Here is a 72,089-nt window from a genome sequence, read left to right as displayed (position 1 = left end):
ACTGGGCTGTGGCCTGCAGACCGGGTAGTCCCCTGACCTCGCCTCACCTCGCAACGCTCCCGTAATCACGGGTGAACACACGCAGCCACCCATGATTACGGGAGCCCCATAGACTTCTATGGGATGCCCGTGCCGTTATTACGGCATGAAATAGGGCATGTTCTATCTTTTTTAACGGCACGGGTACCTTCCCGTGAGCAAACGGGAAGGTACCCGTGGCTAACAGAAGCCTATGAGCCCGTTATTGCGGGTCGTAATAACGACCCGCAATAACGGGTGTTTTTACGGTCGTGTGCATGAGGCCTTACTAAACCCTTATGGACCACCAATACACCTTTTTCACTGCGGTCTCTAAGGGGCATTAGGCTAGGCTGCCGCCTTTTCACGGCAGCCTAGTCTTAAGTCCTGCACGGGTGTCCCATGCAGGCTGGATCGGGTGCTCGGCTGTCTGATGACAGCTGGGCTCCTGCGCCAACGGTAGTTTACTTCTATCGTGGCAGTATAACCCGTTAAATGCTGCGGTCAATAGCGACCAAGAGGAATGGAGCAATCGCGGGCCTCCAATTGGGGTGTCGTGGTAGCCGGGGGAACTAATAAAGGCCACCAGGCCTTCCCCGGCTATATGCCTATTAGACCATGTCAGAGGCATGGCCTAATTGCCTGTCAGTTTTACACTGACAGGCAATAATGCTTTGGTATACTAGGTATACCAAAGCATTATAGCAGCGATCAAAAAATCGCATAGTGAAGTCCCCTAGTAGGACTAAAAAAAATAAGTAATGTGAGATAAAAATGTAAAAAAAGAAATAAAAGTTCACATATATGGTATCGCCGTGTCCGTACTGACCCAAACAATATAGTTAACATAATTTAAACCGCAAGGTGAACGCCGCAAAAAATGGCTAAATTGCTATTTTTTTCCCATTGTCCTCCAAAAAACTCATAATAAAAGTTAATCATGAAGTACCATGTACTCCAAATCAGTACCAATCAACTGTCACGTCCCGCAAAAAACAAGCCCTCAAATCATTACATTGATGGAAAAATAAAAAAAATGACGGCTCTTGGAAAGCGACGATGCAAATACAAATCATTTTAGTTCAAAAGTGTTTTTATTGTCCAAAAGTCATAAAACATAAAAAAACTATAAATATGGGGGTGCTTGTGAGCAACTAACCAAGATGGCTGCACATTGAAGTAGCTCCAACGCCTGGGTGCAACAATCTAAAGCTAACTTTTGAGGTGAACTATCTCTTATCACCCTGATTTATTTCCCTGATACCCCCATGACTCGATTGTTCGTGGTCCGGAAAAATCTAAAATCATTGGAATCCTCGTACCGGAGAACGCTGACTCTCCCACCGTGTTTGCCGCATCAGAGGACGAACTGCAAACTTCGACTGAGCTCATTGCTGAATCCCAAGATGAGGGTTCTCCCTTGTCACCGCCTTCGGAACTACAGATTTCCACCAGAGATGCCTCCCTGCTCTGGAAATTCAAATTGCCTCTCCAGCAAGAGCTGCAACTAACTACTAAGCTGTCCAGAAGGAGATACGGGAGTTAGGAGCCAGGATGAACGCTCTAGAATCTAAAATATACGAGCAGAATTTGACTCCCTAAGAGCAGATCTGGACTGCAAACTGCTGTGCTTGAAGGACTCTGAAAACCGTGCACGACAGGCTAACCTCAGAATCCGAGGCCTACCTGAATCTTACGAGGACTTGAACTCCTATCACAGCACTTTTCCAAGAATTGGCGCCATATCTTACTATAGACAGGTTGTCGATGGACCGCGTTCATAGATCCATCGGCCCCAAAAGATCAGACGGTGAGCCATGAGACATAGTGGTTAAATTGACTTATTATGCCACCAAGGAAACCCTGACACAAAAGGCCAGGGTCGCATCCACCTCTGATATTTCAGGGCCAGGAGTACCAAATATTTGCTGACCGGTCTCTTATCACTATTCAGCAGAGATGCGGCATGAAACCTCCTTGCCATCCGTCAACAGCACCAGGTTCGATACCGTTGGGGACACTCGTTTAAAGAGGCTCTGTCACCAGATTTTGCAACCCCTATCTCCTATTGCAGCAGATAAGAGTAACGTTGTTTTTTTTCAAAAACGAGCATTTTTGGCCAAGTTATGACCATTTTAATATTTATGCAAATTAGGCTTTCTTAAGTACAACTGGGCGTGTTTAAAGTTAAAGTACAACTGGGCGTGTATTGTGTGTGTACATCTGGGCGTGTTTTTTACGTTACGTGTTTTTTACGTTACGTGTTTTTTACGTTACGTGTTTGTTACGTTACGTGTTTTTTACGTTACGTGTTTTTTACGTTACGTTACGTGTTTGTTACGTTATGTTACGTTACGTGTTTTTTACGTTACATTTTTTTTACGTTACGTTACGTGTTTTTTACGTTACGTGTTTTTTACGTTACGTTACGTGTTTTCTACGTTACGTTACGTGTTTGTTACGTTACGTGTTTGTTACGTTACGTGTTTTTTACGTTACGTTACGTGTTTTTTTACGTTACGTGTTTTTTACGTTACGTTACGTGTTTTTTTACGTTACATGTTTTTTACGTTACGTTACGTGTTTTTTACGTTACATTACGTTACGTGTTTTTTACATTACGTTTCGTGTTTTTTACAGTACGTGTTTTTTACGTTACGTTACGTATTAAACCAATTAACTTCAGAAGTTACATAATTAGGGCATTAGGCCTCATTCACACGACAGGGTTTCCCGGCCGGGTGCCGGCCGTTCATAAATAGTCCGGCACCCGGCTGCATTAGGAATAATAGACCCCTAATGGGGCTATTCACACGACCGATTTTTTGACGGCCGGTATAACCGGCCGTCAAAAAGTAGGACATGCTCTATTTTCGGCCGGGTACCCGGCCGCCCGGCTCCCATAGAAGTCTATGGGGCCGGGTAACACACGGCCATCACCGGAATGTGTCCCGAGTGATGGCCGTGTTTTCCGTCGCTTGCGCTCTATCTCCTCACAGCGCAGAGTGCATGTTAGGAGGAGGAGTTGATGCCATTCGGACGAATGGCTGTACGCTGTACACTGTGTGGCAGGGCCGGGGTGTACAGCAGGTGGAAGGGAGCACTGCGCTGGCTCCCTTCCCCTGCTTGTTTTAAAAGCGCCCTGGCCCGGCGACACCTTCCATGGCGCCGCTAGCAACTGCTGCGGCTGCTACTACTGTAGCGACGCCACTATAGCAGAGCAGGGGGGTATCTCCCCGCTCTGCTATGTGCTAGCCCCACTTTAGCTCCTTGAAGGAGCGGAATCCATGTGTTTTCGGGGATTCCGCTACTGGACAGAGCGCTTGATGTCTCTGTCCATATCTGGGCAGTGACATCAGGGGAAACTCCTGAAGCGGAATCCCCGAACTCATGGGGATTCCCCTTCAGGAGTTGCCACTGATGTCACTGTCCAGATCTGCCCGGCCCGGAACGGATGCAAAACTTTATGCAAACCGGCCGGGCAAAATGGCCGATTTTACCGGCCGACACTCGGGCTCGGGCGGGACCCTGTCGTTTGAATCCCGCCTAAGTTAGGCAGTTATTCCACACAATATTGTTGCTAATTAACATCCCCCTTATGTCTACTTTAGATTGGCATCGTTTTTTAAACATCCTTTTATTTTTCCAGGACGTTACAAGGCTTTAGAACTTTAGCAGCAATATCTCACATTTTCAAGAAAATTTCAAAAGGCTATTTTTTTCAGGGATTAGTTCAGTTGTGAAGTGACTTTTAGAGAGTTATATATTAGAAACCCCCAAAAAGTAATCCCATTTTAAAAACTTCACCCCTCGAGGTATTCAAAACAGCATTTAGAAAGTTTCTTAACCCTTTAGGCCTCATTCACATGGCAGGGTTTCCCGGCCGGGTGCCGGCCGTTCATAAATCGGCCGGCACCCGGCCGTTCATAAATCGGCCGGCACCCGGCTGCATTAGGAATAATAGACCCCTAATGGGGCTATTCACACGACCGATTTTTTGACGGCCGGGAAAACCGGCCGTCAAACAATAGGACATGCTCTATCTTCGGCCGGGTACCCGGCCGCCCGGCTCCCATAGAAGTCTATGGGGCCGGGTAATACACGGCCATCACCGGGATGTGTCCCGAGTGATGGCCAGGTTTTACGGCGCTTGCGCTCTATCTCCTCCTCCTCACAGCGCAGAGTTCATGTGAGGAGGAGGAGGAGTTGATGCCATTCGGACGAATGGCTACGTTGTACACTGTGTGGCAGGGCCGGGGTGTACAGCAGGTGGAAGGGAGCGCTGCGCTGGCTCCCTTCCCCTGCTTGTTTTAAAAGCGCCCTGGCCTGGCGACACCTTCCATGGGGCCGCTAGCAGCTGCTGCTGCTGCGGCTGCTACTACTGTAGCGACGCCACTATAGCAGAGCAGGGAGATATCTCCCCGCTCTGCTATGTGCTAGCCGCACTTTAGCTCCTTGAAGGAGCGGAATCCCCGTGTTTTCGGGGATTCCGCTCCTGGACAGAGCGCTTGATGTCTCTGTCCATATCTGGGCAGTGACATCAGGGGAAACTCCTGAAGCGGAATCCCCGAACACATGGGGATTCCCCTTCAGGAGTTGCCGCTGATGTCACTGTCCAGATCTGCCCGGCCCGGCACGGATGCAAAACTTTATGCAAACCGGCCGGGCAAAATGGACGATTTTACCGGCCGGCACTCGGGCTCGGGCGGGACCCGGTCGTGTGAATCCCGCCTTAGGGTATGTTCACACAGAGTTTTTTGCAGGCAGACGGAATTTTGAGGCAGATTTTGATGTGCCTGCATGCCATTTGCTGCGTTTTACGCAGCGTTTTTTGCGGCAAATTTTGCCCGTGGCCAATGAGCGCCGCGGACAAAAAACGCAGCGAAATTCGCTTTCTCTGCCTCCCATTGATGTCAATAGGAGGTCAGAGACGTAAACGCCCGAAGATAGGGCAAGTCGCTTCTTTTTCCCACGAGAAGTTTTTTCCGACCGCGGGAAGAAATAAACCTACGCCTCCCATTGAAATCAATGGGAGGCATTTTTGGACGTTTTTTGGCGCGTTTTCCGACGCGGTTTCCGTGTCAAACGTGTAAAAAAAAAACTCTGTGTGAACTGGCCCTTAGATGTTTCACAGGAATTAAAGCAAAGTAGAGGTGAAATTTACAAATTTAATTTTTTTTTGTTTGCAGAAACTTATTTTGAATCAATTTTTTTTTGTAACACAAAGTTTTACCAGAGAAACACAACTCAATATTTATTGCCCAGGTTCTGCAGTTTTAGGCTGGGTTCACACGACCTATTTTCAGGCGTAAACGAGGCGTATTATGCCTCGATTTACGCCTGAAAATACGGCTCCAATAAGTCGGCAAACATCTGCCCATTCATTTGAATGGGTTTGCAGACGTACTGTGCCGACGACCTGTAATTTACGCATCGTCATTTGACAGCTGTCAAACGACGACGCGTAAAATGACTGCCTCGTCAAAGAAGTGCAGGACACTTCTTTGGACGTAATTTCAGACGTTTTTCATTGAATTCAATGAAGAACAGCTCTAAATTACGGCCGTCAATGACGCCTCGCAAAATGCGAGGACGAGCAACTACGTCTGCAATTACGGAGCTGTTTTCTACTGAATATCGTGTGCACATACCCTTAGGAAATATCCCACATGTGGCACTAGTGTGCTTATGGACTGAAGAACAGGCCTCAGAATCCAAGGAGTACTGTAGTGTATTTTGGGCCTCCTTTTTATTAGAATATATTTTAGGCACCATGTCAGGTTTGGAGGGCTCTTGCGGTGCCAAAACAGTGGAAATCCCCCAAAAGTGACCCCATTTGTAAAACTACACCCCTCAAGGAAATTATCTAGGGGAATAGTGAGCATTTTGACCCTACAGGTTTATTGCAGAAATTATTGAATGTAGGCCGGGAAAATTAAAATCCACGTTTTTCAAAGAAAATGTAGGTTTAGCAAATTTTTCTCATTTGCACAAGGACTAAAGAAGAAAAAGCACCACAAAATTTGTAAAGCAATTTCTCCTGAGTGAAACAATACCCCATATGTGGTAATAAACGGCTGTTTGGACACACGGCAGGGCTTAGAAGGGAAAGAGCGCCATTTGGCTTTTGGAGCTCAAATTTAGCAGGAATGGTTTGCGGAGGCCATGTCGCATTTGCAGAGCCTCTGAGGGACCAAAACAGTAAAAACACCCAAAAGGTGACTCCATTTATTCCTTCTCTATCCTGCTTCCCATTCCTCCTGACTCCACTTGTAGAATATATAAAGTATAGTATGGTAAAATGTTTTTTGTTTTTTTTAATTTCCCTAGCGTTTTTTTGCCGCAATTCTCGCAATTGCGGCAAAAATGGCGCCGTTTTGCCATGATTATATATAAATCGTGGCAAAACCATGTTATTTGTGCCAGTATTACGAAAATTGCATTAAAAAAAAGGATCCAAATCATGAAAAAATTGTGCTGTTAGGCTATATTGTCACAGTGTGGTCAAATCCAGTTTTTGCCGCGATTTTGCAAAAATTGTGGCAAAAGAATGGGATTTGACCGCACTGTGTAACTAGACTAAGGCCTTAGGCCCCATGTACACGACAGTATTTTCATCTATCCCGAAATACTGACCGTAAATACGGATCAGTAGGCATCCGTATTTCATCCATATATACGGAAGGGTGTCTGTAACTATGATCCGTATTGCATCCGTATTCCAGCCGTATATACAGATCCTTACAAAAAGAGGGAGGTTGCAAATGATGTCATCAATATGTTGCCTAGCAATGCTTCAGTAAATACGGACGGTTTACGGATGCACATCAGTAGCCGTCCGTATTTACAGAAGCTCCCATAGACTTCTATGGGAGAGTCCTTGCCGTAATTACTGACAAGAATAGGACAGGTTTTATAATTTTTTCAGCACGGACACCCATCAGTAAAAATACTGAAAGTTGTCAGTGGCCAATAGAAATGAATGTTTCCGTGATTACTATCATACTTTGTATGGGGGCACGAAAATGCGGGTGTAGGCGTCCGGCCGTGCCTGCAATCGCGGGCCATGATTACGGGCACGGCCGTGTGCATGAGGTCGAACTCATGTCAATAGGGTTTTCAAAACCCATTGTACGTGCAGCAGAAAAAAAATCTGCATGGAATTTAGGAAAGTGCTGCTGATTTTTAAATCAGCTGCATGCCTATTATGTTGCAGAATTGTAACGTATTTCATCCTTTACAATGTAAAGGGTTAATTTGCTGTAAATCCCTAGCAAATTCTGTAAGGCTACACGCACACATTGAGGAATTTGGTGCACAAAATCCACATCAAAACTGCAGGTAATTCCGCAGGTAAAATCTGCACCCTATAGTGGGTTTTGTGATACGTTTTTAGGTGCGGTTTTTACATTTTGATGCGGAAATAGGTGCAGGTTTTATGCTGCAGATTTTTTTAATGTTTTTTAAACTAGTCATAACCATTCGCATGAGGAAACGCAAGATAAATTGACATGTAGCATATTTTCAACTACGCACCACAGATAAATTTTTCTGCAGAAAAAATCTGCGACATGTAGATGAGATTTCTCAATCTCATTTACTTTTCAGGTACTGTATTACACTGCGGATTTGCCGCACGAAGATACCTGTGACAAATTTGCACGTAATAACTATCGTGTGCATTTGGCCTAACAGAGTTTTTTTTAACTCACCCTAAGGCCCCGCTCACACGTTCAATTTGCTACGGATTCCGATGACATGCCGATGATTCTGTATCCCATGCATATGAGGTTTCCGCAACCCAGTTCGCATGCTCCGAAAATTTTTCCACGTGTGTTTTTGTCCGCACCATGAAAATAAATCCCCCGCAGCCATAAGTAGCATGCTAATTATTTTGCATGGAAAAGCCAAGGATAAGCAACTTTTAAATGACAATGGGGCTTAGGCCTAGTTCACACTTTTTTGCAGGCAGAAAAATCTGCCTCGAAATTCCTTCAGGCTTTCTCTGCCTCCCATTTATGTCAATGGGGAAGTCAGGGACGGAAATGGCCGAAGAAAGGGCATGTAGCCTCTTTTTCCTGCGAGCGTTTTTTTCCGCTTGCGGGAAAAAAACGCCTTTGTCTCCCATTGAAATCAATAGAAGGTGATTTTGGCCATTTTTTGCCGCAGTTTCCAATGCGGTTTTCGCAGCAAAAAAACTCTGTATGAACAGGGCCTTATTTTTGAGCCGATCTGCTACACGCTTGTGGCACATCTGCTTCAGAAAGCAAAGGGTAAGCCTCAGATTTTTGCTGTTGGAAAACACATTGAACTTTAATGGCAACGTAAGAACGGAGCATTAGTTCTCCTTACATCCTCACAAGCATTTCCCCCTCCCTTAAGGCTCCCCTCACATCATATTGTTGCCCTAAGTTTATTGTGTAGTCAGGAAATCTCCTAACGTACAGTATAAACAACGTAGACGATAATTCACAGGGCTCCATTACGTCCTTTTAGCCTACATCGGGCTGGTAGACGTCGGTATACCTTATTTTTGAAGGATGGAATAGCATAGTAGACTTTGCTATTCTGGAGTCCCCAGGCAAAGCATCACAAGTGCTCTACCCATGGATTTTGTCCCTGGGAAAGCTCTTGACATCACTGTCCATATATGTAGTGACGTCAGGGGATTCTCCAGGGCCGGAATCCCTGGCCAGAGCGTTGCCGACGCTCCAGCCGTGTACTTCACTTTACTTATATGGACATCAGGAACAGCGCCATAGTCCCTGGTCAGACCACTAGTAGAAGTCTCCAGCCCTGGGAGAGCTCCAGACGTCACGGCCATTCATGGACAGTGACTTCAGTAGTTTCCCCTGGGCCATTCCCCTGGCGACGTATCCCACTGTATGCCATACAGTCACATACAATTTGGCTAAATAGATCAAAATCCAGAGCATTAACTGGTCACTGCCTGCTCTATGGTTTAGTTCACTGTAATTTACATCAGCACCAAAATCAGTTAATGCGTATAACACACAAACGTGAGCACCACACTTTCCGTTGCCCACCCCCGTAATGGAGGGGGGGGGGCAGTTATCTTGGCTGTATGGGGCCCAGAAATTCCTGATGGCGGCCCTGCTTACGACAAATGTCGGGAAGGGGTAAATCAGAGATTCAACAAAGGCACCAATGATAACACTGAAGCAGCTCCAAAAGATCCACAGCGGAGATGGAGGTATCTGTCTATAGGACCACTAGAAGGCCGGATTCACACGAGCGTGTGCGTTTTGCGTGCGCAAAAAGTACATAACAGCTCTGTGTGTCAGTGCTTCCGTGTGCTGCGCGTGAAACGCACAAATATAGGACATGTCGTGAGTTTTACGCAGCGGACACACGCGCGTTGCACGAACGTATATCACGTTCGTCTGAATAAGCCCTAAGCCGTACACTCCACAGAGTGGGGCTTTATGGAAGAGTGAAGTATCGACACAGGTCTGTCTGCATAATAAAGCGTTTGTCGAAGCAAAAAAAACACTAGGATGAAAAGCAGAACTTCTGGTCGGCCAGAGGTAGGGGGAATAGGAACAAACGCTTTTTGATTTGACAGAATGCATATTAGGATGTTTACGTAATTTTGACATCGAATATTAGTACAAAAATGTATCCCTGGAAAAATGTTGTATCGCTGGAAAACCCTTAACCCCTTAGTGACCAACAATACGCCTTTTCACATTCGTCACTAAGGGGCCTTAGGCTAGGCTGACGCCTTTTCACGTTCGCCTAGTCTAAGTCCTGCACGGGTCTCCCGTACAGGCTGGAGCCGGGGCTTTGCTGTCTGATGACAGCTGAGCTCCTGCTCCAATGCCCGCGATCGAAGTTTACTTAGATCGCGGCTGTTTAACCCGTTAAATGCCGCCGTCAATAGCGACCGCGGCATTTTACTTTGTTTACAGAGGGAGTGAGCTCCCTCTGTCACCCATCGGCGGCCCGCAAATGCAATCGCGGGTCTCCGATGGGGTGTCATGGCAGCCGGGGGCTTGATAAAAGCCCCCAGGTCTGCCCTGGACATATGCCTGTTAGGACGCGCCGGAGGCACGTCCTAACAGATTGCTTGTCAGATTTACACTGACAGGCAATAATGCTCTGGTATACGAAGTATACCAAAGCATTATAGCAGCGATCTGAAGATCGCACAGTAAGGCTATGTTCACACAGAGTATTTTGCCGAGTTTTTTGACGCGGAAACGGCGTCACAAAACTCGTCAAAAACGGCCCGAAAATGCCTCCCATTGATTTCAATGGGAGGCGTCGGCGTCTTTTTCCCGCGAGCAATAAAACTGCCTCGCGGGAAAAAGAAGCGACATGCCCTATCTTCGGGCGTTTCCGCCTCTGACCTCCCATTGACTTCAATGGGAGGCAGAGAAAGCGTATTTCATGGTGTATTATGCCCGCGGCGCTCAATGGCCGCGGGTGAAAAACTCTGCGAAAATCGGCGTGCAGGGAGAGGAGAATCTGCCTCAAACTTCCAAACGGAATTTTGAGGCAGATATTCCTCCTGCAAAATACTCCGTGTGAACATAGCCTCAAGTCCCCTAGTGGGACTAATGAAATAAATAATAAATGTGAAATAAAGATTAATAATAAAAATTACAGTAAAAAAATAAATAAAACCATTTTTTTCCATAAAAAGTGGTTTTATTTAGTAAAAGTGTAAAAAATAAATAAAAGTACACATATATGGTATCGCCGCGACCGTAATGACTCCATTAATAAAGTTAATATGTCATTTAAACCGCAAGGTGAACACTGTAAAAAAAAAAACGCAAAAAACAATGGCGAAATTGCCATTTTTTTCCACTGCCCCCCAAAAAAGTCATAATAAAAAAGAATCAATAAGTGCCATGCACCCCAAAATAGTACCAATCAAAACGACGTCTCGTCCCGCAGAAAACAAGCCCAAAAAATCACTACATTGATGAAAAAAAAAAAAAGTTACGGCTCTTGGAAAGCAACGATGCAAAAACAAATTTTAGTTCAAAAGTGTTTTTATTGTGTAAAAGTCGTAAAACATAAAAAAAACTCTACATATGTGGTATCGCCGTAATCGTACCGACCCATAGAATAAAGGTAACATGTTATTTACGCTGCACAGTGAACGGCGTCAATTTAAAAACGCATTGAACAATGGTGGAATTTCAGGTTTTTTTTTATAATCCCCCCCCAAAAAAGTTAATAAAAGTTAATAAAAAAATTATATGTACCCAAAAATGGTGCTATTAACAAGTACAACTAATCCCGCAAAAAACAAGTCCTCATACAGCTATGTAGACGAAAAAATAATACAGTGGTTGCAACCTTCTGCTTCCAGCACTGAACATCATATCGTTTCTGGTCCCGGAGGCAGCCGTAACAGATGATTGGTGCGGGGTCCTGGTATCTGACTCCCACCGTTTTTTTTTTTTACTAATGACCTATACTGTGGATAGGTCATTAGTATAAAAAAATTGTCCGAAGCCCAGACTACCCCTTTAAGCATTTATTTTTGGTAACTTGCCCAAGGTGTGGAACTTATAATTTGTTGGCCCTGATCTTGAGGCAGAAACAGCGTCGGAAATCCTGAAGGAATTTTGAGGCAGATTTGTTTTTCTGCCTGCAAAACCCTCCGTCTGAACAGGGCCAAAGAATGAAGGCAATATATTTTGACTTAATCGTATTTGACCTTGGCCCAAAAGCTGCTGGCAGGAAAATCCTATTATCCAAATGGGTACCATCCGCAAGCGCCATAGCATGGTCTACAGAAGTTCGTTATTTCCTAATGGAGGCCTGTGTGAGTGACTGGCTGTACACTCAATATCCAGTGCATACCTACAACAGTAAGTAGTGCTGGCTATGCTTGCACATGTAGTGCATGTTACCAGAAATTCAAGCAAGTGGAGGTTTATTTTATGCTCTGAGTAGCACATAGGAAATTATTTTAGCATAAAATGTGTCACATGAAAACATTCCTTTTCTTAAAACAATATCCAACAAGTGTCATGGTGATATAAAATCAGTATTCTTTGTCATAATCATAATCCTCATCATCTGTGTGAGAATTCCCTATTGATATATCAGAAACCTTCAGTTTTTTCTTACTTTCTTTGGCTTTTTCAAAAGTATAGGAGGTTTCACACTGTTTTAGCAACGTATTGGAGGACATCCACTTCTCTCCACGGCAATATGGTGGCTCAGAACACTGTCCTTCCTTTATGTCAGTTCCTTTATCAAGTAGCAATCTTCTGACCTTAATAAGACTGCAGGTGCAGTTCCAGGGGTTTCCATCCAAGTAGAGGTGTCGTAATCGAGGTAGGGATTCTAAAACGTCATCATTTATGGAAGTGAGCTTATTGTTTAGAAGGTTCAGAACTTGAAGTTGCTTTAAATCTTTTACATCATGGACTCCAACATGATCTATCTTGTTTCCTTTGAGGTCCAACCTTGTAAGAGTAACTGGAAGCCTAAAAGGAGCAAAGAAGCATCATTTTTACTTTAGTTTTATTTTTTACCATTAAAGGAATAGAGTAGATAAAAATGGCGGGAATTCTTGTCAGGTAAAAGTAGTAGTAGAAAAGCAGTTGAAGAATAGAGAATCTACGGCAGTTTATAAGCTTATTGCAAGAGGTGAGTTTTCATGGTACGTTTAATGTTTTGGAACGGTAAACGTAGAGTGGTGGATGGCAGGGTATAGGGAATAAAAGAGTTCTGAAACCTAAAAGTGTAGACAGGTGATTAGAGCACAAGAGGAGACATGGTCATTGACAGAGCAGAGGTTGCGTGTAGGATGGTGGCATGTAGGCTGAAGCGCAGTTGGACATGGTTTTGTATGTAACTGTAAGGCTTTTGAACTATTTGTACTTATTGTACTGTCTTTGTAATGGACAGCCAGTGGAATGATTGACACATTGGGTGACATTTGAGGAGCAAGAAAAGGGGAGAATGAGTTGAGTGTATTTATTAATATGCCAATGAGTAATATGCATGGAAAAGATAAATGAAGAACAATGAAGTTGGATTGAGCAGTAGGTCGGAGGATATAAAGAACAGGATGCCCAAGAGTAGCCGATTTTGGACGAGAATAGAAACCAGGTGAGCATTAAATCATTGATAAAACAAATTACCAGACTATGTACCGACAAAATAAGCAAGTGGCTTGCTGCTTGGCCAGGATTTAGACAAAATTATGAAATGTGACTTTTTAAAATTGAGTTACATTTCTACTCTACACAGACCCTGGCATATAAAAAAAAAGGCCATAGTTTTATCTAGTATTAACCATATGCTGCGTGTGTCAGCTGTGTTTTAAAGCTGACACTCAGGACTAACGGCCAGGAACAGTGATCGTGCTGTTCCTGGCCATTTAAGCCCTCAAATGTTGTGGTCAATCGTGACCGCAGTATTTGAGGCATTGTAAAGAGGGGGCCGGCCTCCTCCGACAGCTCACTGCTGCCCACACAACGGTATGGTGGGGCGCAGACGGTTGCCATGGCAGTCCAGGGGCCTAATGAAAGCCCCCAGGACTGCCATCACTCTGCCTGTGGAAGGGCATTACAGAAGCCTGTAAAAATTTATATACACTGCAATACATTAGTATTGCAGTGTATTGGACCAGCAATCTAATGATCGCTGGTTAAACTCCCCTAGGGGGACTAATAGACTGTGTAACAAAAAAAAAGTGTAATGAAGTTTTAGTAGTGAAAAAAAATTAATATGAAATGTTCCCTTTTGCCATTTTTCCTCTAAAGTAATGCAACAAAATTAAAAAGTGAACAAAATTTGTATCGCTGCATCCGTAAAAGTCTGAAGTATTATAATTATACCATTATTCATCGCGCACGGTGCACGGCATAAAAAAAAATTATTAACATGGCAAAATCGCAGTTTTTTGGTCAACTTGGCTCTCAAAATTTTTTTGATAAAAAGTGATAAAAAAGTTGTATGTAACAAAAAATTTTACCAATAAAAACTACAGCTCGTCCTGCAAAAAATAACCCCCTACACCGCTCGATCCACAGAAAAATAAAAAAAAAGTTATGAATATGATGAAACAAAACACATTTTTTTTCAACAAAACATTTTAACGTTTTTTAAAAGTAGTAAAATATAAAAAAACATATATAAATTTGGTATCTCCATAATCGTATTGAGCCACAAAATAAAGTTAAGTTGGCATTTTTACTGCACAGTGAAAGCCGTAAAAACAAAACCCAAAAAACAAGGAACAAGGGAGGAATTGTTTTTTCCCAATTCCTGCCCGCAAAGAATTTTTCAGTTTCCCAGTACATTATATGGTACTTTAAATAGAAACTACAACTCCTCCCGCAATAAAATAAGCCCTCACACCACTCTATGGACGTAAAAATAAAAATGTTATGGCTCTTAGAAGGCAGGGAGTAAAAAGGGTCCTTAAGGCCCTGTTCACACAGTGTATTTTGACAAGTTTTTTGGCGTGGAAACCGCTCCGCAAAACTCGTCAAAAACCGGCCGAAAATGCCTCCCATTGATTTCTATTGGAGGCAGTTTTCTCCCGCGAGTGGTAAAGCCGCCTCGCGGGAGAAAGAAGGGACATGCCCTATCTTCGTGATTTTACGCCTCTGACCTCCCAATTGACATCAATGGGAAGCAGAGAAAGCGTATTTCTCTGAGTTTTTTGCCCGTAGCACTCAATGGGCACGAGCGAAAAACGCGGCAAAAAACGCGGCAAACGCAGTGCAGGAAGGTCAAAATCTGCCTCAAAATCCCAAACGGAATTTTGAGGCAGAATTTTCCTCCTGCAAAAAACTCCGTCTGAACACAGCCTAAGGCCTCATTCACACGACAGGGTCCAAGTGTCGGCCGAGCTGTTTTTGGCCGATTTTCCCGGCCGGTTTGCATCCGTTCCGATTACGTTCCGTGTTGCCGTTTTTACCGGCCGATTTGGACCCGATTTGCATCCGTTTTTTTCCCTGTCTGTTTTAAAATCGGATGAATTTCATTTTAGGCCTCATTCACATGACAGGGTTTCCCGGCTGGGTGCCGGCCGTTCATAAATCGTCCGGCACCCGGCTGCATTAGGAATAATAGACCACTAATAGGGCTATTCACACGACCGATTTTTTGACGGCCGGGAAAACCGGCCGTCAAAAAATAGGACATGCTCTATTTTCGGCCGGGTACCCGGCCGCTCGGCTCCCATAGAAGTCTATGGGGCCGGGTAATACACGGCAATCACCGGAATGTGTCCCGAGTGATGGCCGGGTTTTCCGGCGCTTGCGCTCTATCTCCTCCTCCTCACAGCATGTGAGGAGGAGGAGTTTATGCCATTCGGACGAATGGCTGTACACTGTGTGGCAGGGCCGGGGTGTACAGCAGGTGGAAGGAAGCGCTGCGCTGGCTTCCTTCCCCTGCTTGTTTTAAAAGCACCCTGGCCTGGCGACACCTTCGATGGCGCCGCTAGCAGCTGCTGCTGCTGCTGCGGCGGCTGCTACTACTGTAGCGACGCCACTATAGCAGAGCAGGGAGGTATCTCCGCGCTCTGCTATGTGCTAGCCGCACTTTAGCTCCTTGAAGGAGCGGAATCCCAGTGTTTTCGGGGATTCCGCTCCTGGACAGAGCGCTTGATGTCTCTGTCCATATCTGGGCAGTGACATCAGGGGAAACTCCTGAAGCGGAATCCCCGAACACATGGGGATTCCCCTTCAGGAGTTGCCGCTGATGTCACTGTCCAGATCTGCCCGACCCGGAACGGATGCAAAACTTTATGCAAACCGGCCGGGCAAAATGGCCGATTTTACCGGCCGACACTCGGGCTCGGACGGGACCCGGTCGTGTGAATCCCGCCTAAATTTGTTGCCACACACAGCTCTCTGTAGATAATGCCACACAGCCCCCTGTAGGTAATGCCACCCAGACCCCTGTAGGTAATGCCACCCTGCCCCTTGTAGGTAATTCCACCCTGCCCCTTGTAGGTAATGCCACCCTGCCCCTTGTAGGTAATGCCACCCTGCCCCTTGTAGGTGATGCCACCAAGTCCCCTGTAGGTGATGCCACCCTGCCCCCTGTTGGTAATGCCACCCTGCCCCCTGTTGGTAATGCCACCCTGCCCCCTGCAGGTAATGCCACCCAGTCCCCTGCAGGTAATGCCACCCAGCCCCCTGCAGGTAATGCCACCCTGCCCCCTATAGGTAATGCCACCCTGCCCCCTGTAGGTAATGCCACCCTGCCCCTTGTAGGTAATGCCACCCTGCCCCTTGTAGGTAATGCCACCCTGCACCTTGTAGGTAATGCCACCCAGCTCCCTGTTGGTAATGCCACCCAGCCCCTTGTAGGTAATGCCACCAAAGCCCCTTGTAGGTAATGCCACCCAGTCCCCTGTAGGTAATGCCACCAAGCCCCCTGTAGGGGTTGCCACCATGTCCCCTGTAGGTGATGCCACACAGCCCGCTGTAGGTTGCACCCATCCCCCCCCCCCCCCACATTCCAGGAGAAGTCACTGACTTCAATGTCGGGGATTCCGCTCCTGGACAGAGCGCTTGATGTCTCTGTCCATATCTGGGCAGTGACATCAGGGGAAACTCCTGAAGCGGAATCCCCGAACACATGGGGATTCCCCTTCAGGAGTTGCCGCTGATGTCACTGTCCAGATCTGCCCGACCCGGAACGGATGCAAAACTTTATGCAAACCGGCCGGGCAAAATGGCCGATTTTACCGGCCGACACTCGGGCTCGGACGGGACCCGGTCGTGTGAATCCCGCCTAAATTTGTTGCCACACACAGCTCTCTGTAGATAATGCCACACAGCCCCCTGTAGGTAATGCCACCCAGACCCCTGTAGGTAATGCCACCCTGCCCCTTGTAGGTAATTCCACCCTGCCCCTTGTAGGTAATGCCACCCTGCCCCTTGTAGGTAATGCCACCCTGCCCCTTGTAGGTGATGCCACCAAGTCCCCTGTAGGTGATGCCACCCTGCCCCCTGTTGGTAATGCCACCCTGCCCCCTGTTGGTAATGCCACCCTGCCCCCTGCAGGTAATGCCACCCAGTCCCCTGCAGGTAATGCCACCCAGCCCCCTGCAGGTAATGCCACCCTGCCCCCTATAGGTAATGCCACCCTGCCCCCTGTAGGTAATGCCACCCTGCCCCTTGTAGGTAATGCCACCCTGCCCCTTGTAGGTAATGCCACCCTGCCCCTTGTAGGTAATGCCACCCTGCACCTTGTAGGTAATGCCACCCAGCTCCGTTGGTAATGCCACCCAGCCCCTTGTAGGTAATGCCACCAAAGCCCCTTGTAGGTAATGCCACCCAGTCCCCTGTAGGTAATGCCACCAAGCCCCCTGTAGGGGTTGCCACCAAGTCCCCTGTAGGTGATGCCACACAGCCCGCTGTAGGTTGCACCCATCCCCCCCCCCACATTCCAGGAGAAGTCACTGACTTCAATGTCCATATATGGACAGTGTAGTCACTGACTTCTCCTGGAGAGGAATTCCCTGCCACAGGTCGGGAATTCCGCTGCAGAAGTGAGTGACATCGCTGTGTCCATATATGGACAGTGTAGTCACTCACTTCTCCTGTAGCGGAATCCCCGGCCATAGAGTCGGGGATTCCGCTGCAGAAGTGAGTGACATCGCTGTGTCCATATATGGACAGTGTAGTCACGCACTTCTCCTGTAGCGGAATCCCCTGCCATAGAGTCGGGGATTCTGCTGCAGAAGTGAGTGACGTCACTGTGTCCATATATGGACAGTGTAGTCACTCACTTCTCCTGTAGCGGAATCCCCGGCCATAGCGTCAGGGATTCCGCTGCAGAAGTGAGTGACTTCGCTGTGTCCATATATGGACAATGTAGTCACATACTTCTCCTGTAGCGGAATCCCGAATCCCCGGCCGGGGATTGGGGATTCCAACTCCTACAGGGAGCAAAAAAAGACCATCCTCCTCCTCACATGCACTCTGCGCTGTGAGGAGGAGGAGAGAGTGCGCGAGCGACGGTAGACCCGGCCATCACTCGGGACACATTCCGGTGATGGCCGTGTATTACCCGGCCCCATAGACTTCTATGGGAGCCGGGCGGCCGGGTACCCGGCCGAAAATAGGGCATGTCCCATTTTTTGACGTCCGGTTTTCCCGGCCCGTCAAAAAAATCGGTCGTGTGAATTGCCCCATTAGGGGTCTATTGTTCCTAATGCAGCCGAGTGACGGACGATTTATGAACAGCCGGCACCCGGCCGGGAAACCCTGTCGTGTGAATTCCGCCTAAGGGGTTAAAGGGGTTGTCCGAGATCCCAACATTTTTTCAAAAACTGTGTCATACATTACCCCTTATACAGACAACATAAATAAAGCATTATTTTTAAAAAAAATTCTACTTAACACATTTCTTCTTTGAATTTAGCATGGTTTGTTTACATGCAGTTCAGCTCTGGTTTGTTGATCTTTCCTTGTGATGAAACTTTTTTCCCGTGCACGCTCATTGCAGGCTGCAATGAGCGTGCACGTACCTTCCAAGAGTTCACGTGAGCTGTCCTTGCTCCTCCCGCTGACCTCCTTCACTGGACTTGTCTCCTTGCTGACATTCTTGAAGGATGATGAGCAAATGTTACCCCCCCCATTATGTTTTTCACATTTATGTTTTCTTTCTCTTTTCAGGTCTATAAACCTCTTTGTGTCTACCCCAACCCTCGTCCACCCTCTTCTATCTCATGTCTCTCTCCACTAAGGCTATGTTCACACTGAGTTTTTTTGCAAGAGGAATATCTGCCTCAAAATTCCGTCTTGAAGTTTGCGGCAGATTTACCTCTCCCTGCACGTTGATTTTTGCGTAGTTTTTCCCGGAGTTTATTGTGCGCTGTTTGCGTATTTTTTTTGCCGCTTTGTTCGGGGCGTTTTTCGCTTCGTTTATCTTGGCGTTTTTTGCTTGTTTGTTTGCGTCTTTTTTTGCGATGTTTTTTGCTGTGTTTTCCATTGCGTTTATCGTAGCCTTTTTCACGTCGTTTATCGTTTCTTTTTTTGCGTCGTTGTTTGCGCCTATTTTTGCTGCGTTTTTCATTGCGTCTTTCGTGGCGTTTTCCCAGTTGATTTTCGCTGCGTTCTTGGCCTCTGTTTGCGGCGTTTCTCGCGTCTTTTTCCGCTATGTTTTTCGCAGCTTTTTCCGTGGCGTTTATCGTAGCCTTTTTTGCGTCGTTTTTCGAGTTTTTTTTGCGGTTTTTTTTCTGCGTTTTTCATTGCGTCTTTCGTGTCGTTTTCCCTGTCGTTTTTCGTGGCGTTCTTTGCCTCTTTGTTCGCGGCTTTATTTGTGATGTTTTTCGCGGCATTTATCGTAGCCTTTTCGGCGTTTTTTTTTTGCGTCTGTTTTTTGCGGCATTGTTTGTGGCTTTTTTTGCTGCGGTTTTTGCGTCGTTTTCCGTGGCGTTTTTCGCCCGCGGCAATTGAGCGCCGCAGGCATAAAACAAAGCGAAATACGCTTTCTCTGCCTCCCATTGAAGTCAATGGGAGGTCAGAGGCGTAAACGCCCGAAGATGGAGCATGTCGTTTCTTTTTCCCGCAAGGCAGTTTTAATGCTCGATTTTAATGCTTGTTACAACAAATTGCAGCATAAATCACGCACCAAACACGCTTGTTTGGGGCATGGTTTTCACGCATGCATCTACTTGAGTGTAGGTGCATGATAACGCACCAATAGAGGACATGCAGTATGTTTCACGCAGCGGACTCTCGCTGCGTGAAAACGGCACCATTGAAATAAATGGGTCGCGTGTGCTGTGCGTGGTTTCGAAGTGGTGTGAATGGGGCCTTATGCGCGATTTACACTAGCGTGAATCAAGTCTGTGTGCTGTGCTTTGAAAAAACGCACAACACACGCAACCCATTTATTTCAATGGGGCCGTTGACACATGTGTGACTTTTCAGGCAGCGAGAGTCCGCTGCGTGAAACATACTGCATGTCCTCTATTGGTGCGTTATCAATCACCTACACTCACATTGAAGTCAATGCATGCGTGAAAACCACAAACAGCACACACGTGTTTGGTGCGTGATTTACACAGCAATTTGTTGTAAAAAAGAAGGTAAAAATGTGCTGGCTTTGTGAGTGCGTGAATAACACATGACAATCGAAAAGCACACTGATGCATAAGGGCGGATTTAAACGAGCGTGTGGCGCACACAAATACGGTGGCGTTTTGCGTGCGCAAAATGCACTTGACAGCTCCGAGTCATGTTCATACGGATGCGCGGCTGCGGTTTTCGTGCAGCCGCCATCATTATGACACTCTGGATGTTTGTAGCACGTGGTGCTTTTCTGTTTACATTCATTATTTTACTGCTGTTGCGCGAATCACGCTCGTCCCACGGAAGTGCTTCCATGGGATGCGCCTGATTTTCACGCACCTATTGACTTCAATAGGTACGTGATGCTCGAAAAACGCAGAAATATAGAACATGTCGCGAGTTTACGCAGCGGACTCACGCTGCGTAAAACTCACGGACTGTCTGCACTGCCCCATAGACTTGCATAGGTCTGTGCGACCCGCGTGAATACCACGCGGGTTGCATGGACGTATAGCACGTTCGTGTTAATCCGCCCTAACGCAAACACACGGATGGGATTGACGCAAGTTTTTCACGCGCGGAAAATACACACGCTAGTGTGCATGAAGCCTTACTAATGGACGCTGTTAGACAGTGGCCATTAATAATGAACTAATAATAAATTTTTAAATAAATGAGAAGGACCGCAACGGCATGTGCAGGCGCTTGAATGCCGCGTCCATTACGGACGTAACTGTAGCTGGTTTTCCATGTAGTCCATGGAAAACGGCTCCATTTACGTCTGAAGAAGTGACATGACACTTCTTTGGCGCGGGCGCCTATTTACGCGCCGTCTTTTGACAGCGACGCGTAAATATACGCCTCGTGTGAACAGACAAACGTCAGCCCATTGCTTTCAATGGGCAGATGTTTGCCAACGATTTCAAGCCGTAATTTCGGACGTAATTCGGGGGTTAATACGCCCGAATTACGTCCGTAAATAGGCCGTGTGAACATACCCTTATACAGGAATAAAAAGAATGTCATCTGGGGTCCTGTATCTAAGCCTACATTGTGTTAGGCTTAGATACAGGCTCCATGTGTGACACTGTTTGTTAGACCCTGTATCTAAGCCTAACAATGTAGGCTTAGATACAGGACCCCAGAAGATCTTATCTAGTTCAGGACGGGGCACCGTTTAGCCATTTTTAGCATGTGTTAGTTAAATGGCTATAACTTTTATTTGTTGCGCTAACGACGTTATTTTTGCGGCGTTTTTTCCGTAGACAATGCAGGTTTCATTTTTTATCGTTTTTATACACACCTTTTTTGCCATTTTAGAATTTTCATTCATAAAGTTTGAAAATAATAGTAAAAAAAATAAGCTTTTTTACGTTTCAACTATTTTTTTGGGTAATAACATAGTTTTACCCTAAAATAGACCTTTTATTTGTGATCGTCATTGTCTACCGTAAATTTTTATATATTACATGTCTATATTAGGGTAATTGGGTCAGCGCTAGCGTTACAACAATGATTGACAGGGGGAACGGTATTTTTTTGGGGTGGGTATTTTATGTGTATTTATTATTTAATTTTTTTTTGTACTTTGCTATTTTTTTATTATTATTGTCTGTCCCTGAAAGGTCAAAAAAGACCTTTGGGGAACTTTATATATTTTTTTTCTTTTTTTTACACCATCTTTTCCACTGTAACTGGAGCTGCACAGCAGCCCCAGTTACAGGGGAAATCAGCCCTCTCATAGTGACGATTGTCACTAATAGGGCTGTGCTGGGTCTCATTAGACCCAGCAGCAGTCTGCCACTAACGGTACCCGGTGATCATGTGACCAGTCACATGATCACCGGGAGGAATAGAGACAGCGCCGCTGCTGCTGTCTCTATTCCTATACACAGCGTTCATTGAACGCTGTGTAAAAAGACATCGGAGAAGACAGAAGCAGCGAAAGCTGCTTCTATCTTCTCCTCCGGGTCCCCGGCAGTCACTGACAGCCGGAGACCCGACATTCCCGCAGGTGCCGTCCCTCTTCAGTTTTTTCACTGAACACGCATAGGCGCGCTCACAGTGAAAAAAAACTGCATAGGCTGGGCGGGCACCCGCAGAAACGACACGTCTCCAGTGACGTGTCGTGTCCCATCCGAGGTCTCGCTGGGGCGAGACCATGTGATCGGGACACGACACGACAGTGGAGGAGGAAGAAAACGTGACGTCAGAAGACAGGTGATCGGAAGAAAAGAGCTGCCAGAACGGAGAACAGAAGCAAGATTGCACAGGTAAGTATATTAGGGAATATTTAATGTGTGGATTGTGTGTTTAACTTTTAAATAAAAATTTATCTCGGACAACCCCTTTAAAGTTAACCACAATAATTTATGTTGTGACATAGTTAAGTGCAAATGCCGTCATTAATTTGTCACAACATATGTCAATAAATTAGTTTAGCTTAAATTTAGACATTGGCTAAAATCTAGGCTATTTGTGTATTTATGTAAATTAGAATACTCTTATCTGAGAGTCTCCTCATATACCCCCACAAAGCAATTTAAACAGAAGAGACAAGACGGAGCATGAAAGCCATATATGTATAAAAAATAACAATCTTTATTGATCACATAAATTTGAACAAACATCGTTTAAAAAAGGTACAAAAAAAAGGACAAGAAGACTCTATAGTATTCCAGTTTGAACATGGGAGGCAGACTCCCTGTATCATTTATGAGAATATGTAATACATCCTAAAAAGGAGTATGGAGGATGGGTTGTGGGATAATCGGTGAACACTGAATCATCGTAAAATATCGATTGGTTATAGACATAATAGTCAGATAAATTTCAAACACTTGTATGGACCCAGGGGTCCTTTGCATGGTATCCAGACTTCCATAAGCACTAATATGGGTAAGGTTTTTTGAAGGGGAGGGGGGGGGGGGACTATCTTTCTGTGACCTACTGTCTCTTTCATACAAGTGTTTGAAATTTATTTGACTATTATGTCTATAACCAAATCGATATTTTACAATGATTCAGTGTTCACCGATTTTCCCACCACCCATCCTCCATACTCCTTTTTAGGATGCATTACATATTCCGATAAATGATACAGGGAGTCTGCCTCCCATGTTCAAACTGGAATACTATAGAGTCTTCTTGTCCCTTTTTTGTACCTCTTTTAAACAATGTTTGTTCAAATTTATGTGATCAATAAAGATTGTTATTTTTTATACATATATGGCTTTCATGCTCCGTCTTGTCTCTTCTGTTTAAATACATATCTAGGAGTGTCCTTTGCCATAATTAAGGGAGAATGCTTTATCTATAATAGCATCTAGCCCGTTACCTGAATTGCATTAGGAGTTTTTATGCAAATACCCCATAAAGCAAGCAGGAAGCCACAGACTGAGGCCCTATTCACACGACAGGGATTCCCGGCCGCGCGACGGTCGTTTTTTGAACGGCCGTGACACGGCCGCAGTGGGAACAATAAGACCCCAAGTGGAGCTATTTACACGGCCGATTGTCTTTTGGTGGCCTTGTACACCGGGCCATCAAAAAATGGTGCATGCCCTATTTTCGGCCGTTCTCCCGGCCGCACGGCTCTCATAGAAGTCTATGTGGCCGTTTAAAGCACGGCTGTCACTCGGATGTGATCCGAGTGACGGCCATAGCTGCTGCCACTCGTTCGCTCTCTTCTCCTCACAGTGCAAAGTGAATGTGAGAAGGAGGAGGGTATTTTTATGCTCCCTGTAGGATCGGATTCCGCTTCAGGAGAAGTCCCTAACTTTACTGTCTATATATGGACAGTCACGTCAGGGGCTACTCCTGGCGCGGTCCCCTACTCGCTGTGGCCGGTGATTCCAATCCAGGAGAAGTCCCTGACTTCACTCTCCATATAAGGACATTGAAGTCAGACTTCTCCTGGAACGGTCCCCTACAGTGGCGCTATCTACAGGCAGGTAGAGTTGTCCCATCTTTGGGGGTGGTGCTGTCTTAAAGAGGGCTGTGTAGCACTACCTACACGGGGGCTGTGTAGCACTACCTACAGTGGGCTGTGTGGCAATACCTACAGGGGGCTGTGTGGCAATACCTACAGGGGGCTGTGTGGCAATACCTACAGGGGGCTGTGCGACATTACCTACAGGGGGGCTGTGTGGTACTACCTGCAGCGTCCATGCCCGCTGGCCGTCGGGTTTACTTACCTCCCGACGCCCGCAGCCATGGATCTGTGAGCGCTGGTCCCCGTCTCCCTCCTAGGAGACGCCAGCGCTCACTTCCGCTCCGTTCGGCTGTGTCCCGTAGGGTGCGCGCGCATGCTCGCGCCCGGCCTTAAAGGGCCAGCGCGCGCAAATAGGAAGTCGTCATCATCAACTGCCACGATTTCGTGGTCTATAAGAAGGCCCCTGGCCTTCTAATCCTTGCCTGAGCTTTGTTAGTCTATCCCAGTCTGTCTCGCAAATGGTCCCTTAGTGTTTCCCGTTCCAGCTGTTACCCGTGCCCTGTTACCCGTTCCTGTATTCCGTATTGTTCCAGTTCCTGTGCCTACCAGCGTTGGAGTCGTGTCTTCTGCCACGTCCAGTGTCTCCTGCCACGTCCAGTGTCTCCTGCCACGTCCAGTGTCTCCTGCCACGTCCAGTGTCTTCTGCCACGTCCAGTGTCTTCTCCACGTCCAGTGTCTTCTGCTTCATCGCATACTGCCCACCACGTCTGGCGCCACCTGCCACACCTGCCTCCATCCGTGCTGTAGCCACAGCCACCGTCCGGACTATTTCAGGTACCCAAGCATTACTGTCTGCCATTGAATTTCGCATAGACTGTGACCTGGTCAGCTGCCTCCTCGCTACGGCGGAGCGGCCTAGTGGGTCCACATACCCTGTGTCCGTGACACTACCTACAGGGGGGCTGTGGCAGTATATACAGAGGGGAGTGTGTGGCATTATCTACAGAGGGAAGTGTGTGGCAAAAAATTTATAAATGCAATTCATCTGTTAAATCGGCCGTTAAAAAAAGGAATCGATGCAAAACGGACCAAAACTCCCATTTTTATCGTCCGACACTCGGACCATGTCGTGTGAATAGAGCCTAAGGAACATTGGACCTCATTTAGCAAAACACAAAAAAACTGTCCATAATGCCCATAGCAACCAATCAAATTAAAATTGCTTTCTTATTGGTTGTGTCGGGATCTGCGCGTTGCGGTTGGTAATGAAGATGTCGATACCATTCAGGTATACTGTTATGTCACTGTCGTTAAGGACTCAAAGCAATCAAACATTTAGGTATTTTGCAGCATTAAGCAGTCACCATGTCTACAGACAAGGTGACCGAGTAAAGACGGCTGCTGTCCCTGACCGCAGGCCATCTTTACTCACTGCCTGGGGGCTATCACCCCTCCCATATCAGCAGTCGCTGCGATTGGCCAATCACGACTTTAACCTAGACAGTACCAATCTCCACCATATCACTGTGCCCTGTGGACAGCACCAACCCCTGCCATTACTTATGTGGTGGTGGCGGTGGTGCCACCTCACTGATCGTGACCATTGGTTGTTCTGCATAGACCGACCAATCACAGCCATGGCGGGTGTTTCAACACCCGGCACCAGCTCTACCCACCTCATTCCGGTTAGGAACGGTGAGCAGAGCTGGTGTATGACCCTCTGTGAGCCATACTTACCGTTACTGAGACCTTCTGTGCTGCGATCATTGAGTGATCATCATCATCATAATCAACTGTGCTGCTGCTGTTTTTTTTTTTTATGGCAGCACTAGATCTGTCCCTAAATGTTTCTGTCCCAGTCCCTTTTTCTGTACCCCAGCACTATTTCCGTGTGTGTGTGCCTTGTGGCCTCTGAGCCTGCATAGCTAGGAAATTAGGGTAGCGGTAGTTTAGGTGAGCTTATTGGGTGTATCTAGTACCTGTATAAGTAGGGTGTTAGTGTAGCGAACATTTAGGTTAGCTGTTGTCTGTTTTGTAATAAAAAAAATTATATAGCATTTGGGAAGTTTAAGCTATACAATTTCTACAGGTAGTAAACTTACTGTAGTATATTTCTTATTCTACAGTTTTTCTTACTAAAATTGCATAGTAGGGAAGATTCCAAAAAAGGTGCAGCGTATGTAACAAAAGGGGAATAAGAAAGGACACCAATTATCAGTGCGACACCTTCCCCAGAAAAACCCGACCTGTGCTCCACACATCTATGAATAATTACATTTTATTATTTATGTACCCTTTTATTATACTAAGATTTGCTTTTCACAACTTACATATGCCCCCACATTATAAATTGAAATACCAGTAAACACGGCCTAATTCAAATAAATTCCTCAAAAAAAAATAAAAAAAATTGTGGGGTCAAAATGCTAACTATACTCTTAGATGAGTTCCTTGAGGGATGTAGTTTCCTAAATGGGGTCACTTTTGGGGTGTTTACACTGTTTTGGTCCCTCAGGGGCTTTGACATGGCAACGAACACAAATCCAGCAAAATATGCATGCCAAATAGAACTTCAGTTCTAAGCCCTGCCGTGTGTCCAAACAGCAGTTTATTACAACATATGGGGTATTGCCGGGCATAGGAGAATTTGCTTTACAAATGTTGGCATGCCTTTTCTCCTTCAGTCCTCGTGGAAATTCATTTTCTTAGCCAAATCTACATTTTATTGGAAAAAATGTACATTTTTATTTTCACAGCTTACCAATAATTTCTGCAACAAACCTGTGGGGTCAAAATGCTAACCATACCCTTAGATAAGTTCCTTGCGGGATGTCGTTTGCCAAATGGGGTTACTTTTGGGGGTTTCCACTGTTTTAGCCCCTCAGGGGATTTGCAAATGCGACATAGGCTCCGCAAACCATTCCAGCAAAATGTGAGCTCCAAAAGCCAAATGGCACTCCTTCCATTCCGTGTGTCCAAACAGCCGTTTATGACCACATGTTAGGTATTGTTGTACGCTGGAGAAATTGCTTTTCAAATGTTTGGGTGCTTTTTCTCCTTTTTATTCCTTGCAAATATTTAACATTTCTACGTTTTATTGGAAAAAAAATTATATTTTCATTTTCACAGCCTAATTCCACTAAATTCAGCATAAAACATGTTGGGTCAAAATGCTTACTATACCCTCTATAAATTCCTTGAGGAGTGTAGTTTTCCACATGGTGTCATTTTGGGGGTGTTTCCACTGTTTTGGCCCCACAAGACCTCTTCAAACATGAAATGGTGCCTAAAATATATTCTAATAAAAAAGGAGGCTCCAAATACACTAGGTGCTCCTTTGATTTTGAGGCCTGTGCTTCAGTCCATTAGCACACTAGGGACACATGTGGGATATTTCTAAAAACTGCAGAATCTGGGTAATAAATATTGAGTTGCGTATCTTCTGTATTACAGAAAAAAATGACTCAAAATGGATTTTCTGCAAAAATAAATAAATAGTGATTTGTAAATTTCACATTCACTTTGCTTTAATTGAAACACCTAAAAGGTTAATAAACTTTCTAAATGCTGTTATAAAATTTTGAAGGGTGCAGTTTTTAAAATAGTGTGATTTATGGGGGTTTCTAATATATAGGGCCCTCAAAGTCACAATAGATATGAACTGGTCCCTAAAAATATAGACTTTGGAAATTTTCTTAAAAATTTGAGAAATTGCTGCTAAAGCCTTGTAATGTCCTAGAAAAAAAAAGAAAGACTTTCAAAAAATGATTTGAACACAAAGTACACATATGGGAAATGTTAACTAGTAACTATTTTGTGTGCTATTACTATCTGTCTTACAAGCCGATACATTTAAATTTAGAAAAATGTCAATTTTTGCAAATTTTCTAAAAATGTGGGTGTTTTACACAAATAAACACTGAATGTATTGACTAGATTTTACCACTAACTTAAAGGAACAGTGTCACCAAAATTTTTCTTTTTATATCAGTTTTATGTTAGGGTTTTATTAAAAACGTTTATATTTATTTGTGTGTTTGTGTGTTACTTTTTTCTATTTTTACACTTTTTCTTCCCTATGGGGGCTGCCATTTTTTTTTTCCATTTCTGTATGTGTCGATTAACGACACATACAGACATGGAATATGGCAGCTCCAGTCCCATAGGGAATGCGAACGGGGCCCGTTCCATCCACTATGGTGTACGCCGTGTGTGTGGGAACGGCGCATGCGCCGCTCCCACACAGTCCAATTTGAAATGCGCGCCGTCCGGCGCCATTTTCCTGTGGACCGGAACTCGCGGCCGGACAGTAAGATTACTACTTCCGGTCGTGGCTTCCGGACTTGTGCACATGGAGCAGCGGCAGCAGACGGAGCGGACGGACCGGAGGGAGCGGCAGCGACTGGAGCAGGTAAGTGATTTCTATGTATGTTCGTGTTTCAGTGTGTGTTTACTAGTGTATGTAAACCTTCTACACTGTGTGTTAGCTCAAAAAATGGTGACACACAGTGTAGGAGGTTAGACCGTTCAAACCCCTCGTTTCTCCCGGCACTAGCCAGGATAAAGGAGGGGGGGATTCTGAGAGCTCACTAGAGCAAGGGATTTTTTCCCAATTTTGCAGCATAAAGCAATGTGGTTGCTTTACCACATGCAATGCTGCAATTTTGGGAATTTCTCCATCTAGTGACCAGTGCTGGGAAATATTATAAATTGAATCCAATTTATAATATTTCCTGACTCGTGAAAAAAATAAAAAAAATTAGAACAATGTTTAATCGCCTACACACTAATTGTTTAACTAAAAAAAAAAAAACATGTTTTGCTGGCAACACATTCCCTTTAAAGTACAATGTGTCACAAAAAAACAATCTCAGAATCGCTTGGAAAAATAATAGCATTCCAGTCATTATGACATAAAGCCACACATGTCAGATTAAAAAAAATTGGCCTGGTCCATTAGGCCTAAACAGGCTGTGTCCTTAAGGCCTAATGCATACGACCGTTGTGTGCCGCCCGAGTCCCGTCCGAGTCCCGTCCGTGATCTGTGGAAATATAGGACATGTCCTATCTTTCCACAGATCGGACCCGATTTACCCGCTAAAGTGAATGGGTCCGTGAACACTATCGAGTGCCACTTGTATGCCATGAAAAACGGCCCGAGTGGCACTCGGTCGTGTGCAACTGGCCTAAGGGGTTAAAGTCCACGCTTGGCTTTATTGCGGCCCAAAAATAAACAAGTGCCTATCAGGCATACAAGACTTGCAGCATATAAATAAACAAAAACACCTTGCCCATCTGGGTACTAACTAAACAGTAGGTTTCCCCACGTATGGTAAACCACAGTGTTCATTGGATCAGGCTTTCCACACTATCCTTGTCTGGCTTCCCAGCCTCTGACACTGGACTACATTCACTACAGCCCTAAATACCCAATGGGCACACCTGTATGGATTTGTGCTAAGGGAAACCCTGTATTTGAGCGGGGAGGGAATGGCAAGTTCCTCTACCAATCCAGTATGCCATTCCGAAGAAATATAGGCCCGGAAAACAGACGTAACAAAAAGCCTCAGCAAACTAAGTTTTGCTTAGGAACCCAATTTCCTGTATTCCACATTTCACCCATCTTAACCAGCCAGGTAAGAAATACACCCCCTCTAGTACTTTCCCAGCTACAAGCCTACAGTTGCTACACACAAAAAGGCCAGGTTTAACACTCCTTACTGACAGTAAGCCCAAGGTTGTACCTGGATGTCGGTCCCCGGATAGCTTAGGTCGGCATTTGGGTGATGGCTTGGGAGCAGTGAAGCAGAGTAGCACAGTGGAACACAAGTAGACTTCAGTGGCACTATACAAACTTGTCGAAAGTAGATTTGACTTTAGCGCAGTAGAAGTTTGGCTGCAGGATAAATGTTAGGGAGAGTTATTGAGTTGGTGCACACTAAGGGGCATTTACACAGGGTGATTATCATGTAAAATTTCATATCAACTAAAAGTTTGCAATCATTGGTCAGTGTAAACATATGCATCGATTGCATGACCAGTGAGCAATTGCACGTTTGTCGTTGATGTAATCTTTCACAATGACCTAAATATTATAGTTTATCGGCAGTACCTCCCCTTTTGTAAGCAGGCTGTAATGATGGGGTAGGGAGACAGACAGGTGAGCCCTAATCTACCCTACACTCAGTTCCTGCCTACTTGCAACGACCCGCCCTAGGCGACGGGGTACAACTGGGAGACGGTCCCTACACTCAATAGGTGCACGACAGACAAACAGACAAGGGTACAAAGAAGCCGGGGAAATGGGGAAGTTGCCCACGGGAACACCGTGAGCAACAAGCGAGGTGAACAAGCCGAGTCAAACCAGGAGATAAGCGAGGTACAAAACGCAGAGCAGAAGAGTGGTCAGTAAATCCAAGGTCAATAACAAGCAGAGGGTAAGTAGTTCAAGAAGCTGCAGCAGGGCCAGGAAACCAGCAGAGAAGAATCGCAAGCAAAGGAGGAACAGGAAAGGCAGGTATAAATACAGAGGGCGGGAGCTAGCTACGTCTGGCCAGGCTGTGATAGGCTCTCCCACTCCTAAGCCTGCCATCCTGAGTGGTGGAAGATGGAGTCAGTCTCACAGACATAGAAGCAGGTGCAGACTGATTACCTATGGGCGTTGACACAGAAACTGTGTCTGGCAGATCCTTTACAGTACCCCCCCCTTTTATGAGGGTCCACCGGACCCTTTCTAGGTGGACCTGGTTTATTGGGGAAACGAAGGTGGAACTTCCTGACCAATACCCCAGCGTGAACATCCCGGGCGGGTACCCAAGTCCTCTTCTCCGGCCCGTATCCTCTCAAATGGACCAGGTACTGGAGGGAGCCTTGGACCATCCTGCTGTCCACAATTTTGGCCACCTCGAATTCTACCCCCTCAGGGGTGAGAACAGGGACCGGAGGTTTCCTCGAAGGAGCCAAGGACGGGGAGCAGCGTTTAAGGAGGGAGGCATGAAACACGTTGTGTACTCGAAAAGACGGGGGCAACTCAAGTCGGAAGGAGACAGGGTTGAGGACTTCAATGACCTTGTATGGCCCTATAAACCGGGGAGCAAACTTCTTGGACGGGACTTTAAGGCGCAAATTTTTTGACGATAGCCACACCAGATCTCTGACCACAAACAAGGGGTTAGCAGAACGTCTTCTATCTGCCTGAGTCTTTTGTATGCTCTGGGATGCCTCTAGGTTCTTCTGAACCTGGGCCCAGACTGTGCACAGTTCCCGATGAACGACCTCTACCTCGGGATTGTTGGAACTACCAGGTGAAACGGAGGAGAATCGTGGATTAAACCCAAAATTACAGAAAAAGGGGGAGACCCCTGACGAGTTACTGACCCGGTTATTAACGGAAAATTCAGCGAGGGGAATGAATGAGACCAAATCATATTGACAGTCAGAGATAAAACACCTTAAATATTGTTCTAGAGACTGATTAGTCCTCTCAGTTTGGCCATTAGTTTCAGGATGGAAGGCAGAGGAGAAGGACAGATCAATCTCCAAATTTTACAGAAGGCTCTCCAAAACAATGAAACAAATTGTACCCCTCTGTCAGAAACAATATTGACAGGGACCCCATGGAGACGCAGGATGTGTTTGACAAACAAGGTAGCTAACGTCTTAGCATTGGGTAGTTTCTTGAGGGGCACATCTTACTGAAGCGGTCTACTACAACCCACACCACCGACTTGCCTTGAGATGGAGGCAAATCGGTGCTAAAATCCATGGAGATATGGGTCCAAGGTCTCTGGGGAATGGGCAAAGAACATAGTAAGCCCGCTGGTCGGGACCTGGGAGTCTTGGACCTAGCACAAACTTCACAAGTGGCGACGTAGGCCTTAACGTCTTTAGGCAACCCAGGCCACCAATAGTTTCTGGCAATGAGGTGCTTGGTACCCAGGATGCCTGGATGACCAGATAGTGCGGAGTCATGATTTTCCCTAAGTACCCTTAGCCGGAATTGCAGGGGAACAAACAATTTGTTCTCAGGAAGGTTCCCGGGAGCTGAACCTTGATCAGCCGCAATTTCAGAGACTAAATCAGAATCAATAGAGGAAATGATTATACCTGGAGGCAAAACACAAGCAGGATCTTCCTCCAAAGGAGGGCTGGCCATGAAGCTACGCGACAGTGCATCAGCCTTAATCTTTTTAGACCCAGCCCTACCCTTAGGGAGCTTAGCTCCTGGTACCAAATCAATTTTGCAATCATATTCTCTATGAGGAGGTAACACTTCGGAGGCCTCTTTAGAGAAAACATCAGCGAAGTCCTGATCAAACTCAGGTAGAGTGTTCACCTCCTCAGGGGCAGAAATAGAATTAACAGAAAAACATGACGTCATGCATTCATTACCCCATTTGGTAAGATCCCCAGTATTCCAGTCAAACGTGGGATTATGCAACTGCAACCAGCGAAGGCCTAAAACCAAATCGGACGATAATCCCTGCCTCACCAGTACAGAGCACTGCTCCAAATGCATGGAGCCAACAAGGAGTTCAAAAACAGGGGTATGCTGTGTAAAATAACCATTAGCAAGAGGAGTGGAGTCGATACCCACTACCGGGACAGGTTTAGGCAAATCAATCAATGGCATAGCTAGAGACATAACAAATTCCACAGACATAATATTAGCAGAAGACCCTGAATCCACGAAGGCACTGCCGGTAGCAGACCTACCACCAAAAGAGACCTGAAAGGGAAGCAAGATTTTATTACGTTTCATATTTACGGGAAATACCTGTGCGCCAAAGTGACCTCCCCGATGGTCACTTAAGTGCGGAAGTTCCTCTGACTGGTTATTCTTACGCCTAGGACATTTGTTCACTTGATGCTTGTCATCCCCACAGTAGAAGCAGAGACCATTCTTCCTGCGGAACTCTCTACGTTGTTGGGGGGACACGGAGGCCCCGAGTTGCATAGGTACCTCCAAGTCTTCCGTGGAAGAACGAAGCAACGGAACCTCGGGAGGCATCATGGGGGAGTCGGAGGAGAAAACACAAAAACGTTCAAGTCGTCGTTCCCTGAGACGTCGGTCAAGTCGTACCGCTAAAGCCATAACCTGATCTAGGGAGTCAGAAGAGGGATAGCTAACTAGCAGGTCTTTCAGGGCGTTCGACAGACCCAATCTAAACTGGCACCTTAAGGCAGGGTCATTCCACCGAGAAGCTACACACCACTTCCTAAAGTCAGAACAATACTCCTCAACAGGTCTCTCACCCTGACGTAAGGTCACCAGCTGAATCTCGGCAAAGGCAGTCTTGTCAGTATCGTCATAAATGAGCCCGAGAGCAGAAAAGAAAAGATCAACGGAGGAAAGTTCAGGGGCGTCAGGAGTCAAGGAGAAGGCCCATTCTTGGGGCCTGTCCTGGAGCCGGGACATAATTATACCCACCCGCTGGCTCTCAGAACCAGAGGAATGGGGCTTTAAGCGAAAATAGAGCCTACAACTCTCCCGAAAGGAGAAAAAAGTCTTCCAGTCCCCTGAGAACCGGTCAGGCAACTTGAGGTGGGGTTCAAGAGGTGAGGTGAGGGGCACTATCAGGGTAGCATCAGGCTGGTTGTCCCTCTGATCCAGGGCCTGGACCTGTAGGGAGAGGCAATGCATTTGTTGAGCCAGGGTCTCAAGGGGGTCCATAGAGTGTCAGGGACCAGGGTAGACTAGGTATATGGCTTGTGATTATGTAATGATGGGGTAGGGAGACAGACAGGTGAGCCCTAATCTACCCTACACTCAGTCCCTGCCTACTTGCAACGACCCGCCCTAGGCGACGGAGTACAACTGGGCGACGGTTCTTACACTCAATAGGTGCACGACAGACAAACAGACAAGGGTACAAAGAAGTCGGGGAAATGGGGAAGTTGCCCACGGGAACACCGTGAGTAACAAGCGAGGTGAACGAGCCGAGTCAAACCAGGAGATGAGCGAGGTACAAGACGCAAAGCAGAATAGTGTTCAGTAAAGCCAAGGTCAATAACAAGCAGAGGGTAAGTAGTTCAAGAAGCTGTAGCAGGGCCAGGAAACCAGCAGACAAGAATCACAAGCAAAGGAGGAACAGGAAAGGCAGGTATAAATAGACAGAGGGCGGGAGCTAGCTCCGTCTGGCCAGGCTGTGATAGGCTTTCCCACTCCTAAGCCTACCATCCTGAGTGGTGGAAGATGGAGTCAGTCTCACAGACATAGAAGCAGGTGCAGACTGATTACCTATGGGCGTTGACACAGAAGCTGTGTCTGGCAGATCCTTTACACAGGCATCTGCTAGGCGTTTAGTGAAGAAAGAGCTGCTATCCGGCACTCGTTCCAAGATATAAAAGAATATCCTTCACTTCATCGAGTTAAAGCAAGTAAAACATTCCTGGGATGGAGGCTTATCTGCTAGTCGTTAGCAGTGCAGACAGGAGGTGTGGAAATATTGGCTAAAGCATGGTGAATGCTCAGAGGTACAAATACAAGCTATCTCAAAAGTGATCGAAATGAAGAAAAAAATACATACAATTATTGTTACCAGTGCTGGCCTTAGGATAGATGGCGCCCTGTGCGAAATTATCTATCGGCGCCCCACCCTCACCATAAAAAAATGCCTCATAAAAGTAAAATTCCCCCCCACAGTATAATGCCCTATATAGTGCCCCACACAGTATAATGCCCTATATAGTGCCCGCACACAGTATAATGCCCCTTTAGTGCCCCCCATACAGTATAATAATAACATTTAATAATATATATTATAACCCCTTCAAGGACACAGTATTTTGTCCTCTAATTGTGCCCACACAGTATTATGCCCCCTAAGTGCCACACACAGTATATTGCCCCCTGTAGTACCCCTACACAGTATAATATCCACTTAGTTGCCCCCACGCAGTATAATGTCCCCCTGGCTGCCACGCACAGCCCCCCCTTGTAGATAGTGCCCCCTGTAGATTGTGCCAAACAGCCTCTCTGTAGACAATGCCATAAACCCCCACCTCCTCCCTGTAGACAGTGCCATACAGCCCCCCTTCTTCCCCTTGTGGACAGTGCCATACAGCCCCCCACCACCCCCTTGTAGACAGTGCCCCCACAAAAAAATTGTACTCACCTTGTCCCTGTTACCATGACAAACTGAGCTGCCCCACGACGGGATCCTTGCGTAGGCCGGCGTGATCCTGTAGCCTAGTACCGAGTTTCCCAACCTTTTCGGACTCGAGGCACCACTGGAAAAATACATTTTTCTCAGGGCACCCCTACCAAAAATTGTTTTGAGAAAGACAGACAGAAAAACAAGCACTACACTCGTAGGCTATGTTCACACAGCGTTTTTTGTAAGGCAAAAAAAATCTGCCTCAAAATTCCGGCACGGTTGACAGCGTTATTTGACCTTTCTTTTTGCATTTTTCTTTTAAGCCATTGAAGCTAATGCAAAAGACGCAGGCAAAAAAGCACCAAACGAGCGCTGCAGGTATTTTCTGCCTCATATTAGTTTCAATTGGAGCTCAGAGGAGGAAACCACTTGAAGACTATCAGCCCCTCACTCACAGTAAAATAACCATCAGCCCCCCACTCACAGTAAAATGACCATCTTCCCCCCACTTACAGTAAAGTCACCATCAGCCCCCCATTCACAGTAAAATAACCATCAGCCCACCACTCACAGTAAAATAACCATCAGCACGCCACTCACAGTAAAATGACCATAAGCCCGCCACTCACAGTAAAATAACCATCAGCCCCCACTCAAAGATTCCCCCTGTAAATAGTTCCACACTGCCCCTTGTAGGTAGTGCCACACAGCCCCCTGTAGATAATGCCACACAGCCCCCTTGCAGGTAGTGGCACACAGCCCCCTTGTAGGTAGTGCCACACAGCCCCCTTGTATATAGCATCCCTCCCTTCCTGTAGATCGTGCCACTGTAGCTCCCTGAAGGAGTGGAATCCCCCTGTGGCCGGGGATTCAGCTCCTGGAGCGCTCCGCTTGATGTCTCTGTCCATATATGGACAGTGACATCAGGGGCAACTCCTGAAGCGGAATCCCCGTCCACAGCATTGCCGATGCTGTGACTGGGGATTCCACTCCAGGAGACGCCCCTGTCGTCTGTCATATATGGACAGAGACATCAAGCGCTCCATCCATCCAGTAGCGGAATCCACGGCCACACGAGGATTCCACTCCTACTCTCTGTAGTATGGTGGCGATAGTGGCGCTAGTAGATAGCAGAGCAGGGAGATACCTCCCTGCTCTGCTATAGCGGCGCCGCTACCGCTGTAGCAGCCGAAATGGCTGCTAGTGGCGCGGCCGGCCATGGGGGGACCGGCACAGACGCCCTCATGCCCATTGTCGCCGCTAGCAGCTGCTATGGCTGCTACAGCGGTAGCGATGCCACTGAGTGGAGAAGCGCACAGGCGGAAAGGCAGCTGCTGAGTCGCCGGGCCTGGGCACTTCTGAAACAAGCAGGAGAAGGGAGCCAGCGCAGGCCCCCTTCCACCTGCTGGAGTAATGCGCCTTGTGCAATGGCACAGGTCGCACACTCCTAAGGCCGGCCGGGATTGTTACATATAAGCCCCTCACTCACAGTAAAATAACCATCAGCCCCCCACTCACAGTAAAATGACCATCTTCCCCACCCTTACAGTAAAGTCACCATCATCCCCCCATTCACAGTAAAATAACCATCAGCCCCCCACTCACAGTAAAGTAACCATCAGCCCACCACTCACAGTAAAATAACCATCAGCACGCCACTCACAGTAAAATGACCATAAGGGTATGTTCACACGATGAGAGCCATTTACGTGTGAAAAGACATACTGTTTTCAAGAGAAAACAGCTGCCTCGTTTCACACGTAAATGCTCCTCCTCGTAATATACGAGGCGTCTGTGACGCTCGTAAATCTTGAGCTGCTCTTCATTGAGTTCAATGAAGAACGGCTCAAATTACGTTGCAAAGAAGTGCCCTGCACTTCTTTGCCGAGGCAGTCAATTTACGCGTCGTCGTTTGACAGTTGTCAAACGACGACGCGTAAATTACAGGTCGTCTGCACAATACGTCGGCAAACCTATTCAAATAATACGCCTCGCTTACGCCTGAAAATAGGTCGTGTGAACCCAGCCTAAGCCCGCCACTCACAGTAAAATTACCATCAGCCCCCACTCACAGATTCCCCCTGTAGATAGTTCCACACTGCCCCCTTGTAGGTAGTGCCACGCAGCCCCCTGTAGATAATGGCACACAGCCCCCTTGCAGGTAGTGCCACACAGCCCCCTTGTAGGTAGTGCCACACAGCCCCCTTGTATATAGCATCCCTCCCTTCCTGTAGATCGTGCCACTGTAGCTCCCTGAAGGAGTGGAATCCCCCTGTGGCCGGGGATTCAGCTCCTGGAGCGCTCCGCTTGATGTCTCTGTCCATATATGGACAGTGACATCAGGGGCAACTCCTGAAGCGGAATCCCCGTCCACAGCATTGCCGATGCTGTGACTGGGGATTCCACTCCAGGAGACGCCCCTGTCGTCTGTCATATATGGACAGAGACATCAAGCGCTCCATCCAGTAGCGGAATCCACGGCCACATGAGGATTCCACTCCTACTCTCTGTAGTATGGTGGCGATAGTGGCGCTAGTAGATAGCAGAGCAGGGAGATACCTCCCTGCTCTGCTATAGCGGCGCCGCTACCGCTGTAGCAGCCGCAATGGCTGCTAGTGGCGCGGCCGGCCATGGGGGGACCGGCACAGGCGCCCTCATGCTCATTGTCGCCACTAGCAGCTGCTATGGCTGCTACAGCGGTAGCGATGCCACTGAGTGGAGAAGCGCACAGGCGGAAAGGCAGCTGCTGAGTCGCCGGGCCTGGGCACTTCTGAAACAAACAGGAGAAGGGAGCCAGCGCAGGCCCCCTTCCACCTGCTGGAGTAATGCGCCTTGTGCAATGGCACAGGTCGCACACTCCTAAGGCCGGCCGTGATTGTTACATATAAGCACTGGGCCGGGGGGAAGGGAGGCATGTGCGCCCTGGGCCAGTCCCCTAGTAGAAGTTTAGGGCCGCGAGTTGCTGCTAGTAAGGGGTAGGGCCGGCCATCACTCTCTCACTGTGTAAGGTGCTGCACAGCACATCAGCTGTAGAGAGCAGACTGTCAGAGATAGTGATGGGCGGGTGCTGGTGTCACTTTCTGTGACAGCCTGCTCTTCTGTGCTGCTGTAGTGTGCACTGTCCACCCTGTCTACACATCCAGCAGCCGCTTGATAATGACAAGACTGCAATTAGGAGGTGTAGGAGCTGTAGTGACATCAGTCACATGATCAAGGTCCTTTAGGCAGTACCCAATCACCGCAGAGGAAGAGGCTCACACTGGTAAGTGTGTGGTATGTGTGTATAGCGTGTGTGTATACTGCATATAGTGGGTGTGTGTGTGTATACTGCATATAGTGGGTGTGTGTGTGTGTGTGTGTGTGTGTGTGTATAGTGTATGTGTATAAAGTGCATATAGTGTATGTATAGTGCATATAGTGTGTGTGTGTGTGTGTGTGTGTGTGTGTGTGTGTATGTGTGCATAGTGAATATAGTGTGTATAATGCATATAGTGTGTGTGTATATATAGTTCATATAGTGTGTGTGTATACTGCATATAGTGTGTGTGTGTGTGTGTGTGTATACTGCATATTGTGTGTATAGTATATATAGTGTGTGTGTGTGTGTATAGTGTGTGTATTATGAACATAGTGTGTATAATACATATAATGTGTGTATGTGTATAGTGTAAGTGTGTATATCGTATGTGTAGTTTCAATATATATTGTGTAGTGTGAGTGTGAATTGTATATAGTATGTGTGTCTGATGTACAAAAACAAAAAAGTACATCTCAAAAAGACCCTCATAACACAGTACAATGGGTATGGTGCCACCCGACAGTGGCGTAGCTATAGGGGTTGCAGCAGTCGCAATTGCGACCTGGCACCCTGCACCACGTCTATTCACAGTTACTATAGTAACTGGGGCCTATGTAATAAACTACACCGGCCCTTTTGACTATAGTAACATTATACTTACTCTCCTTGCTCCTGAGCACCATGCTTGCCTGAAAATCTTCAGCATCATGACGTCACGACACTATGTGCGCTGCGCACAACGTTGCTGAATGGCATCAGGACCTGCGCTGCACCTGTAGCTGAAGAGGAGGGTAAGTATAAGATTACTGTCTGCTGGGGCCCTGTATCTAAGCCTACTATGTGGTAGGTTTAAATACAGGGTCCAGCAGACAGTATCACACATGAGCCCTGTATCTAAGCCTACTATGTGGTAGGCTTAGATACAAGGCCCAGCAGGCAGGATGACACATGGTGTGATACTGTCTGCTGGGACCTGTATCTAAGCCTACCTTGTGGTAGGCTTAAATACAGGGTCCAAGTGTGATCCTGTCTGCTCAGTCAGTATCACACATGGGCCCTCTATCTAAGCCTACCATGTGTACTGTCTACTGGGCCTTGTGTCCAGACCTGTATTTACCACTAGGCACTAGCGTATATGGACAGTGATGCATATATAGATAGTGATATCGGGATCTCCACGAGGTAAACGTTTAGAGTATACCTGTGTCGGATGTCATACAGTTGCATCTGTAACCCATGGGCTCCCAGGCCTAATTCCAATCTGCATTGCAGGCTCTGTTAGGGGCCTCCGTCGCAGATTCCGCAGAAAATACCGGAAACCATAGCGCATCATGATGTGCTATTGTTTCGGGTAAAACCATGGACAGCCCAACGGTACCCATTAAAGTGAATGAGTTCCATCGGGTGCTGATTGCCTCCTGGACTTCCAGAATTTTTGTTGTTCTGCTCCTCTGACAGAGCAGAACAACGGAATTGCGACTGCAGATGTGAACATGGCCTTACCTGGTTACTAGCGATCATTCACCTACTTTTGAAATCAGGTGAATAACCGCTAATAACTCCTAGCGTAGGGACTCCTTTGTATCTGAAGGAATCCCGGCACTAGGCTTTTTTTATTGGCGCATGCGCCTGAGATGCACCACAATTCTGGCACATCTCGTTGATCTTGCGCCCCTTAAAAGTTTCAGTAAACCAAGCACTGACCGCTCTAAGCTGTCATTGGTTAGTTTACATCACGTGGTGCGGGTTACCTCAGTTCATTGTCCTACTTTTAAAAGCAGACCAATGACCCAGGGATAACGTGGGACCACATGATGTAAACTAACCAATGATAGCTTAGAGATGTCACTGCTTCGTTAAGTGTCACAGACCCAGGAGAGGTAAATATAATAATTGTTTTGCTTTTTTATGTTACTAATCAGTTTTTTTTGTGTTTGTGTTTTTTTACAGGTTCAGTTGTTGAACTACGTCGGATTCGAGGACTACTTTGACGACAGTATTTTTTGTTTTATTTTCAATAAAATGGTTAACAAGTTTTTTTTTCTATTTCAGTAAAATATTTTTTCTATGTGTCTGTGTTTTCAGCCGCTGGCTGATTGACTTTGTCCATTACTAAGGTAGGGCTTAGTGTTAGCCAGTGCAGAGGCTAATACTAACCCTCCATTATTACCCCGATTCCCACCGCCACCAGGGGTATTGGGAAGATCCTGGTACGATCAAGTAACCATCTGTAGCAATGGTCGGGTACTGGGTCGGCAGCAGGCTGGTGTTATTAGGCTAGGAAACCTTTGTAATGTTAGTCTGATACAGCTATTTTGTGTTTGGCTAGTTATGAAAAATAGGGGGGACCCACATCATTTTAATAAAATAAATATAAAAAACAATGCGGGCCCATTTTTCATAGCCAACCAGATACAACATAGCAGCATCAGGCTAACATTACCAGGGTGGGAAGGCCCACGGTTTCTGGCCTTTCCTAGTCTAGTAGTACCAGCCTGCGGCCGCCCAGTACTGGCAGGGGTTAATGTTAGTCTCTTCACTGGTTCACACTTAGCCCCGTCTTAGTAATGAAAGCTGTAAATCAGCCAGCGGCCATTACTAAGGCAATAGTAACAAAGTTTAGGAAAATACAGAGACATAGAAAAAAATATTTAATTCAAATAAAAAACCCTCACACAATCTGCGTTAACCATTTTATAGAGAATAAAAAATTGACCGTCATGGAAGTAGTCCTCGAATCCGAAGCAGTCCAACAACCCAACCTGTATAAAAAACACAAACACACAAAAAAAATTGTAACACATCAAAAAGCAAAACTATTATACTTACCTTTCCGTAGTCCAGTGCTAGAGCCGTAATGTCAGGGAAATGGGCCCTGACATTAGCGGTTGGCTATTCAAATCAGCGTTGGCTTTCCGTTACGGGGTTCCATCGGAGGTTTCCGTCGGGAGAACCCCTCAACAGAAAGGCAAACGGAAACCTTAGCTTCCGTTTGCATCACTATTGATATCAATGGTGACGGAAACACTGCTAAGGTTTCCGTTTTCCCTGTTAGGCCTTGTTTATGCTCCCATATAGAAGTTAGGCCCCCAGTTTGTACCACCATAAATTTAGTGCCCTCTGTAAATAGTGCCACACAGCCCCCTCCCTGGTAGTGTCACACAGCCCCCCTCCCAGGTAATGCCACACAGCCCCCCTCCTCCCAGATAGTGCCACACAGCCCCCTCCTCCCAGGTATTGCCTCACAGCCCCCCCAGGTAGTGCCACACAGCCCCCTCCCTCGTAGTGCCACACAGCCCCCTCCTCCCAGGTAGTGCTACACAGCCCCCTCCTCCTAGGTAGTGGCAGAAAGCCCCCCTTGCTGGTAGTGTGACACAGCCAACCTCCCTGGTAGTACCACACAGCCTCCCTCACTGTAGGTAGCGCTTTTGGGGTTCCCTCTAGGAGTGGAATCCCCAGCCAGACCATTGCCGATGCTCTGGCTGGGGATTCCGCTTCAGGAGAAACTCCTGACGTCTTATATAGACAGTGTTGTCAGGGGCAACCCTGGAGCCATAGTCCCGGGCAGAGCACTACTAGCACTCTGCCTGGGACTCCTGTTGTGCTCCTGGATATATATGGATAGTGATGTCCAGAGCAGAGTTGAAGTCCCATGCAAAGCGCTAGTAAAGGCTCTGCTTCAGTACTCCAGCTCTGGGGAAGCCCCTGACATCACTGTCCATATATACGGCTAGTGATGTCAGGGGCAAACCCAGAGCCAAACTCTCTGGGACACTACTCTCTTCTCGAGAACACTGTCCATATATGGACAGTGATGTCATGGGCTTCCCCATGGACGAAGTCCCGGAGCAGAGCCGCTAGCGCTCTGCCAGGGACTCCTCTCCTTCTGACATGACTGTCCATATATGGACATATATGGACATATATGGACAGTCATGTCAGAGGCTTCCGCAGATACGGAATGCTGGAGCAGAGCCGCTTGTAGCGCTCTGCCTAGGACTCCTTCTCTTGTCCTGACATCACTGTCCATATATGGACAGTGATGCCGTGACGACAGCAGCGACAGCACCAGGCGACCGAGTGGGCCCCCCCAAGGGTAGTGGGCCTCGGCACTTGCCCGGGTTCACTGGGTGCTGACGCTGGCCCTGCAGTGGCATAAAAAATCGCCCCGTATGAACTAAACACCGTTTTTCCCATTGATTACAATGGGAAGCTGCTTGTTGGCGTTTCACTAGCGTTTTTTAAGGTGTATTTCTGGGCGTTTACGCTCTGAAATACGCCTAAAAACACTGCTTGTGAACATACCCTTAAAGTGGCGTTTTTGGTGGCATTTTTTATTTAGTGTTATTTTCTACATGCTTTTTTTCTGGCCTTTTTGAAGTTTTATAGAGGAGCCTATTGAAAAAATGACTCTGACCACAAAAAGGCCCAAAAAAGCCACAAACACATTTTATGTGTTACTATAAACTGTAATGTTATACCTGGCTGCTTAAAGAAAGCACCACAAAAACACAAAAGAAAATACGATAAAAAACGTAGCAAAATGCTGTGTTTGTGTGAAACAAGGCCTAGGGTAATAATGCCACAATTTTGCTGTGACTCATAGACCTCAAGCTGTCGTTTGTGAGCTGTAGCTTAGATGCTCTATGTCGTGGGTGGGTGGCGAAAGTTTGCTTTAATTGCTGTGAAGTACCTAAAGGGGTAACAAACTTACCAAATTATGTTTTGAAGGTTTATATTTATGAGGGTGCAGTCTTGAAAATGGGGTGTTTTATATGGATTTCATACATATGTGTGTGTGTGTGTGTGTGTGTATGTATATGTGTGTATATATATATATATATATATATATATATATATATATATATATATAGGCCGCCCAAAGCTACTTCAGAACTGAATTGATCCCTAAAATGTTCTGTTTTGGAAATTATCTTGAAAATGTTAAAAATTTCTGCTAAAATTATAAGCCTTCAGTTCTAACGTTCTAATGAAAGGATGTTTAAAAATATTATGCTAACAAAAACATGGTAAACGTTTTAATTAGTAACTATTTTGTTTGCTATAACTATCTATCCTACAGGCAGAGAAATTCAACTTCTGTGTGTTTCACAAATAAACACAGAATGTATCAATCAAACTTTACCACTAACCTAAAGTACAATGTGCCACAACAAAAATCTCAGATCACCTAAAAATATTAAAAAGTTATTCCCACAGAAAGTGATACATGTCATATTTGAATAATAGAGATCTGTCACAAAGGCCAAAACTGGCTGCGGCGGTAAGTGGTTAAAGAGGCTCTGTCACCAGATTTTGCAACCCCTATCTGCTATTGCAGCAGATAGGCGCTGCAATGTAGATTACAGTAACGTTTTTATTTTTAAAAAACGAGCATTTTTGGCCAAGTTATGACCATTTTTGTATTTATGCAAATGAGGCTTGCAAAAGTCCAAGTGGGTGTGTTTAAAAGTAAAAGTCCAAGTGGGCGTGTATTAGGTGCGTACATCGGGGCGTTTTTAATACTTTTACTAGCTGGGTGCTCTGATGAGAAGTATCATCCACTTCTCTTCTTGATTCTGCAGCAGCATCGGCGTTTGCAGGTAAGTAGCTACATCAACTGTAGCCTCTGGTGCCGGTGTCCTCGCTCGTCTGACACGATGCAGGACCTGTGAGTGACGACACAGCGTGATCTCTCGAGAACACGGCTGTGTCTGCACTGCCAGAAGCTGGGCGTTCTGAAGAGAAGTCGATGATACTTCTCATCAGAGCGCCCAGCTAGAAAAAGTATTAAAAACGCCCCGATGTACGCACATAATACACGCCCACTTGGACTTTTACTTTTAAACACACCCACTTGGACTTTTGCTAGCCTCATTTGCATAACTACAAAAATGGTCATAACTTGGCCAAAAATGCTCGTTTTTTAAAAATAAAAACGTTACTGTAATCTACATTGCAGCGCCTATCTGCTGCAATAGCAGATAGGGGTTGCAAAATCTGGTGACAGAGCCTCTTTAAATCCGCACAATTTAATATTAACAATTTCTACATTATTTAATAAGCACTTACCCGAAAGGGATAGAAGTTAGAAGATTTTGCTCCATAGCTAAGTTGGACAAATGACCACACCATTGAAGTGCTTTGTCTTCAAATACAATCATGCTATTATTATCGAGAAAAAGGTGTCTAAGGCTGGCCAGGCTTTTCATATCTTGCGCTGTTATGCTTGAAATCTGATTATTGCTGTAGTCAAGACTCTGTAACTTAACTGGTAGTTTTTGGGGGAGAGTTGAGAGTTGGTTCCAGGACAGATCTAAAGATGTCAGATTGGTAACAGCCTGTAGCCCATCTGCTGAAAACAAATGATTTTCAGAAAGATTAAGATCAAAAAGATTTTCTAGCTGCTTCAAATCTCGGATACCCACGCTTTTTATATGATTTCTCTCTAATCTCAAGGACAGCAGGGATTTAGGCAGTTGTGGTGGAACTCTAAAAAGTTGGTTTCCAGCTAACCTGAGATATTGTAAACTTGGAAAATGTGTGAAGAAGTTTTCATAGAAGAACATCAGCTTGTTGTTCTCCATATTCAGGTACTTGAGATTGGGAAGTCTGGCCACTCCAGATATAGTGTGCATACCGTTACCATCCAGAATAATGGTCTGTAAATTATTAAGTGAAGTAAAGACGTCAAATGATAATGTATTCAGCAGATTGCTCTGGATTTCAAAGACTCTGAGTCTGGTTAAACCTTCAAAGTCTTGGCGATTACATGAACAAATTGAATTATCCCCCAATTTTAGGACTTCCAGCTTTGATGGAAGTGACCTGGGAATACTGGTCAGTTTACTGTTCCATATTTCCAACATCTTCAAGTTATTCAGCGCTTTGAATGTATTGTTCTCAATGGTTTCTATCCCACTGGAAAAAAGCACCAATTCCTGCAAGCCTGGCATCTCACTGAAGTCTGAAAACTGGCAGAAAAGATAAATTCTATTAAAAGTAGGTATTATATTGTAATGACCACAATCAAAACCATGAAAATCAATATGGAGAAAGCTAAATCCTCGAGAGTGGTCAAAACAAAATTTATTCTTACATAATTCTTTCATCAAGGCCATTCCAAATTTACCTTGTGTCCGGTGTATTCTTTATTAGGTTTTATTAGCCAAATGGCACAATAGGTTTATGGCACATTATAGTCAGCAGTTTATTGGCAGAATATAGGCAACCTGTATTCTACTGATGAGTTTGCAGGGGATAGTCTTATAAAATTATATGAATGGCTATTCATGCAACTACCTCAGACAATCTTTAAATTAAACTAAAAAGGTAATAGGAACTTTTTATTTTAGGTATTTTTTAAGGCCATATTTATTTTTCAAGTCCTATGGATAAAGACAACCTCATGGTAATCTACTAAATACTTGTATATTCTGTTTTCGGACTAAATCACACCTATGCAATACATGGCTTTATAGTTGCAATGTAGGATTATTCAGTTATTGACAATCTTCCTACCTGTAGGTGCCTGATCTTGCTGTGACTGATGTATAATTTTCCAATGGTGGCAGGAATATTACTTGGAATGGCCGACACTCTGTAACACTGGATGGTCCTGGGGGAGTCACACCTGCAGCGTCTAGGGCAGGATGCCAGACAACTGCCCAGACAGAGGACAAGACACAGAACTGTAGTGATATTCATGATGACTTCAGCACCACTAATAGGTCCGACTCTGTATATACTGTGATTATGTGTGCTCATCTTAGGTTACAGGTGATAGAAAACAATAGTGTCCTGGCCAGCGCTGGTAATATGCGTAAACACCAGTGTGCTTGGAACATTGTACTGGAATGTGGCCATCTGCACTGTGTGTGTTTTCTGATAACCTATATATACCAGATAACTTGTCAATGAAGAGACTTTAGTCATAGATCATGGAGGTGACACGTATGTTATTTTTGAAGACAATGTAAGACTGTGAGAATAAACCTGAATTTACTTTTATAGTCACATCCATACTTGAAAAATCCTTTATTTATACCAAGTCTAGAACGGTCTGAAGAGCTGGGGAGAACTACAGGACTCGGAAAATGCCTCTTTACTAGTTACTTCTCCTCCATCTTGGAGGAAACATACATAGTGCAGGCAGCAGGTGACCACATCTGTAGAGAGACTCAATTTCTTCGTGTGATGTCGCTATCTGTTAAATCATAAAAAATTTAGGCTGGTCTGCCTCCTGCAGGTAACTGGTGTTTTAACTTGCCCACTGTCATGTCCGTGGCTGCGGGCCGCCAGCGCCAATCCCCTCCTGACAGTTGCAGCCACGAGTCGGCAAGCGCTGGCCCCAGTCTCCTCCTCAGGAGACGCCAGTGCTCGCTTCCACTCACCTCAGCGAGATCCCGCAGGACTTTTGATGAACATCAGGCCGTGAGTACCCTGGACTATAAGAGGGGTCCAGCCCCCTGCTTCGATGCCTGAGCGTTGTTCTTCTTTCCTAAGTTTGTCTATGTCATACTATCCTGGTCGAGTACTGTGCTGAGCCAAAGTCGTGCCGTGCTGTATTCCACGCCTAACCTGCCTCACCACGCCTGACGTCTGCCTGCTGCCTAGTCTCAGCCGAGCCTGCCTTGCTACTGTCCGAGCTGCCACAGGTACCCTATACGAACTATAGACATTGACCTGCGCCCTGTTGGCCAGCTGCCATACCGTCAAGGTGGTATGGCCCAGTGGGTCCACAGACCCTTCGTGACACCCTTGTTTGTGATTTTAAGTAATATTTATCTCCTTTTTGATGATTTGTTTGTAATTTTAGTGTAGATACTCGCAAGACGACGTGGACCCTAGACGCAGGTTGCGAGATTGTGTACTTTGGCCAAAATATCAACTAATACCTCATGTTCACCATTTTTGCATGATGCAGTCTAGCCTTGTGATGTTGAGGGAGAATGGAGTGTCAGTACTTTGTGTGGTACACTTAGAAGGTGCTGGACAGCCCACCCGATCTAATAGTACGGGTGAAACGAAAAGGTTGTAAACCAGCATGGTGCACTCCATGTAGCCGTGTGACTGGCACCTTGCGACCTCCCTTTAAATAACATCATGGCTTGTTTGCGTACTGCTGGTAACGGGTGTTTTAACCTGTCCTTGTTTCAGTAAGTATGCCCTTTTCCTGTGATTTTTATAATGTGTGACCCATGATCGCATTCTATCCATCAGACGGTAGGTCTACTTCTATCTCTTAAATCTAAAATCCGAGCAGCATTGCAAAGTAGTTGTTAAAGTGTAGCTAAACGTTTGACAAACTTCTGACATGTCATAGTGACATGTCAGAAGTTTGAATTGTTGGGGGTCCGAGCACTGAGACCCCCCAATCGCTAGAACGAAGCAGCTGAAGCGCTCGTGTGAGTGCTCAGCTGCTTCATGTCTGTTCGGCTTTTTCCGGAAATAAATGTATTGGTGTAGAGACTCAATAGAAAGTCTATGAGCCCATACTCCGATATATTGGCTTTGCGGAAAAAGCCGAACAGACACGAAGAGGCTGAGCACTTACACGAGCGCTTCAGCTGCTTCGTTCTGGCGATTGGTGGGGGCCTCAGTGCTCGGACCCCCACCAAGCCAAACTTCTTACATGTCACTATGACATGTCAGAAGTTTGTCAAACGTTTAGCTACACTTTAAGTTTTATATGAATGACTATATAACTGGGAACTAAAAAAAAGTTTGTAGAATTATTTGAGAATGTTATTGCAGCCAATTTAACTAATAAAGTCTGTCAATGTGGCTATCAGACCAAGAAAGTAGTGCAACGCTGCATTAAATTAACAGTAAAGAGGAGGGGATTTCCTGACTGGGGTGCACCTGTAGTTGCTACTGTTATGGGGGGCTGTCACTGTATGAGTGCATCTTACTGTTATGGGGATATGTGGCTATGGCTTATGGGGGAGGCACTGTTAAGACTGTGTTGACACAAAATTGCATCAACAAATGCAAACTGACCACAATGTGTGAACACAGTTTTACAGGGGATACCAGGAAACAGCGCATCAAAAAAATTGACACTGACACATGCATTTTATCCCTCCTTTTTATACCTCCTTTTCCTATTCAAAAGTTGAGACAGAGGCGTAGCTAGGTTCTCCAGCACCCGGGGCAAAGATTCAGTTTGGCGCCCCCCCCCAACTTCTTTCCCGACATCTCCTTCCCCCTCGAACGTGTTTGTTTTCTCTACCAATCGACGTGTCATTTCTTTTTATGTAACGCGAGCATAAAATTATTTGTACATTTCACAAGCAATATGGTTCTATACACAACACAAGAACCAAGCTCAGTACATATATACAGCCCCAGAACCAAGCTCAGTACATATATACAGCCCCAGAACAAATACAGCTCAATTTAGTGCAACCCCTGCTGTATAGGTGTGTACGGCATAAAACTACAGCTCCCAGCATAGCCCGAACGATGGTAAGGATATGCTGGGAGATGCCGTTTCACAAAAATAAATCATATCATAATCATACCACCCATCATCTCGCTGCAGATCATACAGTGACTACAGTGCTGATTAGAGGCAGAATAAACATTTACATTAAGTGACTCACTGGTGACGTCTCAGATTCCAGTTCTTTTTCTCCATCCGGTCCAGACCTCTATGATGACTTCTCCCGATCACAGCCCATTTCTACAGTTTGCCGCTCACATGTCTTCAGCTTCTCACTTTACCAACATTTCTACACCTATAAATAAATATAAAGTTATCATTATACCACACACTACGCCCCTAAATATAATAGCGCCATACACTGCACCTCTAATTATAATAGCACCATACACCGTGTCCCACACACACACTGTGCCCCCTGTAGATAGTGCCTGCCATAGAGCCCCTGTAGATAGTGCCCCCATATAGACCACCCCTGTATATAGTATCCCACAAGTAACTCCCCCTATAGTGCTCTACATATAGCCCACCCATGCATATAGCCCACTGTAGATATAGCCCACCCCTGTATATAGTGCTCCACATATAGTCCACCCCTGTATATAGTGTTTCACAGATAGCCCACCCCTGTATATAGCCCCCCCTTGTACATATAGTCCACCCCTGTATATAGTGCTCCACTAGATAGTCCACCCCTGTATATAGTGCTCCACAGATAGCCCACCCCTGTATATAGTGCTCCACAGATAGCCCACCCCTGTATATACTATATACAAGGGTGGGCTATCTGTGGAGCACTATATACAGGGGTGGACTATATGTACAAGGGGGCTATATACAGGGGTGGGCTTTCTGTGGAGCACTATAGGGGGGAGCTATTTGTGGGATACTATATACAGGGGTGGGCTATATCTACAGGGGGACTATATACAGGGGTGGGCTATCTACAGGGGGACCATATCTACAGGGGGACCATATCTACAGGGCTGGTCTATATCTACAGGACTGGTCTATATCTACAGGGCTGGGCTATATCTACAGGGCTGGGCTATATCTACAGGGCTGGGCTATATCTACAGGGCTGGGATATACACAGGGGGGCTATATATACAGGGGTGGGCTATACACAGGGGGGCTATATGTACAGAGGGGGGCTATACACAGGGGGCTATATCTACAGGGGTGGGCTATATACAGGGGTGGGCTATATACAGGGGGAATATATCTACAGGGGGCTATATCTACAGGGCTGGGCTATATACAGGGCGACTATATCTACAGGAGGGGCTATATACTGGGGTGGGCTATATACTATATAGCCCACCCCTGTATATGGTGCTCTATAGACAGCCCACTCCAGTATATAGCCCCCTGTAGATATAGTCCCCCTGTATATAGCCCAGCCCTGTAGATATAGTCCCCCTGTAGATATAGTCCCCCTGTAGATAGCCCAGCAGATATAGTCCCCCTGTATATAGCCCAGCCCTGTAGATATAGTCCCCCTGTAGATATAGTCCCCCTGTATATAGCCCCCCTGTAGATATAGTCCCCCTGTATATAGCCCAGCCCTGTAGATATAGTCCTCCTGTAGATAGACACCCCCCGTAGATAAAGTCCCCCGTGTAGACAAAGTCCCCCCTGCAGATACAGCCACACTTCTATTACAATTTAAAAAAATAAAAAAATAAATACATTTCAAACTCACCTTATTCCCGCTCCCACGCTGTCCGGCAGCCATGGAGACCTGCTCTCTTCTGCGCAGGTCTCCAGGGGGTTGAACACAGCGTCTATGAAAGGCGCTGATTGGCTGGGCAGGATGACTTTCCCTGCCAGTCAGTCAGCGCCTTTCATCGACGGAAGCGTCACTGGTACAAAAGGTACCAGTCGCTTCATTCGTGGAAAGGCGCTGAATGGCCGGGCACGGAACGTGCCCGGTCATTCATTGCTTCTAATTGTACCTGTGTCCTTGCGACACAGGTACAATTATAGTGCAGGAGGAGGGGGCGCTGGCGCCCCCCTCTGAACTGCGCCCGGGGCACATGCCCCGCTTGCCCCCCCTAGCTACGCCCCTGAGTTGAGAGGTACGCAAATGATACAGGGGCTATAGGAATATCAGCTTTGGAGCACAAATTGATCTAATAAGTCAAATAAATGCAGTCTGAGAACTGTAGTAACAATGCATGAGTACATGTATTTTTTTTAATTATTTGGATGAGAAGAGCTTTATCTATTTTTGAGCTTTGGCAATGACTTGTGCTCTCTTCTGTTTTATTTATCACCTGAGTTTATATACATCATTGCTCACTATTTGCCTTTCTCCTACGATATATTGACACTTACTGGACCCCCCACTCCCCCCATTATACATTACTCCAACTATGGGGCAAGGTTGCTATGTGATACTGATCAACTATGCAAATACAGGTGTGTTTAACAGTGTTATTAGTTCCCATACTGGAGGAATATCTGCTCTCCGCTGAAGAAGCAGCTGCCTCTTCCATCTATTGCTTCATATGGATGTCAATAAGTACTAGTAAGTAAACTTGTTATTAGTAATTATTCATTTAATTTGTAATATTTGAAGTGTGTAATTGTTCATTGCATAACTGAGTTTCAATTAAGTTTCCAATGTGGTAATGTTATTTGTAAAAAAACAAACAAAAAAAAACACCTAAACAAAACACAATTGTGTATACAGGAGAAAATAAAAAAGGACCTTTAATGTTAATGTAATGTCAAAAATATGAAACCTGGCGTCACGTGGAAGCGCCCACCCACTTGAATGATGGAGTAAGAAAATATTTCTTTTTACCAGTGAATACTGTAAAATTCTGTATATACACTGTGTTCCAAATTATTATTCACATTGGATTTAAGTGTCAAACATTTAATTATTAGTTTTTCAATTAAACTCATGGATGGTATTGTGTCTTAGGGTATGTGCACACGATAGCTGCGTTTTACGTCTGAAATTACAGACTGTTTTCAGGAGAAAACAGCTCCGTCGTTTCAGATGTAATTGCTCCTCCTCGCATTTTGCGAGGCATCATTGACGGACGTAATTTAGAGCTGTTCTTCATTGAATTCAATGAAAAACGGCTCAAATTACGTCCAAAGAAGTGTCCTGCACTTCTTTGACGAGGCAGTCAATTTACGCGTCGTCGTTTGACAGCTGTCAAACGACGACGCGTAAATTACAGGTCGTCGGCACAGTACATCAGCAAACCCATTCAAATGAATGGGCAGATGTTTGCCGACGTATTGTAGCCGTATTTTCAGGCGTAAATCGAGGCATAATACGCCTCCTTTACGCCTGAAAATAGGTCGTGTGAACCCAGCCTCAGGGCTCTTTGGATCATTGTAATCAATCTCAGACACCTGTGATTATTAGTTTGCCAGGTGTGCCCAATCAAAGGAAAACTACTTAAGGCCTCGTTTACATGAGCGTGTGCGTTTTGTGCACGCAAAAAACGCGGCATTTTGCGTGCGCAAAAGGCACTTAACAGCTCCGTGTGTCATCACCATATGATGTGCGGCTGCGTGCTTTTCACGCAGCCGCCATCATTATGACACTTCGTTTGGATGTTTGTAAACAGAAAAGCACGTGGTGCTTTTCTGTTTTCATTCATCCTTTTCACTGCTGTTGCGCGAATCACGCTGTTCGCACAGAAGTGCTTCCGTGTGACATGCGTGGTTTTCACGCACCCATTGACTTCAATGGGTGCGTGATGCGCGAACAGCGCACAAATATAGAACAGGTCATGAGTTTTTTGCAACGGACTCACGTTGCACAAAATTCACGGACTGTCTGCACGGCCCCATAGACTATTATAGGTCCATACAACACGCAAGAAAATCACGCGCGTCGTACGGACGAATAACACGCTCGTGTAAACAAGCCCTAAGAAGGATGTTCCACATTATTAAGCAGGCCACAGGTTTCAAGCAATATGGGAAAGAAAAAGGATCTCTCTGCTGCCGAAAAGCGTGAAATAGTGCAATACCTTGGACAAGGTATGAAAACATTGGATATTTCAAGAAAACTTAAGCCTGATCATCGTACTGTGAAAAGATTTGTGGCTGATTCAGAGCACAGACAGGTTCGTTCAGATAAAGGAATAATGAGGAAGGTGTCTGCCAGACAAATTAATAGGATTAGGAGAGCAGCTGCTAAAATTCCATTGCAAATCAGCAAACAGGTATTTGAAGCCGCTGGTGCCTCTGGAGTCCCGCGAAGCTCAAGGTGTAGGATCCTCCAGAGGTTTGCAAGTGTGCATAAAGGTATTATTCGGCCACCCCTAAACAATGCTCACAAGCAGAACCAGTTGTAGTGGGCTCAGAAATACATGAAGACTAATTTTCAAACCGTATTGTTTACTGATGAGTGCCGTGCAACCCTGGATGGTCCAGATGGATGGAGTAGTGGATGGTTGGTGAATGGCCACCATGTCCCAACAAGGCTGTGACGTCAGCAAGGAGGTGGCGGAGTCATGTTTTGGTCTGGAATCATGGGGAGAGAGCTGGTAGGCCCCTTTAGGGTCCCTGACTGTGTGAAATTGACCTCTGCAAAGTACATAGAGTTTATGACTGACCACTTTCTTCCGTGGTACAAAAAGAAGAACCGTGCCTTCCGTAGCAAAATTATCTTCATGCATGACAATGCACCATCTCATGCTGCAAAGAATACCTCTGTGTCATTGGCTGCTATGGGCATAAAAGGAGAGAAACTCATGGTGTGGCCCCCATGTTCTCCTGACCTCAACCCTATTGAGAACCTTTGGAGCATCCTCAAGCAAAATATATATGAGGGTGGGAGGCAGTTCACATCAAAACAGAAGCTCTGGGAGGTTATTCTGACATCCTGCAAAGATATTCAAGCAGAAACTGTCCAAATACTCACAAATTCAATGGATGCAAGAATTGTGAAGGTGATATCAAAGAAGGGGTCCTATGTTAACATGTAACTTGGCCTGTTAAGTTTTTTTGGATTGAAAGAGCTTTTGATTTCTGTAAATATGACCTCCTGATGCTGTAAATTCAACAAATTACCATTTTAGTTCTCTTTACAACCTTTAAAATGTTTTGATCTCTGTTGTGCATAATAAATTGAAACAGTGCATTTTGAGTTTTTTACTTCCAAAAAAAAAAAGCTGTTATCATTAGGAGATTTGTTCAATAAAATTTGCATTATACTCCAACGGTTGATGGCTTGAAGATTATACTGACTGTCATTTGCATCGACTATTTAGGAAAATCAGCGAAAAATAACATTTGCATAATAATTTGGAACGCGGTGTACGTGTCAAAAGCTGCAATAGTCACAAATGAGGCATTGTTTTAATCATCTGGGGGTGTCCAATAAAATGGAGAGTGTATTTATTTTTGGGCAGAGAATGTGAAGGTACTACACCTTTTGCACTAATATTTATTTTCTTGTTCATTTGCTTCCTAAATGCAAAATTCTGTACTTTCTAAATGGTATTCATTCTAAATTTCCAACCTCTTCGTTGCTATAGAGTCTGTGTAACTTCTTTACATAGCTGGTTGTGCTGCTGCTTTTGACATCGTTTCAGACAGCACACTGCTCCTGGCTGCTGTTAGCTGAGGCCTCATGTACACAAACGTATTTTATTCCTCCCGTAAATACGGGTACTTTGTCACACGTATTCGACCCGTATTCCACCAGTATTTACGGACACGTGCCGGTAAATACGGGCCCGTTGTGACCAGTATTCTACCCATATTTACGGACCAGTTTTCTCTGCAAAATTGCATTGCACTAATCGGCAGCCCCTTCTCTCTATCAGTGGTGGATAGAGAGAAGGGGCAGCCATTTCGGGCAGAGTTTTCACAGCGAAATGCAGCGATTGTAAGTAAAAGAAGTTCATACGCTCCCCGGCCGTTGTCTTGGGGACGCGTCCCTCTTTTGACATCCAGTCCGAACTCCATGGGTGACGCGGCAGGCCATGTGACCGCTGCAGCCTGTGATTGGCTGCAGCGGTCACATGGGATGAAACGTCATCCCGGGAGGCTGGACTGGAGAAAGAAGCAGGTAAGTTAACTTTTAATACTATTAACTCCAGCGGTAGTCACCTCCCTGGTGCTGAAAGAGTTACTGCCGATCAGTTAACTCTTTCAGCACCCTGGACAGTGACTATAACCTGACGTCACCTAGCAATGCTCCCGTAATTACGGGTGCACACACGTAGCCACCCGTAATAACGGGAGCCCCATAGACTTCTATGGGCCGGCCCGTGCCGTTATTACGGCCTGAAATAGGACATGTTCCATATTTTTCAACGGCACGGGCACCTTCCCATAAGCAAACGGGAAGGTACCCGGGGCTAATAAAAGTCTATGGGCCCATAATTAGGGGCGTTTTTACGTTCGTGTGCATGAGGCCTCAGAGCTTACATCATCTGCTATACTGAGAGTCTACTTTCTGCTCTTCCCCTCATTCCACTCAGAGTAACACAGTCGGGTATGTTCACACGCAGTGTTTTCAGGCGTATTTCGGGGAGTTTATGCCTCGAAAAACGCCTGAAAAAATGGAAGCTGAACGCCTACAAACATCTGCCCATTGAAATCAATGGGAAAAACAGCATTTAGTTCATATGGGGCGTCTTTTTACGCTGCTGTTTTAAAAAATGGAATGTAAAAAGACGGTCCGTAAAAAGAAGTAGGCTGGGTTCACACGACAGGGTCCCGCCCGAGCCCGAGTGTCGGCCGGTAAAATCGGCCATTTTGCCCGGCCAGTTTGCATAAAGTTTTGCATCCGTTCCGGGCCGGGCAGATCTGGACAGTGACATCAGCGGCAACTCCTGAAGGGGAATCCCCATGACTTCGGGGATTCCGCTTCAGGAGTTTCCCCTGATGTCACTGCCCAGATATGGACAGAGACATCAAGCACTCTGTCCAGGAGCGGAATCCCCGAAAACACGGGGATTCCGCTCCTTCAAGGAGCTAAAGTGGGGCTAGCACACCTCCCTGCTCTGCTATAGTGGAGTCGCTACAGTAGTAGCAGCCGCAGCAGCTGCTAGTGGCGCCATGGAAGGTGTCGCCGGGCCAGGGCGCTTTTAAAACAAGCAGGGGAAGGGAGCCAGCGCAGTGCTCCCTTCCACCTGCTGTACACCCCGGCCCTGCCACACAGTGTACAGCGTACAGCCATTCGTCCGAATGGCATAAACTCCTCCTCCTCACATGCACTCTGCGCTGTGAGGAGGAGATAGAGCGCAAGCGACGGAAAACCCGGCCATCACTCGGGACACATTCCGGTGATGGCTGTGTATTACCCGGCCCCATAGACTTCTATGGGAGCCGGGCGGCCGGGTACCCGGCCGAAAATAGAGCATGTCCTATTTTTTCATGGCCGGTTTTCCTGGCCGTCAAAAAATCGGTCTTGTGAATAGCCCCATTAGGGGTCTATTATTCCTAATGCAGCCGGGGGCCGGCCGATTTATGAACGGCCGGCACCCGGCCGGGAAACCCTGTCGTGTGAATGAGGCCGTAGCATGTCACTTCTTGAGGCGTTTTTTGGAGCTGATTTTCCATTGAACACTATGAAAAACGCCTCAAAAAAACGCCTCAAAAAAAGCCTGAAAAGAAACCCCAAATTAGAAGCTTAATTTTCAGCTTCAAAAACGCCTGAAAATCAGAGGCTGTTTTCTCTGAAAACAGCTCCATATTTTCAGACGTTTTTTGTTAAGGGTATGTTCACACACTTAACTCTGACAGAGTAAGGACAGTCATTGATACCAGCAAAGAGGGGGCAGAGGTTGTACGCAGCAAAGCAGGCAGTAGCGGAGTGTAGCGAGGGAAGAGTCTGTAAGGGGAGGGGGAAAATGACACACTGTTCCGCATCACTAAGAGTTGAGCCACATTTAGGCCTTGTTCGCACAGTAATATTTCACGCTGATTCCGGTGCGGTTTCCGCGTTGGAATCAGTGTGAAAAATGCTTGTAACAAGTCTTCCATTGTCTTCAATGGGAAACCAACCCATTTTTCATGCAAGGCAGAATTTTCAGCAAGCGACATAGCAAACCGCCTTGCTGAAAAAAAAATGATATGTCACTTTTTGACTATGTTTCCATGTGTATTGCAACGTGAAAGATGTGTTGGTGTAACCACAAGCAGATTAGGACCATTGAATGGGGCTAATCTGCGTGTACAGATGTGCCAGTTATTCCTGCAAAAACACAGTAGAAATTCGAGGGTCGGATTTCTGCTGCTCTTCTGGATGAATGGGCAAAAATGTCCACAAACGCACTCCAAAATCTTGTAGAAAGCCTTCCCAGAAGAATGGAAGCTGTTTTAGCTGAAAATGGGGACCAACTCAAAATTAATTCCTTTCAATTTAGAATGGCATGTCAATAAAGCTCCTGTATGTGTAATGTATCGGTGTCTTAATACTTTTGTTCGTATGGTGTATGTTTCTCCCAGTCCTTTCTGATTCATCTGTTTCTTTTGTACTACTTTTTCTCCTATTCCCAATTTTTGATTCTTGAAATATTTCTTTACATTTATTCTCCTGTATATCAATGCAGGCTTCAAATTTAATACGTTTGTCTGGAGTGAAGTTCCACCCTTTTCTAATCACATTAGTGACCTGAATGTCCAACTATATGCCAGCCAAGTTGAATACTTATTTTTCCCCTCACCCACACTACTCCTATCATAATCGTTCTTGGCTTTATCTTTTTCCTAATTTATTTCTTCCCTGGAGATTTGTTGTTTGTTTTCTGTTTTTGGGACTTAATCTGATTTCTCCTTCCACCTTTTTTTGTAATTCTATATACTGTACCCACTCTCTGTTCCCCTTTCTACACTACTTTTCCCCCTTCCTCACCTACAATTGGTAAACATCACTTTGCGGTATTAACATTTTAAAAGATTGACCTTCCCATTTTTAAATACTCGGCTTCCGTGGATGAAAACAGACAAGTCACTATGGTAATAACACAACAAACTAGGTAGCCTGGATGAGTTACCATGGTAACGCATCAACAAACCTACATACTACAGCAATAGGTTTAGCCATCTGACCCATTCAGCAGCCTTGGGAACAGAATTTTACACCCTTAGTATTTAGGGTATGTTCACACGGCAATGCCAATTACCAGGCGAAAACAGCTCCTGAATTTCAGACGTTTTGACAAGTGCACGCGTTTTTCGCGCCGTCTTTTACGGACGTAAATTGGAGCTGTTTTTCAATGAAGTCAATGAAAAACTGCTCCAATTACGTCCCAAGAAGTGACATGCACTTCTTTGAGGCGGGCGTCCTTTCACGTAAAAAAAAAGCCCGTCTGCACAGAACACCGTAAGACCCATTGAATTCAATGGGCAGATGTTTGCAGACGGTTTGGAGCCGTTTTTTTGGGCGTAATTCGAGACGTAAAACGCATGAATTCCGTCCGTAAATAGGGCGTGTGAACATACCCTTAAAGTGTAACTAAACTTTAAAAAAAAAACTTTTGACATGTCCTAGTGACATGTCAAATGTTTTGATCAGTGGGGGTCCAAGCACTGAGACCCCCACCGATCGCTAAAACAAAGCTGCAGAATGCTCAAATGAGCTCTGAGCCACTTAGTTTCAGATTGGCTTTTCTCATAGCAGTGAATGGGCTCAATAGAAAGTCTATGGGCCCGTATAACACTTGCTCGGCTTTCAGAGGAAAGCCGATCAGAAACGAAGCGCTTCTGCCGATTAGTTTTAGTGATCGTTGGAGGTTTCAGTGCTCGGATTGACACTCATCAAAACTTCTGACATGTCACTATGACATGTCAAAAGTTTTTTAAAGTTTAGTTACACTTTAAAGACACTAGACGTGTATTCATTTTGATATATCCAGTGTCCCTAACATTGTTTGTTTTACAATGATTTTATACCAAAAACCGTATTGATATTCAGTGACCTTTTTCCTTGTTCATTCAAAATAATAAGAGCACATCGGGCACTGAAACCGAAATCTATCACATCTCAACCTAGAGATATCATCTGCTGCATCCAAGATTTCTGTACTAAAGAGGACATTATGCTTAAGGCCAGACAGCGTAAAAATGTGGAGTATGGCGGTGCTCCGATTCAGCTATTTCCGGATCTATCCTGGATTACGTTACAGAAACGAAGCCTGCTTCGTCCGCTACTCGCCACCTTGCGAGACCACAGTATTATTTACCGATGGGGGTTCCCGTTCTCCCTTACAGCTCGAAGAGATGGCGTCTCTGCAACCCTGAGATACCGGGAGATTTGCCTAACTTTTGTGATACCCTTGGTATACCAACGCCCAAGATGCAGAATTGGGAGACTCCATTGCCGCCTTCTTCTCCACCCCCAGTTTGGCAATCCGTCAGAAACAAGCGGAGGCACTCCCCAAGACAACCGCCAAGCCGAAGTTCCTCGAGACCTGATCAGAATTGATGGACGCTGCGCTGTTACACGCCACTTTTGTGATTTCTGTGAAGGAGTCTGGTCACCTATACCGGATGCTCTCTTCACCAGTTGCACTGTTTTAGGCTAAAATGCATTTAGGAGTATATTTCTTGTTTTACATTGCTTCTCTTTATTCCGTTAAAGATTAACGGGTGCGATTAACCTGGGTTCACTTAGCTATTTCACCCTTTTCCTTTTTTTTTTTTTTTTTACTGGCCTGTACGTATTTATATGTACTTTTGTTTCAGGTTCTTTGACTGCTGAGACCCGACCTCCTCTTTTGATAGGGGTAATATTTTTTGCAGTTCTCCCTCTGTTTTTAGAGAGAGTTGCAAAGGGTAATATTGTATTGCCAGCTTTTACTTGCTTTAATACCACCCGTCCCAGGGTATAGTATTCTCCCTGGTAGTACTTTCTATTTTTGTTTGAAGAACACTGATTTCATGCATTTTTCTTTGTTCTTAATGCAGATATGTGTTTTGTTTCCCTGGTACGTCTCTATCCCAGTGTCTCTCCCTTCCCTTCAACTTTCGTCAGAGATAACAACTGAGACGACTTTGCGTCTTCCACGAACCTCCACGGTGGAAGGGCATCATAGAACACTGCTTGCTCTGAGACTGGACTGGGACCGGCCCCGACATAACTGTGAGCTGTACACATCCGCACTTTCCACATCCTTCTTTGCTCTCTCACACACCTTAGATCATGGTTAAATTTGTCACACTTAATGTCAAGGGCCTCAACTCCAATGTGAAGAGACGCTTGCTTCTTAGGGAGCTGAAATCGCTTGGAGTGGATGTCGCTTTTCTGAAAGAAACACACTTAGATTCCTCTGGATCTTTCCAATTTGCTCGAGGGGCGTATACTGCTGTGTATTCTGCCTCGTCAGGTCGTAAGAGGGAGGGGGTGGCCATTCTGATAGCCACAGCCTGTCCCATACAGGTTCACACCTCACATTTAGATCCGAAGGGCAGGTATGTTATCTTGGAGGGGACTTTGTTGGGCCAGCCTATTGTGTTATGTAACATCTACTCCCCTAATACTGCGCAGATTCCATTCCTACGCAGACTCCTCTCCAAGCTCCAAAGGCTCCCTAGGGGTGCATGGTTGGTGGGGGGAGATTTCAATATCCCGTTCTCCACGACCATGGACAGGGCTTCTCTTACGCATGCTACTCCGTCCCCCACTCTTGCAGGACTTTCTACTCGCTTCAGGCAATTGATTAGGGAACATCATCTCTATGACCTGTGGCGAGTGGATCATCCGGGTGATAGGTCCTATACTTTCTTCTCACATACGCATAACACTAACACGCCCTTAGATTACTTCTTTGGTAATGTCCCTGCCCTCCGTTTGCTTCAAATGGCGGTTATAGACCCCATTTCCTGGTCAGATCATGCACCAGTTTCTGTGACTTTGCAAATAGGGAAACCTTCCACGAGAATATGTCATTGGCGTCTAAACTAAACGTTAATTAAGTCTCCTGCTCTAAGGGATAGCCTGGCCGGGCAAATGCGTGAATTTTATGCACTTAATGAGGGTTCGGTTCCTTCCATATCCACTCTCTGGGAGGCGCATAAGGCGGTGATCCTGGTTCCAAAGATGGTTTCGTTATTTAACGACTTCCTGCAGGGTTCTCCCATCCCACAAACGTTTCTGCATTCCCATATTACGCTGATCCCTAAACCGGGTAAAGACCGCGCAGATTGCTCCAATTACAGACCCATAGCTCTTTTGAACTCCGATCTCAAAATTTTCACTCGTCTTCTTGCAAATAGACTTAATGTTTGGCTCCCATCTTTGATCCATAAAGATCAGGTGGGCTTTGTGCCTCTTAGACAAGGGGGAGATAACACACGAAGGACCCTTGATCTCATTGATGCCCTCCACAAGCAAGAGGAATCAGCGATCCTTCTTAGCCTGGACGCGGAGTAGGCGTTTGATCACTTGGGATGGCCATTTATGTTTGAAACTCTAAAATCATTTGGGATTTCGGGTCCTTTCTTGACGGTGCTGCGTGGTCTTTACTCCACCCCAACAGCGGCAATTAAACTTCCGCACTCCACCTCTCCCCCGTTTCAAATTTGGAATGGTACGCGTCAAGGGTGCCCCCTGTCCCCTCTCCTGTTTGTGCTCTGCATTGAACCCCTAGCAGCTCAGATACGACAATCCATCGATATAGCGGGGGTCAAGATACAAGATAAAGAGTTTAAGGTTTCATTGTTTGCGGATGACGTCCTCTTGACAATCACTAAACCTCATATCTCCCTTCCCACCCTTACTACTGTTCTCCGTAGGTATGGGCGGCTCTCAGGGTATAAAACTAATACATCTAAAACAGAAGCGCTCCCTCTCAATGTCCCACACCGGGAACTCATGCTCCTCAAATAAAACTACACCTACAACTGGAAGGAAACCTCCCTGACTTATCTGGGAGTCCAGCTCACTCCCTCTTATGCATCGGTCTACAAGGCTAATTTCTCCTCTCTGTTTGTGGAACTACGTCGACTTATGGCCAGGTGGGATCCTCTTCCCATGTCATTTTTTGGACGCATAGCTGCGGTCAAAATGGCCTTGCTCCCTAAATTACTGTACTTCTTTGAGACCCTGCCAGTGGCGGTACCTATGAGGGAATTGCGGGCTATGCAGTCTTCCATCCTCAGGTTCATATGGCACTCCGGCAGACATCGAATCCCGAAATCGGTTTTATTGTCCGGTCGATCTGCAGGAGGGTTGTCAGTTCCTGATGTGGTAAAATACTACTGGGCGACCCATCTCCGCCGCTTACCCTGTTGGGCGTCCTTACGGGCATACAACAAGTGGACTGAAATAGAGAAGCTATGGATGGCTCCGGTTCACCCAAACTCTTTGTTATGGGGCAATCCGCTGGTATTGCCGTCTTCATCTCTGTTGGGGCCCATGCGCTTTCAGTGGGAGGTGTGGGAAACCTGTAAAAAACGCTTTTATTTGGCGTCGGGTTGCCCGCCCTTGACCTTGGTACTCTACACTCCCACTGTTCCGGGTGGTACTACCTCCCGAGTAGTCAGATTGTGGACGGGAATAGAGGTATTTCATCTGGCCGACATGGTTGATCCCCATATGCTAGAGCTCCACCCGTTTTTATATTTCCAACGACATCATAACGTCCACTCTTCTACATTTTTTCACTATCTTCAGATCAGACATTACATGCAACAAACTTTTGGATCCACGCGGGTCACTACACCTACAAGCTTTGAAAGGTTGTGTCGGCATACTACCACCACTAAAGGGCTTATATCCACTATTTATGCGATACTGCTATCCCCGGATGACTCCCCTCCGCCTGGGCATAGATATATGTTAAAATGGGAGACCCTGTTGAATAAATCTATCCCTCTCTCATTGGGGCAGATTATCTGGTCACAAGCAGCTAAAACTTCCATCTGCACTGCATATAAAGAAAATCAATACAAAATTCTTATGTTTTGGTACCATACCCCTGCCTTTCTGCATAGCTTCAATCCGGGTATTCCTTCGTATTGTTGGCGATGTGGAGATCAGAAAGGAGACCTGTTCCATATTTTTTGAAGCTGCTCACTGGTCCAACAGTTTTGGTTGGAGGTTAGGAAGTTGGCGATGGCGGTGTTACAGCAGGATATTCCTCTAGACCAGGGGTCTCAAGCACGCGGCCCGCGGGCCGCATGCGGCCCCTGGGGCTGTCATCTGCGGCCCGCGGGACACAGAGCCGCTAGTATCGGCTCTGCTCCGAGACTCTGGAATTCCCTGACATCGCTGTTCACATATGAACAGCGATGTCTGGGGCTTCCCCAGAGCCAGAGTCCCGAGCAGAGCGCTGGTGTCGGCTCTGCTCCGGGACTCTGTGGAATTCCCTGACATCGCTGTCCATATGTGGACAGTGTGTCAGGGTCTTCCCCAGAGCCGGAGTCCCGAGCAGAGCGCTGGTGTCAGCTCTGCTCCGGGACTCTGTGGAATTCCCTGACATCGCTGCCAATATATGGACAGCGTGTCAGGGTCTTGCCCAGAGCGGAGCAGAGCGGAGCAGAGCGCTGGTGTCGGCTCTGCTCCTGGACTCTGTGGAATTCCCTGACATCGCTGTTCACATATGAACAGCGATGTCTGGGGCTTCCCCAGAGCCGGAGTCCCGAGCAGAGCGCTGGTGTTGGCTCAGCTCCGGGACTCTGTGGAATTCCCTGACATAACTGCTCATATGTGGACAGTGTGTCATGGTCTTCCGCATAGCGGAGTCCCGGGCAGAGCGCTAGTATAGGCTCTGCTCCGGGATGCTGCAGAATTCCCTGACATATCTGCCCATATATGGACAGTGTGTCAGGGTCTTCCCCAGAGCGGAGTCCCGGGCAGAGCGCTATTATCGGCTCTGCTCCGGGACTCTGGGGAAGCCTCTGACATCGCTGTCCATACATCGACAATGATGTCAGGGCCTTCCCCAGAGCAGCCTCTACAGAGGGCACTGGGGCAGCCTCTACAGAGGGCACTGTGGCGTTATCTACAAGTGGGTGTGTGACAGTATCTGAACACTGGCATTATCTAGGGGTGTGTTGCATTATCTACAGTGGGCACTGTGGCCTTATCTACAGAGGGCACTGTGGCCTTATCTACAGAGGTCACTGTGGCCTTATCTACAGAGGGCACTGTGGCCTTATCTACAGAGGGCACTGTGGCCTTATCTACAGAGGGAACTGTGGCCTTATCTAGGGGTGTGTTGCATTATCCACAGAGGGCACTGCGGCAGCATCCACAGAGGGCACTGCGGCACTATCTAAAAAGGGACTGCCCAATATTGACATGTGTGCTAACTGAGCCGCCGGACTCATTTGGCGACACTTAAACTGGAAAGCTGGATTGTTGAAATAAGCACGTGGAGAAATATCTCAAATTTTAAACCTAGCGCTATTATTATAGTAATGTAGTATTATTATTCTAGTAATATAGTGTTATAGTCGTTCAAATAACTAATTGATTAACAATAATTTTGTATTGTATCAAATTTGAAAGTAATGCGGCCCGTCAACTTCCCATTTTTTCTATATGCGGCCCACTTACCCGGCCGAGTTTGAGACCCCTGCTCTAGACCCTCTTCATTATCTCCTGAATGTCCCTCCCAGGTCCTTGGGGAAGCCACTAGCCTGACTTTTTCGACACTTTCTCACAGCCGCTAAGACGTTGATAGCTTGGAAATGGAGACAGACTGTCCCTCCCTCTCACATCGACTTACTGACTAGAATTAGGAAAATTCGCACTATGGAGAATATGACGGCCTCTCTTGACAATGAGCTGGACAGGTTCAAAGTGGTGTGGGATCCGTGGGATAAGTATTGGCTACAGATATCTCGGGATTAGGCCGTAGATTGATCTCTGACTATCCCTCCCCCCCTTCCCCCTTTTGTCTTTTCCCCGGTGTCTTGTTTTGTCTGTTGGAATTCACTGCTATGTCAAATGGGTTGTATGGCCTGCCCATGTGTCCTAATGTCGTGTATATTTTGAAAAATTCTCAATAAAAATACAGTTGAAACCAAAATAATTGGCCTATTTACATGTATATAAGTGAATGATGTAACCATATGAGACATGCCTGAGGAAGATGTCAGCACGAGATAGAAATGTGTTGCAGCTATATTTTATTGTCTTATATAAGTAATAAAGCAGTACTCTTAATAAATTAGCTGCATCGGGGGCGTGGCTTGGACTTGCATGAAGGCAGACGTGTGACCGAGAGCTCCGTGGCTGTGAAGCTTAAAACGGCTTAAATAAACCCTCATTTAGATACTTACTCTCTCTCCCGGTACATGTGGACGTCTTCTGACTAGTTGTCAACTTGAAGGTGTGTGATCGGTGGTGGACGGTGCTAGCTCGGCTCTAAAACGGCTCAGCGTCACAGAGGTGATACACGAGGTGCTTCTGCTCAGGCTCAGGCCTTTCTAAAGAGTCTGCAGGCAGTAGCATAACAGTCGCGGAACACTCAACTCCTGGTGTGTCACGAGGGAACGGCATTTCATGTGGACGGGAGACATTGCAGATTTATGTATAGTCGCTGGCTGTGAAGACGCAGCTCAGACCGGAGGTGAGGAGTTCAGAGGGGAGGACTCGCCATCTTGACTGTCCCGTTCTCCGGAGGTATGTAACAAGGCTGCTCAGTGCTAGTCAGAAGGGATTTAGCAGCTTCGTACAGACTTTCATAGACAGCCCATAGACAGTCCTTCACTTGGTTACCTCTCAACTGTAACCTAGAAAGCATTTACCGAAGCGGTGGACTATATTGACGGGAAAAGACGCCATTTTCCTCCTCCCTTTTCCTCACTTTGTAAAGCTGCGGATCATTCATGTCCCCAGCCCTATTCTCTGATAAAGTTCTCCAAAATTGTGGATAAAAACACAGAGGAAATTTCTTAGTATTTCTTTATTCAACCTGTTAACATAGTTCATAATTGGGGGCGTGGCCAGGCACTGATGTGAGCGGTCGCACGGAACTTCGGCTCTGACCAGAGACCCCTATTATTTATCCTGCGGAGGAATTACTGTTGCCACCATTTCTTATAACTTGCGGAGGAAGGGTAAGAGACCCACGAGGAGCAAAATGGGTCCGTCAAAAGCGGCAGGAGCTGCGGAGAAGTTGAAGGAGTTTGCCCGGGGTGCGGTCCAAGATGGCGCCCGCGGCGAGTCCTCACAGCATGGAGCAGAGGGGCCGGCAAAAGTTTCTGGAGGGCAGTCGGAGTTACGCCCTGCGGCTGAGGTAACAGCACAGCCTGGCCTGACATTGCAGCAAGTATCGGAGACGCTGCTGGCGGCGATATTAGAGACCAAGACCTCGGTCACAACAAAAATAGAGGAGGTTAAGGTGGATGTGGGTCTCCTGAGGCAGGATTTGCACAACTTGAGGGACCGAGTCGCGCATGCTGAAACCAGGTTGTCGGACCTGGAGGACCGTACAGCTAATATACCCCACACACTTCGGGACCTCTCTGGCAAGGTGGATTTATGGCGCCAGAAAGCGGATGATTTGGAGAACAGGCTGAGGAGGAACAACCTTCGCATCATAGGCCTACCAGAACGAGCAGAAGGATCCCGCCCGGACGAGTTTACAGAGAAATGGCTGAGAGATATGTTTCCAGATACCGAGTTTTCGCAGGCTTTTGCAGTGGAAAGAGCGCACAGGGTTCCGGCGAGGCTGCCACCCCCTGGAGCGAACCCTCGACCATTCCTGGCGAGATTGTTAAATTGTAAGGACCGGGATCTGGTCCTGCAGGCAGCCAGACGCAAGGGAGCTATTAAAGTGGATAACGTCACGGTGTCGATTTTCCCCGATTTCTCTCCGGAACTACAACGTCAACGTGCATCGTTTGTGATGATTAAACGAAAGCTGCGAGACCGTCAAATTCCATATTCTATGGCTTATCCGGCCCGCTTGAGAGTCGTCGATGGAGATCGAGCAGTATTTTTTGCCAACCCTGAGGAGGCGGATGAATGGTTGCTGAGGAATATGAGGTCGCCTAGAAGATGAAGGATTTCTTGGGGACTTAAGCGCGGGGATGGTGAATATGTATCCTGAACGGTCATTTGCTGTCTTGCATGTGGGGAGAGGTTATACATGGGGGAGACAATGTTTAAAGTTTCCTTTCATAATGCTTTATTTTCCTGTAATATGCCTATAAGGGGGTCCGGAGTTCAGAATGGTTCCAGATCATATATTACTCTTGTTACGATATGTGATTGTAGTAGGTTACCGAAGTGTTAATAGGGGGATTCTGACCAAAGGGTGGTTGTTCCTCTAATTCTGTGGCACAATAAAGCACATTATAGGGGGGAATTTGTTCGAGTACGCAGCCTGATTTGTGATTCCACTGTGTATATTCCTTAGCGGTGGAAGCTACCCCTTTCATATATAGTATATAGCTCTTGAGCTCCTGTTGAGCTCCTGATGGCTAACTGGGTTTTTATGTGGTTCATGTTTTTGATCTTTGTTTTACACTATGTCAGACAACGAGTACCTTACATTTTGAGAGCTGCATATCAGGGAATGGCACTACCTAGGGAGAGGGGGAGGGGGGAGAGGGAAGGGCTGTTATCAGTACATAGAGAGTTTTCTAAGTATGGCGTCACTTAAGTTCTTGTCCTGGAATGTGAGGGGCATGGGGACTCCAAGGAAACGGAATATGATTTTCTCTGTGCTCAAGAATGTGAACCCACATATAATTTGTCTTCGGGAGACGCATCTGACAGCAGACACAGTACAGTTTTTATGTAAGCCCTGGATTCAGTGGAGTAGACACTCTGTTAGAACTTCTGCCTCTAGAGGGGTATCTCTATTAATACATAGAACTCTTAGGTGGGAAGTGATGCATACCAGAATTGATCCTGAGGGGAGATACGTATTTGTGCATGCAAACATTAACTCCACACCTTATGTCGTAATTGGGATATATAACCCACCGCCAGGGTCTCTGGCACTACTTAGGGAGGCGGTTTCCTTTGCTTCCGCATATCAAGAAGCCAGAGTGATCCTCCTAGGAGACATGAACCTTATAATGGATCAGTCTATTGATCGGTTCCTGTTGAAGGGAGAGGGAGACGCAAGACAAGGGGTCTCCCCATTAGCCTCATTAATGGAGGAGATAGGTTGGGTAGATCTATGGAGAGTTAGTCATATGGGACTTCGTGAATTCACATGTCACACACCACAATTTGATGCATTGTCTCGTATAGATTATATTTTTGGCACGTCCTCTGTATATAAGTCTATGGAAATCATTGAACATCTTCCCAGAGCAATTTCTGATCACAGTCCGATTCTTCTGCAAATGTCACTACCGGAGGTGGGTAGGAGGGGGGCCCTTAAAATTCACCCGTTTTGGCTCCAATTAATCAAACCAAACGATAGGATCCCAGATCAGCTAGATGTCTTTCTTGAAGCACATAGGCAGGAGCAGAATGGGTTACTACGATGGGATACGCTGAAAGCGTATTTGAGAGGCTGCCTGAAATCATCAATATCATTTGTGAAGCGCTCCACGGCCCAAAGGGAAAAGGATTTGGCGGGAAAGTGTGGAGAATTGGAGGCCGCGTTTGTGGGTGATCCCTCCCCACAAAACAGGGAGGCTTGGCTCTCGGTGGGGAGAGATTATCTTCTAGTACTGCAGGAGAAGGCGGACCGTAGAATCTTCTTCACTGGCCAATCCTTTTTTGAATTGGGTAACCAATCCGGCAAACTCTTGGCTCATGTGGTGAGACAGAATACCTTGTCTCCTCCAGTGTTGAACATTCGAAATGCTCAGAATGTTTTGGTCCATACCTCCCAGGAGATAGTGGCTCAATTTGCAGACTTCTATAGGGACTTATATACGTCTAGGGCTGGGCACTCAATGGAAGAATTGGGGAAATATTTGGATGACATGCAGTTTCCACAGTTGTCGGAGGAGGGTTGTGAGTTACTCGAGTCCCCCTTCACAGTGGAGGAGATTTCTGAGTGTATATTGGATATGACTAAAGGTAAGGCCTCGGGCCCGGATGGGATTCCTCTGGAAGTATATATTCAATACATTCAGCCCAACATCTTTCTCTATTTGAGGCGTGCTTATTGGCGGATGACCTGGCGGATTCTATGAAAGAAGCTTCCATAGTAGTTATTCTAAAACCAGGCAAGAACCCAGAGGATTGTGGTTCTTACCGCCCCATATCACTGCTTAACATAGACTATAAGATACTGACTAAATTAATGGCCAATAGACTAGCGCGGGTCATCAATGATGTCATACACTCTGATCAGACCGGTTTTATACCAGGGAAATCGACTTCGGATAGTATTCGTAGAGCTCAGGTGGTTACTCAGATGGGGTGGTGGGAGCAGCAGGATTGGGCGCTGGCATCATTGGATGCTGCCAAGGCATTTGACTCTGTAGAGTGGACATACCTATGTGAGGTGCTCAGGAAATTTGGGTTCGGGACTACCTTTATCAAATGGATTACGATCATATATAAAGAGCCTCGAGCCTCGGTAGTGGTTAATGGGATTTTGTCCCCCTCCTTTTTGCTTCATAGGGGTACGAGACAGGGGTGCCCATTGTCCCCCTTATTGTTCGCACTTGCCATAGAGCCCCTGGCTATAGGGATTCGAAGAGATATGGCCTTTCAGGGCATTCGGATCGGACCGCGAGAAGACCGCATAGGATTGTACGCTGACGATATGCTGCTGTTCCTGGCCAACCCGAATGCCTCATTACCTAGGGCTATGAGATTGATGGAGGTGTTTAGCAGTTTTTCGGGCCTGCATGTTAACTGGAGTAAGTCCTATCTCATGCCTCTCCATTCTAACAATTGTGGGTGGGGCTCACATTTTCAGGGTCTGCAAGTGGTGCATAGTTTTAAATACCTGTGAGTTTGGATATCTAGGGATAGTTCACACTCATACGATATTAATGTGTACCCCCTACTTTCATATTTGAAAGATAAATTTGCAGTCTGGAAGTCACTCCCCTTATCAGTGGCGGGTAGAATTAACCTAATTAAAATGGTAGTGCTACCTAAATTGCTATATGTCTTGGAGCACGCGGACACAATGGTTCCTAAAAAGTTCTTTAATTTGGTCAACTCTATATTTACTCCATTTATCTGGGGAAAGAATATACATAAACTCAAAATAGACACTCTGCAGAGGCCCAAACAGAGGGCGGGAGCGGCCCTACCGGATGTGTTTTTATACTATTTGGCAGGTCAACTTAGATATATTAGACTGTGGATGTTGGATGATCCATTGCCCAATGCCGAACATCATTTAGCACATTTTCTCAGAGTACCTAACTTATGGCCCGTTCTAGAACCACATGATTTTAGCCCTAAGCAACGGTAAGTTGATTAAACTCGCGAAGCAGGTGTGGGCTCATGCAAAATCACTGATGAAATGTAAAGATACGGTAGCGGAGTTGCCGTTGTGGTCCAACCATGGATTACCTCACTTTTTGGGATTTCAGGATCATGCATTCTGGGAGGGTTTAGAGGTGACACAAATGAAGCATTTGAGTACTGGAGATGGACACGCGTTATCAGCAAGGGAGATACAAGATACATTCCAGGTGCCAGAGAGGGATACATTTAGATGTGTACAGCTGCACCACGCTCTCAGGGCCCAATTCAGACACGCTCAGACTTTGATATCTTCCCTACCCCTTATAGGGGTGCTTCGAACACAAGGCCCGCGGGGCCTGATATCAGTAGTCTACACGTTCCTGCTGTCTCAAAGGTTAGCACATGCGGGATGTGCGGTGGAACTCAGATGGAAGGGGCTGATTCCGAACCTGACTGAGGAGGATTGGCTTGATGCAATGTCTTCACATCTTGCGGTTTCACCAGCGGCTAATAATAAAATGACGCAGCTATATATTATCCATAGATGTTATATAACTTCTACCAGGCTATTGCATATGGGCAGATCTTCCTCGGCTAGTTGTAAAAGATGCCAGCATGGTCGGGCAGACTTTGACCATATGGTGTGGCACTGCCCGGTAATAGCTAAATTCTGGAGAGGGGTCACAGACTTTCTCTCATCAGTAACAGGTAAACGAGTTCCCTGTGAGCCTGGGCTATGTTTGTTGTCCCTAAGCCTTAATTTCGCCCCCAAAAAGAATTTCAATCTGTTTAACACAATACTTGATATCAACAAGTTCATTCGAAACTTGACTGTCAAAAAGCATTTTTTTCGCAATGAAGAAACAACACTAGGAGATATTGTGACAGTGACACCAGCCTTAACCTCAGCTGAAGAATGCATCAACACAATATCACCAGACACAGTTTCCCAGGTGTCCAAATTTTCATTTGAAGAACTCACAACCCTAGTAAGCCTTGATCATTTGCGAAGTGAAACTCCAAATCAAACAGTGACCACAGCTTCTAATTTCAAAACATCTAATCCTAAATTTTATCCAATAAGTTCACGTACTGAGTCAATGGACCGATTCCAAATGGTCATGGAAAAAGAACTCCATCAGCTTGCTGACAGCCTCAAAGGCCAATGTCCAACAAAAAATATGTCAAGAAAATTAACAGAAGCAACAAAATCGTTACAAGAAAATAAACAACTAATCATAAAAATGTCGGACAAAGGGGGCAATGTCACAGTTATGAACAAAAAGGACTACCAACAATCCATTCTGGACTTATTATCGGACGAAACAACATACAAGAAACTGGACAAAAACCCTGTAGAAATAATTAAACATTCAATGAAAAGATTACTTGAAGATGGTTACCAAGGAGGCTTCATCAGTCAAAAACAAATGGACTTTATTTACGTTGACCAACCAATCACTCCAATTATTCACGCACTCCCTAAGATCCATAAACAGATATTCCCTCCACCAATGAGACCGATTGTATCTGGTATTGGATCAATCCTCGAGAGATTGTCAGAATGGCTGGACACATTGTTACAACCATTGGCACAAGCAACACCTGGTTTCCTCAGAGATACCAAACATGTCCTAAACTTGTTACACAACAAAGTTTGGGATAAAAAATATAGCTGGCTCACATGTGACGTCGTGGCATTATATACATCAATTCCACACCACATAGCTCATGCCGCCCTCAATTATCATTTGACTAAACACAGTACATATGAAAAAAATTTCCAATTATATATACTAGACGTACTCATGTTTCTTTTAACCAACAATTACTTTCAATTTGATACAAAATATTATTTGCAACTTAGAGGTGTGTCTATGGGGGCAAAATTCTCCCCCTCAGTAGCAAACTTGGTCATGGCATGGTGGGAACAATTCCACATTTTCTCCACCGAAAATACATACAGCC

At 46.0% G+C, this 72,089-nt stretch overlaps 1 protein-coding gene across 1 annotated transcript; it reads right to left on the bottom strand.

The window, feature by feature from the left end:
* Nucleotides 1-12,046: 12,046 nt before the first annotated feature.
* Nucleotides 12,047-46,095, bottom strand: LOC142760507 (nephrocan-like). The gene is made up of 3 exons (XM_075863704.1): nt 45,910-46,095; nt 44,461-45,362; nt 12,047-12,494 (listed from the first exon to the last, which is right to left on the bottom strand). Exons 1-3 carry the CDS (start codon nt 46,093-46,095, stop codon nt 12,047-12,049), a joined length of 1,536 nt encoding a protein of 511 aa, XP_075719819.1.
* Nucleotides 46,096-72,089: the final 25,994 nt, after the last annotated feature.

This window comes from Rhinoderma darwinii, chromosome 4 (assembly GCF_050947455.1).
Source record: "Rhinoderma darwinii isolate aRhiDar2 chromosome 4, aRhiDar2.hap1, whole genome shotgun sequence".
Lineage (NCBI taxonomy): Eukaryota > Metazoa > Chordata > Amphibia > Anura > Rhinodermatidae > Rhinoderma > Rhinoderma darwinii.
The sequence above is the reverse complement of the archived record's forward strand: the minus strand, read 5'-3'. Positions and strand labels throughout refer to the sequence as shown.

Bases quoted from the DNA above. Each gene is read 5' to 3' on its own strand.
- LOC142760507 (XM_075863704.1), bottom strand. From the start codon at position 46,095: ATGAATATCACTACAGTTCTGTGTCTTGTCCTCTGTCTGGGCAGTTGT. The intron at 45,363-45,909 runs GTAGGAAGATTG...CTTTTCTGCCAG, and splicing joins GCAAGATCAGGCACCTACAG to TTTTCAGACTTCAGTGAGAT. The intron at 12,495-44,460 runs GTAAGTGCTTAT...TGCTCCTTTTAG, and splicing joins CTAACTTCTATCCCTTTCGG to GCTTCCAGTTACTCTTACAA.